Below are 71,818 nucleotides of genomic sequence, written 5' to 3' on the forward strand. Positions count from 1 at the left end.
CCTGGGCTGCGTGACAGAGAAAACTGGAAAGCTGCTTTTGCATTTCTTCAAGCAGGACGCCCGCTGGAGGACGTGGCTGAAGACCCGTAGCTCGGAGTCGGTAAACTGGATCTCCTCCTGGCGCCCTGCAGAGCTACAGTTCTGGTGGCAGAACGCTTGGCAGTCTTTCAATAACCTGTGGAGTCGCAGGCTGCTCTCCAGGTAACGGATAGCCTCCTTCCAGTTCTGAGCCTGGTACTGGTCCAGTGCATAGCCGTAGGCGCTCTCCAGTGGCATTAACTCATTGGCGGGGAAGCTCCTGAAACTATATTTTTCGTACTGCGCCCGGAGGACCACGAGAAGTCCCACAAAAACACACGCGATGAGCCGCGGCTCCGCGCCACGCAGTGCCATGTTGCTTCGTGTCTTTGCTCCTTGTGTCAGAAAGAGATGGCCATGCCTCCTCGCACGTACACTGAAGGACTCGGGGATGAATGAAGGAATTTTGGAAAGTTAAAAAAAAAAAAACCTGGAGCTTTTGAAGAACTGGCAGGCCCTCTGCATATCCTTGTCTCCGATGGGTCCTAGAGCCCGTGTGATCTTAATAAGCCTGAGAATTGTCAGGGAATGCTTAGAATTTCGTTTTTAGGACCCTAATGGTTATCAGCTCTTGGGCAATTTTTGAAATCCTCGTTGTTACTTTTCTCGATGACTTTTATATATACAATTTGGTCATTTTTAATGTTATTGTGCTTATCATTCCGATTGCAGTATCTAGACATTAAACTGCAGTGACACACAATTGATTGTTGCTAGCAAGGACCCTACTGCCTGATGAAATGGAAGCGAATGTGTTTAAAAGCGGTAAACTGGGATTGGGAAAATCATCTGCACAGTAATTAAAGTAAATAAATGCTAGACGAACACTGATCATAATCAGAATTTCACCACTTGTAAGATAATCAGGATGCAGACAGTAGCAGCATGAGCCGTCTATTATATGAACCTGCTTTCCTAAAATAGGTTCGTAGCGAGCCGGAGCCTACTGCAGCAGCTTTAAAAACCAGAAGACCTGCCTGTACGGGGCACATGGCAATGACTGGGCAAATGAACGTAACACTGTATTCTGGAAGTATAATTAAGAAATGTATGGTATATTGGCTAGACAGATGCTACTCTTGAGTAAAAGACATGTGACAATTTAAAGGACTCTGAAAGCTTAAGGAAATTTATTCCCTGGTCTGATGAGACAGAAATTGAACCACTTTGGGCGAAACTCCAAACACTATGTCTGTTGAAGACCAGGCGAATGCTCATCATCTGTCTAATACCACCCCCATGGTGAAGCACGGTGGTGGTAGCATCATGTTATGGGGATGCTTCTCATCCACAATGGCAGGGAGCCCATTCAGAATTGTGGGAAGGATAAATGCAGCCAAATTCAGAGCGGTCCTTGATGAAAACCTGCTCCAGAGTTTACTCCACCACAGATAGGACTTTTCAGCATGACAGTGATTTGGAGCATGCAGGCAGGACAATGCTGGAGTGGCTTTGCGACAAGTGTTAGACTGTCCTTTAGTGTCCCAGGGAAAGCCCAGCTTTAAAAAGCATAGTACATCTGCCGAGAGACCTGAAAATGGCCGATTTCAAACTGTTCTCATCCAATCTGATGGAGCCTGACAGGATTTGCTAGGAAGAAAGGGATAAATTGCCCAAATGCAGGTTGGCATAGCTTGTAGAGATCTATCCAAGATGACGTAAAGCTGCAATTGCTGCCAAATGGTCTTATACAAAGTGCCGAACTAAGGGTCTGAATACTTCATTGAATTATAGTTTCAATTTTAGATTTTTACTAAATTCACAAACCTTTCTGAAAATATATTTTTACTTTGTCACTATGGGTTACTCAGTAGACTGATGGGTAAAAATAGCAGATGAAACCATGTAAAATTAAATGTACAACATAATAAAGCTGCGGTGGGCTGGCGCCCTGCCCAGGGTTTGTTTCCTGCCTTGCGCCCTGTGTTGGCTGGGATTGGCTCCAGCAGATCCCCGTGACCCTGTAGTTAGGATAAGGCGGGTTGGATAATGGATGGATGGACATAATAAAGTGTGCAGAAAGTGAAGGGGTCTGAACACTTTCTGAATCCACTGTATACATTCATTTTTGACCAGCCATATGTAAAACCCCTAAACACATGCAGACTTCACAATATGCCTTTCAGTTTAAAACATCCCATTTTATGTCCTTCTTATTCCATTTTCAGGTCAAAGGAGGGTGCAAAGCAGAAACCAGCCCTGTAAGGAGCACCCAATAATCACCCATACTGCACCAGCTGGCTTAGAGTTTTTGTTTGAGAAAATGAGCAATTTCAATTTTGGTAAAATAACATTGAGCTGTAGGTACTGAATCTGAAGAGCTAGTTAATAACTAATTAAAGAATCAGAATTTCAATATTTTTAATGAAGACCAATAAAGCATAGCAAAATAAAAATATAAATTTTAATAGGACAGTGTATTCACTACATCTTTTTGACTATAGCAAGAAATAAAATGTACAGTATCAAGTCCAGAAGATAACCACAAAATAACTGTACAGTTTCATATATACTGTATTATGTTATTAGAGAAAACAATTGGAAACTGAATTTTCATTTTTGGTTTTATTAGGCTTTATGAACAAATCACAGCAAGTAAAAAAAAATCTAAAGAAACATTCCTAAACATTCATATTTAAAATTATAATAAATCATATTCATTACCTTTTAATGATTATGAAAAGAGAATTTTTAAAGTCTGAATTTGGGCTGTGCTATTTATTGTAGAGATAAGCAAAATGTCAGTCAGTGTCCAACCTGCTACTGTATATCCTAACACAGGGTCACGGGGGTCTGCTGGAGCCAATCCCAGCCAACACTGGGCACAAGGCAGGAAGCCAGCCCACTGCAGGGCACAAACACACACACACACCAAGCACACACTAGGGACAATTTAGGATCCACAATGCAATGTCTTTGGACTGTGGGAGGAAACCAGAGCACCCCCATGCAGACGCGGGGAGAACATGCAAACTCCATGCAGGGAGGACACAGGAAGCGAACCCAGGTCTCCTTACTGTGAGGCAGCAGCGCTACCACTGCGCCGCCTTTAAGCAAAATGATTCATGCAAAATGGAATTCACAGTAAAACTTGCAGTTTAACTTTACAGAAATATTTGTGAAAAAAATTATAGTTTCAGAACCAACAAATATTGAGCATATATTTTTATGTCACCTGTACTCTTTTCCTCCATTTGTTTCTTCTTCTTAATTGCCTTAATTGGCTAATCCTATTTTAATATGGGGTTACTATTTTCTTGACTAGACTTCTCCAATAGAGATTTTGGTGTACATTTAAGGCATGGCAAAAGTTTATTCTGGTGCAGAACATGAAAGGGAAGGCAACTAGAGAGCCCCAACCTGCAAGCTCTTCACAGCTGCTAAAATCCATTAGCTTGGGCGTGTGGCCACCAGTGAGTCTCCAGAAGGGTCCTGGCATGGATCAACATATAAAGCTGGGAAAGTCAGTGCAAAGGAGCAGGCAGTGTGTGAGGCAGATAAGAGTACATGGAGGCGCATGAAAGGGGCAGTGGATGTCACAGCAGCATCTGAGGGTGGCCAAGTTTGAGGAAACGACGGTTTTGGTCACAGAATAACCCTCAGAGAGCAATATTCCTTGATTTACTCCTCAAACAACTTTATAAATCCTCAACTCATATTTAGTGAGTGTTCCATTCTGCAATTGCAAAATCAAATGGAAATGTACATTTTAGTGGCAGTTTTGCAAAACTGTGTGCATATCGAGATTCTGCTGTCTCGCTCGTCACTAACTATAAGTAGGTAGTCAAACCTTGCATAGAAACTTAGATGGAGACCACTAGATGGAACACACAAAAATAAGGTGGAACACAAGCTCAATCACTCAGTTACAAAATAAGCAATGGGGAGATAATCGAAATATTCCCTACCAGTCTCAAAAATGTATTAAATAAACAGAGCTACATTGAAATTCTGTGCATCAAAAGAAATGTTTGCTTTTCCACAAAGGTTGGGCAAAAATGTGATTGCTTATAAGCATAAGGAATGTGGCACAGTATGCACTATTTACAAGAGCTGACTTTGTAGATATAGGATGCAGTCTGAATTGTGACAGTGGTGTGGTGTTTTCTCCAGCTGGTCCATAGTGTTTACTTTATTATGCATCTTACGATATTAGCAACTCTTGTTAAACTGCTGTTAATTAAAAGGAGCTCGGTTCTCTGACCTAGAGAAATGCAAACATAAGGGGTAAGTGTGATTGGAGCTAAACTGTCAAAAGTAAAGGTGGTCCTTCAGGGCGATGCCATAGGGAGCCCATTTTTGGTTTCCAAAAGAACAGTCCACAAAGGTTTCAGAAATGACCTTTATTATTTAGATCTGAAACAGGTTTCATAAATAACCATGAATAGATGATCATAGATTTGTGAAACACCAATGGGTTCATGATTTTAGAAGGACTGTTTACTGCATACAATAACAAAGGCTAAGTTTATTTGCTCTTAGTAACCTGTAGCCTATTATACATCAAAGACTTATGTTTTGTCCACATATTAAGAACACTTTCAAAGTCCAAAGAATTCATTTTATCTGTGTGGGAGTCTTCCCAGCTTTGTTAAGCAAATGGGTTACGAGAAACCACACAATGCAGTAAATTGACACTTTAGAAGCAGCATTTTTAAGTGTACTTTATAGAGGGCAAAGAACTTGATGTCTCCATTAGATCTTTAATATTCATAATGTGGGTTTAAGAAATGGAGATAAGGAGAATGAAATGAGTTCAATGCAAATATGAAGTCAAAACAATATTTTGTGTGTACTATATACTGACTTATTCATTTCGCCTGTGTTGCACTTAATCAATTGAATTATACCCAGTTTTGATTCATATATTGGGTGACTTTTCAAGCTTTACTTCCACCATCCCAGGACAGGGTTTCAGATGCTGCCTTAGATAGGTTGCTGTAGGGTCAGGCTTTAGCCACATGTACCTCTGCTTTGAAAATACAGTAGATTTTTAAATATGTAATATTTCCTGAGCACAACAAAATTAAAACAAGAATGGCTGTGAAAATACAGAAAATGGCAATGTGAGTGCCGATGAAAAGCTTATCCTGCTGCCACAATGCAGATTCTATATTTTAGTATCAAATGTCATAACCTGTTAACTCCTGCAGTCCAAAGACATGCAGATTAGGCAGGCTGGTGATGTTAAACCGGCCCGTGAAGTACAGTGTATGCACAAAGTATTCAGACACCTTCTATTTCTGCACACTTCATTGTGTTGGAGATTTAATTTTAAATTGATAAATTTGTCATTTTTACCCATCACTCTACACGCAAAATCAAGTACTGACAAACTGAAACCATGTTTTCAGAAAGGTTTAATAAGTTAGTCAAAATCAAAACACTGAAATCTCTCCTTCATATACTGTAAGTATTGTGGTGCCCAAAGGCACATACAGCTGCCCTAACCCCGACACAGACAGGTAAGACACAGGTTTTAGTCCACACAGCACACGGTTTATCAACACTGTTGCCTTCACAGCACACAAGCACAAACAACACAGTCCTTCTGCTTCCCCTCCCCTTTAAGAGCTTTGTCTTCCTTCTCCCGAATCTCACAATTGAGTGGTGGTGGCTGGCTCCTTTAATAGGCCACCCAAAAGGAGTCCAGGTACCCAATGAGAATCTTCCAGCAGCACTTCCACCACACCAGGAAATATCCCTTTAAAAGTCCAGGCACCTCCTGGCGGCCATGACCCTGCTGCCAGACAAGGGGGCTGCCCTCTGTTGGTCTGGGGTGGAAACAGTCTTGCAAATACTCTCTCCCCTAGACCTTCCATACTCAGGTCGTCCCAGCCAGGTAAGGGCTCCGGCCATCTGCCACAGTTTTCAGACCCTTAATCCAGTATTTTGTAGAAGCCCATTTGGCAGCAATTCCATCTTTGAGTCTTCTTCAGTCAGTTCCTTCTGGTTTTGACCACATGGATTTGGGCAGTTTATCCATTTCTGAAAGTGTGAATACTTTCTGAATCCAGTGTATGTTTTATGCCTTCCCTATTGCAGAAAAATCAGGCTTTAGTGATGAAGAGATTTTCTCTTTTATATTGACTTGATAGCTTTGTGTTCTCTTACTACATGGAATCTACAAAACACAAGAACATTTGCAGAAAGTGTGTGGGTCTGAACAGTGTGTGAGTTCTGTGTATCGGTGTGTGCTTATTCAAGGTACAACAGACTGGGAACCTGTCCAGGTATTGTTCCTGCCTGACACCAAATGCTTGCTGAGATAGGCTCCAGCTTTCTTGCGACATGTTGTGGCTAATCGGGTTTAGAAATTGGATACATCATAGATGGATGCGTGTCCAGACGTGTAAGTCTTGGACGAGAATCAGCTAAGGACTGTCCGGCAGTCCGGCATTGTGGGTTTAAAAGTCCTCCAGCTCAAGATACAATTGACAATTGTTGCTGCTGGTGGTGGAAAAGTCCACCTCAGCAAGCCACGGTTCGAGGGCTGCAACGGTGCAGAGCTCGGCTGACACTGATATATTTGTATGCATCCGTTCTCCACGGTTGGACTGTTTAGGACCTAGAAGTCTATGCTCTCTGGTTCTTGGTATCCGTGTAGCACTTAAAGAAAGAACTCTCTAACCCGTCTCTGTTTTAAAAAACTCTTCTCTTATAAAAGTACATCTTCGGCGAGAGGACAACTAAAGAGATTTAAGGTCCGCCCCGAAAATCCGGGACACCTAAAATTGCGCGCCTCCCCCTTCGACCGCTTTACACGTTTACAAAATTCCTCTCGGATCTCAGCCCCCACTTCCCTTCCACCCCTTAGCCCCCGCTCGCTCTCCGCCCAGCCCCGGTTACATAGGGCTGCCCGACTGAGAAGGCGCCTTGAAGTGCTGCACCCCGCCCCCGCTCCCGTTCCTGATCCCCATTCCACTCGCAGACGCAGACACGCACTCGGGCACATTTTCTCCGTAACATTCTTTTCTCCATCTGTGTATAAAAAAAAGATTTTCCGGAGGAGATGCGCCTGCCGCCGCTGTCTGCCTTGCTGAACCTCGCATTCCTCTGTGTGTTTTGCAGCACGGGGCCCCTGGAAGATGTAGTGATCGACAGGTATCACATCCCTCTGGTGTGCCCCCGAGAAGTGACGCTAGGGGACCACGTACGATACCACTACAATGGAAGTTTCGAGGACGGGAAAAAGTTCGACTCTAGGTGAGTGTCTCGGTCCGGACTGACTTGGTGTTAACCCGTGGATGCAAACGTGTTAAAGTTTGCTGGAGCTGGGGGGTCTGGCATTCGTGCATGCGTTTATACAGGTTCTTGACACACGCACACAGGTAAATTGGTCCAGCTAAAAGTAGCTAGCTATCGCAAAAATGAAAGGGAATTAGGGGGCTTGGGGTTCCTAATGAGAGCTCCGACCAAAAGTCACAGAGTGCTTCCTTCAGCAAGTTTTACTTTAAAATCTAATTTTCTTTCAAATGTAAAGCCAGAGGAACTTTAAGCCTAATGCGATCTGTGTTACTGCTAGCTGACAATCTGCCGAATTAAATTGCAGGCTATGGCCTTCTCATGTATGCTGTCCTGGACAAAAGTGCAATACTAGACACGTGTCAAGTACTTGGGGGGGAGGAGGGGTTAGGGTTCTCGGCGCTAAGCAGTGTATTTAATAGAAACGTGCTGGGGGAGCAGGACGTGTACGTTCCTGCGTGCTATATAAAATCAGAGATAGAGGTTATTGCTTATTTATTTCATTTAACAGGCTGCTCATTCAAATGTTGAAGTTACATGAATTAAAAAAAAAAACAGTCCTGTGAAAAAGTGCAGCCCACATTTTTCCTTTCTAGCATATGTTGACATATTAAGATGTGATCATTCTTTTAACAGGATATATACATAAAGGGAATTTAACTGAAAAAAAAAACAATGAACATATGCCATTTCTGTCTGTGGAAAAAGTAAGTACCCCCTTGTCTCTAACGGCTGGTATTGCCCCCTCAAGTGGGTGTTTTCTGGAACTGCCAAGCAATCTCTCACATCAGGAGAAAGCCTTTTCCCACTCCTCGAGGTTGAATTTGAAGGGTGTCTTGTGTGCACAGCCTGTTTCAAGTCCACCACAGTATCTCAATGGGATTCAGATCTGGGCTTTGACTTGGCCATTCCAGGACCCTCAATTTCTTTCTTTTTTAGCCTTTCCTGTTTGGATTTACTGTGTGTTTCAAATCACTGTCATGTTGCAAGGTCTCTTGAGCTTCAGTCACCTGATAGATGGTCTCACATTATCCTCAGGCGCCCTCTGGTTTAATGAAGAATTCATTAGCTGCTCAGACCTTGATGTAGCAACTCAGCCCCAGAGCAGAACATTTCCACACCATGCTTTACAGTTGGTGTCAGGTTCTAAAGCTGATATGCTGACTTTGGCTTTACAAAACATGTCTTCAGTTATGGTGGTCTTTGCCTTGTCTGTTCTTTAAGTTCTTGTCTTTGCCAGGGTATTTTTTCTGGTTTCCTCCTGGCACACCTCCAATGCAGTTCAAAGTTGTGCAGCCTCCATCTAAACTTAGACTCTTGCACTTTGATATCAGAAGTGTTAACAGCTACCTGTAGGTCCTGTGATGAAATTCTTGGGTTCTTAGAGATTTCCTTCAGCATCTTCTGTTCTGCTCACAGACCCAGTTTGCTGTGGTAACTTGGCATGGACAAGTTGGCAGTTGTTTGAAATCTTCTCCACTTGTAGATGATCTTCTGGACAGTGGAATGATTGATTTTAAATTGTTTGCAGATCTTTTTAAATCCATTCCCAGACACATAGGCATCTGTAACTTTTTTCTGAAGGTCTCAGAGAACTCTTTTAATCGAGACATGGCACACCAAAGAACAAATCAAACTAAATGTCTGAGGTTTAAATAAGACAGGTTCAAATGGAAGAGCCTCTCAATGTGTTTCAAAATTTTTTGAAGAAAACATGAAAAAGTAAATTCACAATAAATAATGTTTGGCTGTAGACCCAGAACTCCCTTGAGTCCTCTGTGTTTACCAGAAGATAACCACATTTGAGCCATTATATCTCTCAAGCTGGAATGAAAGGTCTCTTTAACAGATGAAGTTTACCAACTTTATTTTTGTTCACTGAATGCTGCCACTGTGAAGATAAAATTCAGTTAAAGGGATACTCTACCCCAAAAATGATATTTTCTTAAATGCTACATACTGCAAGTGCTTCATAGTGATGCCCGAGAAAAAAACATAATCTCATGTTTTCATGGTGAATGGAGATAACAAGGTTTTTAAAAGAATGGGCATCTATGATGACCAGCATAATTGCAAAAAAGAAATACCAAAAACGTCTATGAGAAAATGTCATGTGAGAAATGCGTGCATTGTTAGCTAAAATATTGTTAAATAAAATAACTCCAGAAAACTAGAGCTGTGAACACTGAAATGAAACACATTCACAAGGGAACACGCTTTTACATTAAAGACAGGACTTTTGACCAGTGAATGAGAAGAAAATTCAAGTGTTCAGTTTAAAAGCTAACAAATTGAACATACGGAGTGGAAGTGAACACCAAGATTGCTGGACATTGTGACACTGAGTGCATATTTTATTGAATTTTGCACCACAGGGAGGCCTCTGTGCCCAGTCACATTCACAGAGAGGATGTGGTGCACTGCTACAAGTACTTGTGGCCCACATCAGTGATGTGCTTTACTGGTCTCGAAACACAGATGGGCTTTATAAGAAAAGGCAGAGCAGACTCTTCTTTCTTAGGAGACTCAGCTCCTTAAATGTGGGCAGTGACATCCTTTACACATTCTACAGCTCTGTGATGGCCAGTCAGTGGTGTGCAGGGACTGTGACATCACACCAAGAGAGGCCAACCAAATCAACAAGCTGATTAAGAAGGCAGGCTTAGTAATTGAAGGCCCTTTGGCCCCACTGAAGGTATTAGTGGAGCAGATATTGAACAAAAAACTGCAAGCCATTATGAACAATACTGTACATCCCCTCTCTGACATACTAGCATTAAGGACTTTCACCTAACCAATTGTGTTTGTGTATCAAGAAATGCTGCTGGGGCTCCTTCCTCCCTACGTGAATACACCTTTATGATGCCTTATTTTGAATAAAATTAGAAGTTTTCTTCTTTTTTGTAATTCTTGTGTGAATTTGAACTAGGGAGTTGTTGTTTGTTATAATAAAAAGCAGTTATCAATTATATAGTGCATTTCACATCTGTCTATCTATCTATCTATCTATCTATCTATCTATCTATCTATCTATCTATCTATCTATCTATCTATCTATCTATCTATCTGTCTATCTGGTCACCAATGATTTAAAGTCAATGTGTGGTGTTGGTATTGGTAGTATTTCTGAATCTTTGTTATGTTTATTTTGCAGCCATGACCGGGGGTATCCTTTTAGTGGACTGGTGGGCATTGGACGATTGATTACTGGCATGGACCGTGGCCTTCAGGGCATGTGTGTGAATGAGCGGAGGAAAATCATTGTGCCACCCCACCTAGCATATGGTAGCCTAGGAGCAGGTGAGTAAGCAGTTGTTTGAGACCTCTTTGTGCCTTTCAAGTGTGAGCAGTAACCAGTTATGTCAGCTGCCAAAGCAGTCATTCTTGTCTGTCTATTGATCCTTTATTGAAACATCCATAATTCAGTTCAGGGGTGTGGGGGACAATGTCTGTCTTGGTGGAGTCATGCAGAAAATAGCAAGCAGCCATGGAGGAGGTGCAAGTAAATTGCAGAGCAGTTTAGAAAAGGCCAGCTGACCTGTGCATGTAGTGAGTGGCAAGTGGACAGCCTTAGTTAGGTTTACTTCATTTTTCTGAAAGGCAGTTCAAGCTTTTTAAATGTTCAAATCCTATCTTAGTTGCACTTAGTGTAAGTTTGGAACCAGATATGGTACAGGGCACCAGTCCATAGCAGGATACATATTGTATATACTGTCACCAATTAGAAATTTGTTCAGCTGTCATCCCTATCAGTTTAGTGTCCTCATTCAGAGCTTCTGGATGTGGAATTGGGCTACTGCATTCAGAGTGCGGAGTACCACCAGTAGAGCTAAAAGGGTACTTTCCAGTGACAAATCAGGCTCCTGACTATGAGGGCACCTGTGTTTTTCAGTAGGTTCTCTTCCTTTCAGTCTCACCACACTCACCTGAGTGAATCCTGGGTAATCTCTCCTGCTCATGCAGCACTCCTCTTGGTAGAAGATCTTTATTGAGAGCCTCTGATTGCCAGCTTGGGCTCTTGGATTCAATGTGCAGGGTACAGATATCTTAGCCAGTCAAGTTAAATAGGAACCCCGATGTAACCAGTCGGACTTGTGACTGTGAAGGTATCTTCTTTTTACAGTGGGCTTTTTAAACTTCAGCATCACTACACATACACACACCGCTACACTGGGGCCAGGTTAGAGTTGCCAATTAACTTAACATGTTTAGTGTTGTACTGCCACATCTAACAGGCTAATTATAATGTAGAATGCAGGAGATAAAACATAAGTCAGTGAGTGATGTGCCTCGCCCTAGGAGATGCAAACAGAATACATTGAGATGACCAGAAGAGGAAACCTTGAACAAGCCAGAAGCTCAAAACCATGAGTCAAGCCTAAATTATTCTAATCAAAATTGTAAGTAAAGAATCAAAGGAAAAAAACTGAAGTCAAACGTCAGGGACTGGAAAAATCTAAATAACACTATGTCACACGTATTTGCATGCACAAAGAGTTTTTTGTGTAGTATATCCACAAATTCAGATTGTGATGGATCCAATAGAGTCTACCTGGAGACAGACCTCCAGAGGTCCCCTCCATCGTGTTGTCACTCAAACTGCACACATTCAATGAGATTTAGTGGCTTTTGGATTATACTTCAGTGATATTACATCATACACCTGGGGCCTCATGTATAAACGGTGCGGACGCACAGAAATGTTGTGTAAGAACTTTTCCACGTTCAAATCGCGATGTATAAAACCTACACTTGGCGTAAAGCCACGCAATTTTCCACGGTACCTCATGCCTTGTCGTACGCAAGTTCTCCGCTCGGTTTTGCAAACTGGCGGCACCCAGCGTCAAAGCAATGGTACTGTTCTTGTGTTATTACTCTTTATTTTCATGACGCGGCTTTATAAATACACAGAAACTAACCGCATATTGTTTATTAGTGTAATGCATCTGATTGTAATTAACTCGTAACAATATAATGGTCCAGGGAACAGCCATAGTATTCCAAATACCATAACTGCTTTAGCGTTGTTACTCTCACTTCTTCTTCTTCTTCTTCTTTCAGCTCCTCCCATTAGGAGTTGCCACAGCGGATCATCTTTTTCCATATTACTCTCACTGCACGACTCGGAGTATTTATATCACTGTATCTGAGTGTGAATCACAGCAGCAGCTGATCGGAAAGAGAATTATCGGTATACAGCTTTAAGGACACGCTGTCTCAGCCACTGCAAAATGTTTTAAAGCCTTTCCTGTACGGACCTCGCGGTTCAGAAACAGTTTAATCCCAAGAACTTTAAATGCACTCAATCAATTGCTCCTTGTAGAACGGTTTGTACTTATAAGTACAATCACCCCACTGTAAACTTGCACTACAGTTATAATATCTCACAACCTGGGCCACTTTATAAAGCGTATTTACATATGATGCGATATCATTTTTAAGGTGAAATGCAGCAAAATATGTTTGTTAAATTATACACATAAAACTTTAACTTCATTTAAATAATCTATATTCTTCACTGAGAGTGTCGTGAAGGATAGAATAATTAAACATGTACTACGAAGATATTTCAATGTTCTTTAAACGTTTTGAAGAATCTGCGCTAAGCTTACAGATGGCTTAACGTCTATTACAGAGCTGATTGTGTGGCGATCGGTTACTTGGGGAAAGAAAAGCAAGGACTCTTGGGGCAGCCACGCCAATATATATTGAATATAAAACAGAAAGAAAATAACAACACAGCTAAAAACAGCGACAAATTTCGACAAAAGATAAATGCTTGTCATGAGCACGAGGCTCATGAAACACATGTTTAATAATGTGCTTTAGCTCCTATCATCATGAAAATGACATCACGTATACATCTCAGTATTTTAGTTATTCAGAGAGCTGTAATATCACAAATGTAATGGACTCTGTGTCCAGTTGGAGGAAGAGAGCCAGTTTAAGAAGCAAGTAGTGATTCACACACATAGATCACATACAGTAGAAGATCAAATACAAAACAAAGCATTTAACGTGCTACTTTAATTACGATGTAATTTTGAGAAACTGGTTAATTAAACGATTTTAAGATGAAGTTTATAATGTTCTACTAAATGACAAAATAAACTACGTGATTAAAGTGGAAAATTCGAGATTGAAGTTGACATTTCGTGCTTTTTCCCCACCGTGTGCCTTTTTTCTCTGTACCCTAATAAGCTTTCATATGACACTCAGACAGTGGGCTTCTTCTTTTCACAGCGACTTTGATATTTGACTTCTTTTTTATTTCCGGCACTGTGCGATTTTGTGAATGTGAGCTTTCAAGTTTCTCCAACACGCTATGTCACTCGATCAACTTCATTTTGTTGATTATACCACGGTTTATTTGAACAAATAGTATGTTTTTCCTTTGCCTCCACTTGGTATTCGCTGAAATTCTTATATTTTCCCCCGTGCTTTTCCCATTGTCTTTTCACAGAAGGCTGCGCTTAAGGGCGATTTATATTGATTTGCATATTCAAATAGGCGTAATTCTGGGAGGATTTGGGGCGTTACAAAATCGCGTGCGGCGTTAGTTTTCACGCTGATCGGGATTTATGTAACGAAGAACGTGGAAGTTGGAGATGCGCACAGATTCCTGCATCTGGATTTTTCTGTGCGTAAGCACATTTCGGCTTTTGTGCTTACGCCATGTTATAGTGCGAGTTCTACGCACGGCATTATACATGAGGCCCCTGGTCATTTATGTATTTCTCTACACGCTTATTTCAAAGTATATCTTGGGGTTCGTTGTCATAAAACATCCAAACAGTATCATTAAGATTAGGGTTGTATAAGGGTTAGCATACTTATAAGTAATAACATCTGTTAAGAAGGTGTGTCTTTTAGTATGAGTGTTGTCTAGTGCTACCGACCACAAACAGACCTTTCTTGGATTTTCCTCTGTGTAAATCATGTGATACAAATGTTCAATTCAATTGGCTGTTCAGAGAAGAAGCTGAATCTCAGATCTCTGGAGATCTGCAGCTAGACACTTCTCATTGGATGATCTGACCTGTAGAGAAGTCAAATCTTATATTTTTTTACTCAGGATATGCTGCTGCAGAGCAACACATTCATTTTGGCAATCAGTTGCTTATTTTCAAAGCAGTTTCTGAATCATAACTGCCTAATACGAGTGTGTTAACATTACAACTGCCTCTCAGGCAGATGTAGTGTCTCACTCTGGGTCAATTAGAGAGTCAATGGAAGGGATGGAATCTGAGGCGTTGTGCTTTAGAGGCCAATGGCTGTGCCTGCCATACATCTTTATACAACAAGACTTTTCCCTTGTTTTGGGCAGGTAGTGTGATTCCACCAGATGCCACTCTCTACTTTGATGTACACATGCTGGATATTTGGAATATCGAGGACAAGGTCCAGATTCATACGCTGTACAAGCCAGCAGAATGTAATCGCACAGTCGAGTCGTCTGACTTTGTCCGCTACCACTACAATGGAACACTACTAGATGGCACCGAGTTTGACTCAAGGTATCTGTATGCACTGTGTGTTGCTTGAAGTAAAACTTTCTAACATTTGTGTGAACGTTTCCAAAAATGACTCCATGTTCTTTTTTTTAAAATGTATTTTAAAGTAACAGCTGTGATCCACTTAATTCTGTTCATAATTTTAAACACTTTAATCATGTCCCCTTCTTAATCTCCATTTCCTTAGAATGAGAAGCTTCAACTCTCAGTTCTAATCAGTCTAGTTGTTGTTCTCAGGACTTTCTCTTGTGCTGTTATGTCTTTTCTGTACTCTGGAGACCAAAACTGCATGTAGTACTCCAGGCGAGGCCTCACCGGAGTGTTACATAACGTAAGCACAACCTCGACTTGTACTCTGCACATCAGGGCGCTATATAACCCTTATATAGCCTTCTTGATTGCTCCTGCTCACAGTTTGGATGTTGATAGTAACGAGTTCACTATGACTTCCATGTCCTTTTCATAAGGGGTATTTTCAAGTTTTAGACCTCCCAGTGTGTATTCAGATTTAACATTTTTTATGTTATATTTACCTCCATTCAATTTCATCTGCCACAAATATGCCCAGGCCTGTATGCAAGTTCCTCCATAACAGTTTAGCTGATTTTATGTTATCTGCCCTCCCACCTAGTTTGATATCATCTACAAACTTAACCATCTTACTGATTAGCTTCTTGTCCACATTACTTTTGTATATTAAAAGCAGCAGTATAGCCCAGCACTTACCCCTGCTGGACACCACTTTTACCATCAACTATGTCATTCTCATAAGGTTCCACCTCACCATAATGGGGGTATGTCCAGATGCACTTACCTGGTTGTGGATGTTGTGTGTTCTCTAGTTGTACCAATCTCTTGCTTCTTGTTCCTCACAGCCACAGCAGGGGCCACACATACGACACCTATATTGGACAAGACTGGCTTATCAAGGGCATGGATGAGGGTCTCATCGGCATGTGTGTTGGGGAGAGGAGGAGCATCATCATGCCACCTTTTCTTGCCTATGGCGAGCAGGGATTCGGTAAGGCGAACCAAAGGGAGGTGAGAGGGTCATTCTAGGGCATCTTTGTGGGAAGTGCACAGGGACACCTAGTGGGCTACAGAGGGGTGCATTAAGTGGTGTATTGGTCTCTGGGATCAGAGACAGCATGGTCAGAGTAGTTTAGTTGGTATATGACACCCAGTATGCTTACAGACTTGTTTTACTGCAGTGCCTGAAATGGTGTGGCCAACTGGGCTAACTCTTAGTGCTTTGGTTTGTCCGTATTAAAGCTTTCATTTAATATTTGCACTATTTATTTATTTATTATTTTCTTTATGGTGCCTATAATGCATGCAGAAGTTTTATTTATTGCTGTTTCCTTTTTTCATTAGGGGTTACAGGTGGGCGCTACTAATAAAAAGGGAAGAGCCGCATAGTGCTGGGTCATCCTGGGGGTAAGAGAGCTGAGGAGCTGTGAGGAAGGCGGTCCAGCTAGATTTGTGTGCCTACAGGGCCAAGGAGGGCCTTTTTCTTACTGAGGGTGTGGGCCGGAGATGGAGTTCTGAGTGGAGGCCAGGCTGAGGGGCCAAATGATAGGATTATTGGGTTTTGCTATTTTTCTTTCTCTTGAACCTTCTCTGTCTAAACTGAGGTAATGACCCTTGAATGAATCCCTTATTCAGCTTCAACTGATAATACCATTTTTCCACTTGTCACTATCTTCACAAGCTGTCCATGTGTGCACATAGGTACCAAGATACCCCCTAATGCCAGCCTGATGTTTGATGTACTGCTGCTGGATCTTCACAACCCAAAGGATGACATTACCATTGACTCAAAGAAATCTCCAGAATCTTGCACACGCAGGTCTGTGGCGGGTGACTACATAAGATACCACTACAATGCCACCCTGCTGGATGGAACACCCTTCGATTCCAGGTAATCCTAAGGAAAAATGCTTAATTTTTGAATGAAAGCCAATAATTATCTGCACCTTTTTGATGATTGTGTTTGGTTTGGGTGTACAGCTTTCCCCTCATGTACCTTTGGTCGCAGTGGTAAAGTTTCAACCTCGGTCTGTCAGTTTCTCTTGCTCTTTTATTGGAGTAAACATGTCTACTAAAAACATTTTTAAGTAAAAGGGTACTGGTATTTTCATTAATGTCTATATAAGCTGGCCTAAACAAATATGTTGTTCAACCTGTCCGATTCTGTTACAGAAAACATTTTTCACAAAATTTGTAAATGCCCTTTTCCCAATAGCTACTCCCGAAACCAGACGTACAACACTTATATTGGGATGGGCTATGTTATTGCTGGCATGGACAAGGCCCTACAGGGCCTGTGCATTGGTGATAGGATGCGGGTTACTGTTCCTCCTCATATGGCCTATGGTGAGACTGGAGTGGGTAAGTAGTACTCCTAAATCTTTTTGAAGTTTTTAACGTACAAACAGAGTTTCAAACAAATCTTTAAAGCGACCATGCATGCCAGGGCCAGGGTGTGGAGTAGACAATGCTAGGTGCGGCATGTTTTGAGTCTGTGGGTACAGCCTGCTTAACTGGTCAAATCTGTGACAGCTGGTTACTGCACTGCCTACATTAGGTAGTAGATGTTTTAAGTGCAAAAGGAATCCAAAGATGTCACCAGGTCAAAAATAATAAGCAAAAGGTTGAAAACTGCGAAGACGTGAAATTAATAAAGCTCAGGACATGATTCAAACATCAAAGTCGGGATACAGTGTGGGATTTAGTTGCCAAATGGGGATGTTAAACAAAGTCAAAGAACAGAAGAAGAGCTTGTAACTGGAATAAACTCGTAAGGATCATGTAGGTTTTTCTTAAGAGGAATTTGAAATCTCAAATGAGTAAAGGAATGAACATGTTGACCCTTATACATTCACGTAGATGACATGATGCCACCCTAGCCTCCTAACTGCTTATCACAGGGGTCACCAGCCTTTTTTAAACTGAGTGCTACTTCAAGGGTACTGAGTAATACGAAGGGCTAGTTGTTTGATACAAACTTCCTGAATAACAAAGTTTCACGGTTCACCTTTAATGATATTATTAATGATATACTGGAAATTTTCCTTAGCATTTCTGTCATGTTTTTATTTATATTTAGGGGGTAAAAATGGAGTTTTATTCCCCATTGTAGCCACGCCTGTTTGCTTGTCTCACCGAAGAGTGAGATGGAGGTTTGTCTTGTGCACAATACTGAACTTTGACCGCAGACTACCCCCCAATCTCCATCAATGCAAGTGTTATTGATTCAAAAAGAACAGCAACACAATTAAATACAATTTTTAGATGGAGCTCCATGGTGTCTAGTGCTATTTTTAGAACATGCCCTGTGGGCAACTCACGTGGTCCCTGCGGGCAACCAATGCAATGTCCGAGATTAAACTTAACAGTTGATTCCTTACACACATTCTTCCTTTTTATCACAATGTGAAGAACATCTGTTTACGTAAATAGGAGTATCAACACAGGTGAGGCTAATGGATAAAATCCACAACAGGAACCATGGTGGGCTGCAAAAACCTACTAACAGAGGTGCCAATTGCAACTTGCCATATCTTAATGATAAAGAGAAAACTAGAGTTCATAGAGAGTCTGGACTGGTTCAACCATGATGGATCAGGTTGGATTGTGCTGTATTTTAGAAATGGGAGTGTGGTGTCATGGAGTCCATGTACGGTGTTAAATCCTGAAGATAACAGTAACAGGTACAAGCAAACCTGACCTGAGAGTGTATGAAGTTAAAATCCATTTACAATAAACCCTCCACTATTTTAATCAACTCTGTAGCTGCTACACATTTTGTCATATATGTTAGACTTGGGAAGCCACATCATTTTTCATTACAAGAACACACAAGTGAAGGAGAGCCGTCTGCTGTGCTTACAGACCCACGGAGTTGTGATAAGATGAAATCATTCCAGTGAATGTTAACCACACTATACAGTGGAACCTCGGTTCACGACCATAATTCGTTCCAAAACTCTGGTCGTAAACCGATTTGGTCGTGAACCGAAGCAATTTCCCCCATAGGATTTATGTAAATACAATTAATCCATTCCAGACCGTACGAACTGTATGTAAATATATATTTTTTTAGTTTTTAAGCACAAATATTGTTAATTATACCATAGAATGCACAGCGTAATAGTAAACTAAATGTAAAAATATTGAATAACACTAAGAAAACCTTGAACAACAGAGAAAACTAACACTGCAATAGTTCAAGCTATAGTGCCCGGAACCGCTTGCTAAAATCACTTTTTTTTAATGAGTTTTAAGCACAGGGAAAAAAATGAACATTTGAAAAATCCATAATTTAATAAACCACCAAGAAATGCCCACATTGCAACAATGCACACTACGAACTGTTCGCTGTAAGCAGAACTGAAAACAAAAACAAGCCTTTTCTACCTTATGCGTCCAGCCCTCCCTCTCTTGCTCCCTCTCTCTTTCGTGCGTGTCTCTCTCGCGCCCGTGTGTGTCTCTCTCTCACACGCCTGTGTGTCTGTCTCATGTGTGTGTGTGTGTGTGTCTCTCTCTCTCGCGCGCCTGTGTGTGTCTCTCTTTCACTAGCCTGGAGCACCTGTGTGTGCCTCTCTCTCGCGCGCATGTGTGTCTGTCTCGCGCGCCTGTGTGTGTGTGTCTCTCTCTCTCGCGCGCCTGTATGTGTGTCGCGCTCTCTCTCTCTTGCTCGCTCGCTGCACAGGGAGAGACTGAACATGTGCAAACCAAAAGGGAAACTGGCTTGTTCATATACCGAGTGTGTGGTTGTGAAATGAGGCAAAAGTTTGGCGAACTTTTTGGTCGTAAACCGATTTGTACGTGTATGGAGACGTTCGTGGACCGAGGTTCCACTGTATCTACAAATTCTTATTAATTCTGTGGCGTAAACAATATTAGAGTTTTTCTAATGAGTGGCTATGTCTATACAAGCTATTCTGCACACAGACACACTCGGTGACCTCTTTTTTAGCCTGCAGAACTTGGCTGAATGCTTGGAGACATAGGTGAGGATTCTGAGCCAGGCTGACTTGATGGCATCACACAGTTCCTATAGATTTTGTGGCAACACAATTTAAGAGGTGCTCTGTTGGACTAACACCTGGAGACTAGGCGGGCTATTGCAGTTAACACAAGGTGACCGTGATTTGTGTGAAACCATCTTGAAAAGACAGGAACTTTGTGATACAATGTGGTACATTCAAAAAATAGCAGACTATGGCCATAAACGGTCAGCAACAGTGCTGGGGTATGCTGTGGCATGCAAGTGACGGTCAGTTAGTAGTAAGAGGCATAATGTGTGCAAAGAAAACATTAACCAGCCTGTGCTGTTGGCACAAGACATAAGGGACGGAAGACAGCACGAATAAAAGGCTCCATTTGGCACTTCCTTAAATCTGGGTTTTCTTCTCTGTCTCCTGCCATGGCCTCTTTTTGTCAGCTTCATTAGGGAGATGGTCACTTTCAGAGTGGAGTGCTACCTGATGAATCACACCGCACCATAGTGGAAGTCCCCTGACTAGGGTCTCCTAGCTTATGGTGCTGACCGGACTTTATAGTGCCTTTTATAGATGATTCAAAGCAAATGAGTAAAATTCAAAGTAACTAGCTCCAATGATAAAGTGAAATAAGCCAAAGTAAAAGTGTATACACTGTAAGTAGGGATGAACTGAAATATATGACATTACCATAGACTCATTATCATCAGCTTGTTACTTTATAGTGTCTCACACAGCACTATATGTATTACAGAGAATCCAGTGCAGCCCCCAGATTCTCTCATAATATAACTAAAGTCCTGTTTGTGTTTGCTTCGTAGACAAGATCATTCCAGGCTCAGCCGTACTGGTGTTTGACGTCCATGTTATCGACTTCCACAATCCCAAAGACAATGTTGAGGTCACCACTACATTCAAACCAGAGAGCTGCAATGACACCACACAAACAGATGACCTTGTCAGGTACCACTACAACTGCTCCCTGCTGGACGGCACGCAGCTGTTCTCCTCGTAAGTGTGATGGTGTGATGTTTAATCAGTGGTCAGCTTTACTTAAGGAACCTTATTGGGGGAAAAAAGATGTACTGTACTGTACTGTTTTCACAGGCATGACTACAAAAACCCCCAAGAAATCATCCTGGGAGCCAACAAAGTTATCGATGGTCTAGACACTGCTCTGCATGGCATGTGTGCTGGTGAACGGAGGGTGGCCATTGTCCCTCCCCATCTTGGACATGGAGAAAACGGAGGTAAGAAAGAGGTTTTTATTTGCATGCTGTTATTGTTAACACCTTAAAACACACAAATGGAAAGAACATAGGGAGTCAAATGCACTTTGACTGTGGGATTTTGGCCACACATCTAGTACAAAGGGTCACTTCCATACAGGCAATACGTAGCAAAAAATAAATACAGTTGATGACCACTCCATTCCTCTGAACTCCTTTTATGTTAAAACAGATAACAGCCAAAGCAAAACAGGAACCACTGTACAAAAGTATTCAGGCTTTTCATTTAAAAACTCAGATATTAGTCTCTGTTTTCACCTTTCCTCCACACTACCCCAGCATTTTCAACTTCCAAAAATGGAAGACTTTTGAAAATGTAATCCAGAGTCCAGTACTTCTTAAAATGCAGCCTCAGCTTTGTAATGTAGGCAGGTGAAAACATAGATATTTGAAAACGCACTCTAGTCGCATTCTGATTGGTTCATGCTTAATGTGAGGCTCTTTTCTCATTGGATCCTGCACATCATTCCCTGATTGGTCACCTTTCATGGAAGACAACCTATTTCCAACATAGCAGACAAAGAAGAGCTGCTTTCCATGGTACTTGTGTTGCTCACCTGTATGCATTTAAATTGTGTTTTGTACAGTTTGAATGCTGCGTAAATACACAAAAGGCAAATAATTCACTGGTTGCTACTGTGTTGCTATAAATACTGTGGCCAGCAGTGCTACCACCCCTTCAAGGACTTTTGTGTACACACCAATGTAAGCAAACATCTACATCTTATGCATTTTCAGTCTTTTTAGTGTGAATGGAGATACTTTTGAAATTATGTGAAAATGCTAGATAGACAGATCATTTGTTTCAAAACGCAGTAGTGTGCACATAGCCTGAGAATTTAAAAGAACCACTAGGCCACCATGGAAACTGTGCAAAAAAGGTGCCTTGTGTGGGCCCAATTCCACTGGATTTGTTTTAAAGCTTTGCTATTTTTCAAGTGTCTGTTTGTCTTCATACTCAAGCCTACAAATGCTGCTTCAGGCTGCAAATCCCAGTCTTACCATATCTGCTGCTTTCTTTTCCACATCTGTGTCACTTCAAGCACGTGGTGTCCCTGGTAGTGCCGTCCTGCACTTTGAGCTTGAGTTGGTGGATTTTAAGAAGGGAGTCCCAAATGGCTATCTGTTTGTGTGGCTGCGTGACGCCCCCGAAAATCTGTTTGAAGCGATGGACCTGGACAAGAATGGCGAGGTGCCTCTTGAAGAGGTGAGCAGTGTGATATTCACTTAATCTTTGCCTTTTTCATTAAAAAGCCAGGACAACCATTCAATGCTTTGGTGTATTATATTGCACAACTGTTTGTGCTTCTGCCCGCATTTCTCACAGAAAAAGTTACAAAACATAAAGAAAGTAGGATTAAGAAAGGGGTTTTATCTCTCCTTTATCTGTGAAAATATGTCGGGGTGAAAGACATCCCTGGAGACGATTACAACAAAACTTAACCCCCGTGTTTCTCTGGTAACTTTTAGAGCAGGCGTGTTCAACGCGGGTCATCTTCTTCTGAATGCCTGTGGGTAGAAGGGAGGCCTTTTAACTTTTATGGAGAAAACGAACGTGAGTGATCTGTAAATGGAATTGTGGATGAGAGGCAATGCTAATTTTAAATGAGACGGAGCTGCTGAATGTCATGCAGAGGAGATTCACTTTTATACAAGAATATACAAAATCCTCCATCTGACAAGCCTCTGATTTCTGTCTTTCTAATCACTTGTCACGACTTTCTCTTAATGGTATTTCAATTCTGGTTTCTTGCACTATTCTGGAAGCTGATCTGTATAGCTAAGAAATGGGTACTGAAGGCTGACTTAAGCAGATGTCACATTATGTGGCGTCTAGTTGTTACATATGTCAGACTTGCCGACTGCCATTGCTGATCTTGTTTTCGGACCATGTCAAATTATGAGACTGTGCACTGACAATCCAGCCAATAGAATGGGGCCTGATGAAGCCAGTGCTGTATTAAGGATTAACAGATAAGGCGACTTTGGCTGCAATCCCTATTTCTTCTCCTTTTTTCCATTCTGCCGTGATATATAAAACACAAGACATCAGACAGACAAGCTTTTTTTTTTGTTTGTGACATCCAAAACGCACACATTCTGTATTCATCATCGTGGCATTGTAATTCTGCAGTAGTTGCCAGCTGGAACACACACAGAACCCATCCCTACGACTAAAGACATCATAGCAAATCGCTGACTAGGTAGAGTGAGCCGCTAGGTGCATCACATTAGGCATGGTGACGACTGCCGCTGACAGCTACAATTTTGAAAATGAAGACTACGACTGGAAATCGCTAGAACATTCATGTAATGCGACATGGCTTTTACATTTATTCAGAAATCACTGGGACTTTCAGTGAAGAACCAGAGAGCGACTTCATTTCTACACAGAGTCCTTCAGTGTTTATTATGACCTGAGATCAATGCCCATCTGCTGAATTCTGGGAGTCAGTCCACAATTAGCAGTCTCGTGTCACAATAATCCATCTGTGGTCTTCTCTCTAAATTTTTTTTGTTTACCTTCATAGTTCTCCACGTTTATCAAGAATCAGGTGGATAATGGGATAGGCAGACTGAAGCCAGGAGAGGATGCAGAAGCCAACATTAAAGACATGTTTGTAAACCAGGACCGTGACAAAGATGGACGTATCGTCGCAGAAGAACTTAAGCTGAAGACTGATGAGGATGCAGAAAAAGTGAGGCACGAGGAACTGTAAACATCAAGAAAATGGAGACAAGGAGCTGGCGAGTTGCAGACAAGTGAGTGCCGGGTGAAAAGCAGGGTGCTCTACTAAAATCAGGAGAAACAGCAATGCACTCCAGAGAGGTTCAGGTAAAATAAATAAATAAATAAATAAATATCTGCTTCTTTCCAATGAATGAATTGTGCCCCTGGTTTGACTGGGTAGCTCCTTTAAGAACATATTCTGTGGTTACAGGCATCACATTTTTTCAAGCAGTAAATCAGAAAAACATTTCCTTATTTTGTAACAGACTTCAGATATGTACACACTTGGAAATTACCGTTACGAGGATTCTACCCAAGTAAGACTTTTTTTCCAGGTTGAGCTTTTTACCAAAACTACAACTGGCCTACGGGTATTAAAGTAAATGGTGTTGGTGGGCAGGAGGGATGGGGGCGAGGGTAGTTAGAGGGGAGCTGGGAACGACTTCTCATAGCACTGTTGTAATGTTTTTTTTTTTTTTAATAGAGGAGTGGATTGTGTATTTCATGTACCCTTATAATAAACGTACAGCCCTCTTCTGCCAAAACGTACCAACGAGGCAATCAGTCGATGTTCAGTCTGCATGTTTTTATTAGCAGCAGGGAGCCGCAGTGTAATTCTAGAAGTGCACAATTTGAAGTCTCCTGTACGTGTGCCTCCAGGCACTGTCTCACAATATGAACTTGAGACAAACTAAAATAAAAATATTGCTTTTTTTTGTTTTAAAAACTGTGTCTTTAGCACTTTTACTTTTTCTATTTTTCTCAAAACTATTCATGAGCTGTTTTCTTAAAGGCAGGAAGTTTGTTTATTTTTGACAATGAATACCGTGCTACAGCATTTAAAACATATTTGTCAAAAATGGGTTTAAGAAACATAATTAGAATTTGAAATCAATTACTCAAGAATGACAATGATGTAAATAAGCTTCATTACCAGCTCGCCAATCTCAGATAAGTTCCTCTCATAGAGATCACTTTTATAAAGGGGCACAAAAAGAGTGTTAAGTGAAGCTTGAGCTCACATCTGTGATTGAGAAATTTAAAACTTACCCATTTCCTTCAGGTAAGAAGCCAGACAGTTACGCAGCTTCCATGAGCCTTGACCTCACAGTATGGCTTAGGCAAGTTCAACTGCTTTTCTAATTTTTCGCAAGCTGACATTTCACATACAATACCGAATTTCCTCTTCTGTTGTTGTCCATGACAAGACATTTGTACTTTCAATAATGCACTTCATACCAAATACTGATATAGAGAACAATCCCATCCAAAATATTTTTTTTCCATTATTAAAATATAAATAAAAGAATTTAGCTTGAAGTGTCTTCATTTTTCCCTAGCACTATATATTCACGTGCAGGTTAAAGAGTGCGGTTTTTAAAGTGCTTCTCTTCAGATAAGCAGCCATGACCTGAGTCACTTTAAAACATGGAGTGGAACCGTGTGCTTTCAGGCCACTGTGGAAGAATGCTGGCTTTCATATTTAGGTGCTGGTCTGGTGAGCTTCCTCTTGAAGCAGATGAAGATTAAAAGGGTACGCACGTCTGGCCTTTTTCAGTTCTGAGCCGAGATGTACTGCAGAATGGCGTTCACAACGTTCAGCGTTTCGTCCTTCTCCAACACAATGTCATAACCCTCCAAATACTGGCCCCTAAGCTTGTCCACCTGTGGAGAGAGGTTTTTAAGAGACTTTTCACACCAACCACCTTTATCAGCGCCAGATGGTTTTTTTTTGGCAACAGGTTTCCCTTAACTATAACTGGTCAATTTTATCCCAATTTAAACAAATATCCTTTACTTTTTCCTTCTCTCTCCAACCATTTGTGCCAAAGGTTCCCACGCATAACAACAAAAAGAAATCAGACATTTAGGGTTGGTGTTCATCTTCACATACCTTGTCATTCAGATAACCAATCTTCAGGATGTTTTCCATGTTCTCAACTCCATCAGCCATCTGGAGGTCTCCCAAGGAGTCACCCAACAAGATGACATTACGTTTATCGTCAAGTTTCTCAAAATGGCCAGAATTCTTCAGAGCTCCTTCATGCTTGTTGTACGTGTGAATGAGATCACCTTTGAACCCCTGCAAAATGCCCTAAGACACAACAAAGAAGTCTCCATAAATAAGGTGGCACATTCTCTGAGAACTTGCTTAGAGTAGGAATGAAGCTGTCTTCTAGAGATAACTGCCGCTTTCAATCAGCAGGCAACCCAGAAATGAAGACCGTCGACTCCTTCAGCAAATCTCTGCAAATAAACACATCTACCAAAAAACAAACCCACACCCCAGCAAGGTTATTATAGTTAACGAAAACTAAAATCAAAACTGAAACTATTATTAAAAAAACATTTTCATAAACTGACAAAAAATACTTAAAACCGACATGAAAAACTAAAACTAAACAAAACTATTAAAGTAGCTGGAAAGACTAACTGAAATAAAATTATAATTTACTAATCAGTTTTTGAATGATTATTCTTGCCATTAGTCTTTAACCCTTGTAAGTTTTAACTCTAAAACAGAAAGTCATCTCTCATGAGCCGCCTGCACATATTCATCCAGTGAACGGCGGCTGGTGATGGAGGGCAGGTGTTCACACAGCATTTGCAGTAACAGAGCAAACTGAATGTGGGTGCGTAAAAGTAAGCGATTTACGCACCGCCTTTCTTTGTGCTTGTTGTATATCAAGATGTAATTCAAACGACTGAAATCAGAATGTGAGTGGCACGGTGGCGCAGTAGGTAGCGCTGCTGCCTCGCAGTTAGGAGACCCGGGTTTGCTTCCTGGGTCCTCCCTGCATGGAGTTGCATGTTCTCCCTGTGTCTGCGCTGGTTTCCTCCGGGTGCTCCAGTTTCCTCCCACAGTGTGTGTGTGTGCGTTCCCTGCGGTGGGCTGGTGCCCTGCCCGGGGTTTGTTTCCTGCCTTGCACCCTGTGTTGGCTGGGATTGGCTCCAGCAGACCCCTGTGACCCTGTAGTTAAGATACAGTGGGTTGAATAATGGATGGATGGAAATCAGAATGTGCTGGTCAACAAAACATTTACCATATTGACAGCAAAATCACGAGTGAGTAACATTTCAGTTTATTTCTCAGATGACTGCTTTTTGTTGGCAGCAATTCAACTGCCACTTCGCACAGGAGAAATCATTTTTTACTTTCTCATATGCAAAGTACAGAAAACGTATAGTAATCATGAAAAAATTCAACCTCAATATTTTGATGAACCTTGACATTATAGACCTCCCAGAGTCCAAAAGTACAGTTTTTTGGAATTGTGTGTGCGTGTCTGTGTGTGTGTGTGTATAAACACGTTAATTTAAAAACGCAACTAGATAGATGGATGAAATTCAGCATGCGTTTGTTACACCACAATTATAGATCTGTATTAACTTTTGGATCAAATCCATCACACGGACGTGGTACTTTACCTGAACACATACTCGATTTTTTTTTATTCATGCAGCTGCAGAGTCCAATTTATTCAACTTTACAACAAAAATAAAAATTCAACTTTATAATAATTCTTCTAATATGAATAACATATTATTCATTTGATTTGAGGTTGATGGTTCCTTAATGTACATAATATAAAAATGATATGCTCATTATGGGTTTACTGTCCTTTTGGTTGGGCTTTTCAAGTCTCACTGACCCTAACCTTGACACTACATGCTTGTTTTTCTCTGTTTCCCTCAGTACTGCTAGGTGGGGTCTACACACAGATTCAAGTCTAAGAGCCATGAGAAAATATTTTAAAAATGTGTGTAAAACTGTTAATATTCAGTATCTAGTTTTGATCATGCTTGTTTTATCAGTCAAAAGCAAAACCAGATAGTAAACCGTGTAAGCTTACACTAACATTAAACTCATATCCAGTCTGTTAAGTGTAGAGTTCTGTCTGATTGTGACAAAAAACTAAACTCCGTAGGAGCTCCATGCCATAATTACTAAAACTAAAACTGAAACAAACAGATATAAAAACTAAACAGAAATGTCTTTGTGAAATAAAAATAAAACTAAAACTAAAAATACACAATGAAGGAAAACTAAAACTAAACTGAATTTCCAAGTAAGGTCAGAAAAAATAGAGAAATAAAACCTAATATAAAAGGGCAGAACTATAATAACCTTGGCACCCCAGCTCAGACATGTGATGCACAGAAATTCCTTCGCATGATAACCAATTTAAAATAAAATAAAAAAATCTCCTTCGCTCGAGATGATGTTTAGAAGAGCACAGATTGCCAGTGTGTGAGCAGACAGCACAACAACTTCAATCTCATCATCAGGGAGAGCGTGTAGAGTTCAAATAGCCGTGTGTGGTGAAGGTTTATGTAGATGGAAATTCTGGTAGGTCACTTGTTAAGGGAAACTTTCTCACAAACTTTTTCTTTACATAGAGAACCACAAAAACATGGAATAAGTGACCAAACAGTGTGGCAGACAGTAAGACTTTAGGGACTTTCAAAACTCGACTTGATGTTATTTTGGAAAAATTAAGTGGATAGGACTGGCGAGCTTTGGGGGGCTGAATGGCCTGTTCTTGTCCAGATTGTTCTAACGTCAGGCAATGCAGACTACTGATTAGGCAATTAGAGTAAAATGCAAAGGTTGTAAGTTTATTTTTATTTTATTTTATATATTTATATTTTATTTATTTTTAATAGCAATTGAGTTATTTAACATCACAGGGTGATAGAAACGATTGTAGGACAACTCTACTGGTTTAGTTGAGCACTTACATTTCCATCAAAGTCCATGTAGTTGGAGACAACAGTGATGTTGGAGTAGAAAACACCAGCCTGCCGAATGACCTCCTCAAGGATGTCTCCAATTCCAGCAGAGAAAATGAACAGAGGAATGCCATTCTTGTGTAGCTGCCTGAAAAAGACTTCAAAACCTTCCCTGTAGGGAGGATAAAACAGCAAATGTGTGTGTTAAACTCAAATCAGATTCAAATTATCAGCTCTGCACCTCCTCTCCCCACCAGGTTTCTAGTAACACTGTAAATGTTCCAAGGCCATGGGTTCAATAAGCACTGGCTCTCCAGTAAAGCTACGAAGATATCCATCCTGATTTCTTAACTACCCTTTATAGAGTATGAATCTAGGGAAGCGCAAGTGACCAACCCTGAGAGCTTCAGGAAGCCAGGAGTAAACTCTTTCCGCTGCTTTGCCACCACTTTATCTACTTCAGTGACCTCCACTCCACTGATAGGCGAGTACCTTCAGAGTCCCCTGATTCGGCTTCCTCAACAGAAAGCATGTCGGTGGAATTCAGGAGGTCTCTGAACTGCTACATTCACTGCCCGACTATATGCCTAGAAGCTCTCTGTCCTTGCTATACATGGGATGGGTGAAGCACAGTTTCTCCTTCTGAACTACCTCATGGTTTTTCAGAACTGTTTTGAGGCCAACCTGAAACTCATTATCCATGACATAATTAAACTCTTGCCACAGCTGAATTTTTGCTTCAGCCAAGTGTCATCGCCATATTCTGGTTATCCTGTCAGTACCTGTCAGCTGCCTCTGATGTCTCACAAGATACCCAAAGCTTGGAAGGAATTTTTAAGAAGGTGGACCGAAGAGTGTGTTCCAACTTTAGGAGTATCACACTACTCCCTGGGAAGGTCAAGACCAGAGTGCTAGAAAGGAGGGCTCATCTGTTGATCGAACCTCAGATTCAAGAGGAAAAATGTGGATTTTGGCCTGGTCACAGAACACTGGACCAGCCCTTGACCCTCATGAGAGTTCTGGAGGGTTCGTGGGAGTGTACCCAACCAGCCTACGTGTTTTTTGCGGACTTGGAGAAGGAATATGGCTGTGTCCCCTCGAGGCATCCTATAAGGGATGCTTTGGGAATATGGGCTACCGGGCCTGGTGTTGTGGGCTACTCCATCTTTGTGTCAGAATTTCTTCCAGTGAGTTTGGGAGTCTGCCAGGGCTGCCCCTGTCACCAATCCAGTTCATCATTTTTATGCACAGAATTTCTAGATGCAGCAAAGGGTTGGAGGAAGACTAGTTCAGTGACCTCTGGATCACATCTCTGCGGTATAAAACACTTGAATCACATCGGGCTGTCTTTTGGAGTGTATGAATCATTCGCTGTTGCTAATATCTGTACATTCAAGTAAAAGTTTTCTTCTTGTTTTAACATGTTCAAGCATCAAACAAACCGACCTAAATGGTAATGGAGACAGCACAGGGCTGCAGTGGTTAGTGCTGCTGCTGTGGTCCAAGGGTATCTATGCAAAATTTGCAGGCTCTCCCAGTATCTTTGTTGGGATCCTTTCACATATTTACATGTTATGTAATATCTCAAAGACATATACACTCACCTAAAGGATTATTAGGACCACCATACTAATACGGTGTTTGACCCCCTTTCTCCTTCAGAACTGCCTTAATTCTACGTGGCATTGATTCAACAAGGTGCTGAAAGCATTCTTTAGAAATGTTGGCCCATATTGATAGGATAGCATCTTGCAGTTGATGGAGATTTGTGGGATGCACATCCAGGGCACGAAGCTCCCGTTCCACCACATCCCAAAGATGCTCTATTGGGTTGAGATCTGGTGACTGTGGGGGCCATTTTAGTACAGTGAACTCATTGTCATGTTCAAGAAATCAATTTGAAATGATTCGAGCTTTGTGACATGGTGCATTATCCTGCTGGAAGTAGCCATCAGAGGATGGGTACATGGTGGTCATGAAGGGATGGACATGGTCAGAAACAATGCTCAGGTAGCCCGTGGCATTTAAACGATGCCCAATTGGCACTAAGGGGCCTAAAGTGTGCCAAGAAAACATCCCCCACACCATTACACCACCACCACCAGCCTGCACAGTGGTAACAAGGCATGATGGATCCATGTTCTCATTCTGTTTACGCCAAATTCTGACTCTACCATTTGAATGTCTCAACAGAAATTGAGACTCATCAGACCAGGCAACATTTTTCCAGTCTTCAACTGTCCAATTTTGGTGAGCTCGTGCAAATTTTCCTATTTGTAGTGGAGATGAGTGGTACCCGGTGGGGTCTTCTGCTGTTGTAGCCCATTCTCCTCAAGGTTGTGCGTGTTGTGGCTTCACAAATGCTTTGCTGCATACCTCGGTTGTAACGAGTGGTTATTTCAGTCAAAGTTGCTCTTCTATTAGCTTGAATCAGTCGGCCCATTCTCCTCTGACCTCTAGCATCAACAAGGCATTTTCGCCCACAGGACTGCCGCATACTGGATGTTTTTCCCTTTTCACACCATTCTTTGTAAACCCTAAAAATGGTTGTGGGTGAAAATCCCAGTAACTGAGCAGATTGTGAATTACTCAGACCGGCCCGTCTGGCACCAACAACCATGCCACGCTCAAATTACTTAAATCACCTTTCTTTGCCATTCTGACATTCAGTTTGGAGTTCAGGAGATTGTCTTGACCAGGACCACACCCCTAAATGCATTGAAGCAACTGGCATGTGATTGGTTGATTAGATAATTGCATTAATGAGAAATTGAACAGGTGTTCCTAATAATCTTTTAGGTGAGTGTAATTAGGATAATTTGTGATTCTAAATTGGTGTGCATTTGCATATTCTTTAATGAGCTTTCACCCACTATTGTTAAGGATTCCCTTTTAACTCTCCATGAACCTGCACTCGAAAAAAAGGCTTCAAGAAATCAATGCTGTCTCCTCTTAGCTCCACACAATTGTTGAACAGGGTTTGTATATAACAGCTAGAGAGAACATTACAACAATCTAGACTAGGACAAGCCATTCAGCTCGACAAAGCTTGCCAGTGCTATCCTATTAATTCTTGTAAAATAACAACATCAATTCTAATTTTGAAAGTTCCTAAAGTCCTCGTGTCTACCACAGTACTCTGTCACTTCTTTCTTGTGTCTGTGGTTCTCTCTGCAAAGAAAAACTTTGTAATGTTTGTGCAAAATTTACCCTTAACAAGTTTTCAACTGTGTGCCTGTGTTCTTGATAAACTCATTTTAAAGTCACTGTCTCGATCCACTCGACTAATTCCCTTCATAATTTTAAACACTTCAGTCAGGTCTCCTCTTCATCTTCTTTTGTTTAAACTGAAAAGGCTCAGCTCTTTTAATCTGCCCTCACAGCTCATCTCCTGCAGTCCTGGACTCAGCTCAGTTGCTCTTCTCTGGACTTTTTCCAGTGCTGCTATGTCCTTTTTCTAGCCTGGAGAGCAAAACTGCACACAGGACTCCAGATGAGGCCTCACCGGTGTGTTACAAAGCTTCAGCATAACCTTCATAGACTTGTACTCCACACGTCAAGGCGCTATATAACCTCACATTCTGTTAGCCTTCTTAATGGCTTCTGAACAGTGCCCAGCAGTTAAGAGTGTTGAGTCCACTGTGACTCCTAAAGCCTTCTCATAAGGTGGACTTTCGATTTTCAGACCTCCCATTGTGTATTCAAATCTAACATTTTTACTTCCTATGTGTAATACTTGACATTTACTTGCATTAAATTTAACTGCCACAAACTGCCCAAGCTTGTATGCTGTCCAAGTTCCTCTATGATAATTCTACTGATGATCTCTTTATCCCCCTAGCTTGGTATCATCTGCAGACCTAACCAGCTGTTTACTTCTGTTCCTATCCAAGAATGTCCAAGAGAGTGTAAGAAGGCGCAACATAGAAACTCTTGCTTTGTTCCCTGCCTTAGGTTAGTGTCTCCCATAATTCTTTTCAGTTATTTTCTCCATTTCTTACCAAAATAAAGCGCTAAATACAAACTCCTTCTAACTCAAACCTCAATGTTTCCAATCAGTCTCTTAACTCTTGGGGTTTATGTGGCAGACTGGTAAATTACAGTACAGTACTCCATAATGAAGTAAAGGGTACAATTTTATGCTTAATTGGTTTCAGACACAAGAGATAAAGAGTCAGGAGGCAGATCAGCATGTAACCTTACCAGCCCACCAACTCAACCCCACCAGCTAACCACTGCCCAAAAAGATAAAGCAAAACCCTGGCCTACCTGAGCATAACATTGGACTCCTTTACAACCCGAGTTATTTGAGATTTCTGAATCTTCTCGGCAACAAGAAAGTTATGTGCTTTTGTCCACCTAAGGAGAAGGAGATCAAAAATATTAGAAATACAACAAGAAAGCAAATAAAGAGCAAAACCAAAATAAATAAATAAAATAATAATAAAAGGAGAACCATAGACTCACCATTCCACCATGAATGGCAGCTTCTCTTCAACAGTGAAGGCAGGATCAATTTCAATTGGGTAGTACGTATTTAACAGGTCCTTAAGCTGTGCAAAGAAAAGTTTGAAAATTGGGTGTCCTTATTTTAATGAAAACTGAGACTCTGGATCCCAGGACATCACAACTACAAACTGTCCCTAGCTGGCCTTCTTTCCAGGTCTACACATCTGAAAGACTTTCTTACAAGCATTTCATCCAATAGGGAAATCGCACTATATAAAGATAGATAAATGAAAGGTACTATATAATAGATAGATAGATAGATAGATATGAAAGGCACTATATGATAGATAGATAGATAGATAGATAGATAATGAAAGGCACTATACAATAGATAGATATTTTTATACATGGTCCCCCTACTTTCAGGGGCTCAAAAATATTTGGACAGACATAATTATAAATATAATGATTATTTTCAATATTTGGTTGAAAACTCTTTACAGTTAATGACTCAATTCTGGAACCCATGACCATCTCCAAATGCTGGGTTTCCACCCTAGTGGTGCTTTGCCAGGCCTTTATTTGAGCTGTCTTCAGTTGTTGTTTGTTCATTGGACTTTCCGCCATCAGTTTTGTCTTCAATAAATGAAATGCATGTTCGGTTGGGTTGAAGTCAGTTAATTAACTTGACCAATGAAGAATATTCCACTTATTTGCCTTGAAAAGCACTTGGTTTGTCATCGCAGTATGTTTTGGCTCATTGTCCATCTATACTGTGAAGAGTCGTCCTATCTGTTTTGCAACATTTGTCTGAATCTGAGCAGACAGTACAGCCCTGGACACTTCAGAATTCATCCTTCAACATCTGCCAACAGTCATATCATCAATAAACACCAGTGACCGACTTTCATTCACAGCCATGCATCATCAAGCCATAACACGGCCTCCACCATGTTTCACAGATAATGTGGTATGCTACGGGTCATGGGCCATTCCTTTTCTTCTCCATGCTCTTCTCTTTCCAGTATTCTGCTCTACAGTGATTTTAGTTTCCTTTGTCCAAAGAAAATGATTGCAGAACTGGTCAGGCTTTTAAAAAATGTTTTCTGGCAAACTTTAATCTGTCCTTCCTGTGTTTGAGGTTTAGCAGTGGTTTGCACTTTGTGGTAAACCCTCTATATTTACTTTCATGAAGTTTTCTCTTCTTTGTACACTTTGGCGATGATTGGCCTACTTCCCAGAGAGTGTTCTTGGTTTGGCTAAATGGTGTGAAGGGGTTCTTCTTCACCAAACACAGAATTCTGCAATCATCCAGAACAGTTGTCTTCTGTGCTTTTCCAGACCTTCTGGGTTTGCCGAGTTCACCAGTGTGTTCCTTCTTTATAGAAATGGACCAAACGGCCGATTTGCCCACACCTCGTGGTTCTGCTTTCTCTCTATGTAACAGTCACAAAAGAGTCTGGAGGTGTCGCGGTAAATGCAGCCTGTGGTTTGGTGGTGGGTCAGTGATGGTCTGGGAAAGCGTATCCTTGGAGGGTCACGTAGACCTCCATATGCTAGGCAATGGTACCCTGACTGCTGTTAGGTGCTGGGATGAAATCCTCAGAGCCATTGTCAGACCTTACACTGCAGCAGTGGGCCCTGGGTTCCTCCTTGAGCAGGACAATGCCAGGCCTCATGTGGCCAGAGTGTGTTGGCAGACCCTGGATGACGAAGGCATTGATGCCATTTACTGGCCCGCACGTTCCCCAGACATGAATCCTACTGAGATTCCCTGGGACGTTATGCATTGGTGCACCGGACAGTGCCAAGCAGCACCACAGACAGTTTAGGAGCTCACTAATGCTTCGATCCAGGTCTGGGAGGAGATCCCCTGGACACCATCTGCCATCTAACTAGGAGCAAGCCTAGACCTTGTCGGGAGTGCATACAGATTTTGGTTTTCGGTGTTATGTTTAAATCAGCCCTCAATGGGCTGGGGAGTTTGGTTTCCATTGTTACATCATTTTGTTTTCAACGAATTACACAGCATTACTCAGTAAAGATTCTCCACTTGAATATTTCGTTCGAGATCCAATGTATCATTTAACTGTTCCCTTAATTTTTTTTCAGTAGTATAGTTTAAAATGAACATTGTGCAATTATCTTTGCATATTACTTAAACAAAGCAATCAGACAAAGAAATTCTTACATGCAACATCTTTCCACGCTTTAGTGTCATGATAAACAAGAATATATAAAAATATATTGAAAAACACACCTAAGTGCACACTCTTCTACAAAATGAGGTTTGTGCAAAAAATGTGTCCATCCACCAAAATCACAAAACACCAGGGGCCTCATGTATAAACGGTGTGTACGCACAGAAATGTTGCGTAAGAACTTTTCCACGTTCAAATCGCGATGTATAAAACCTACACTTGGCGTAAAGCCACGCACTTTTCCACGGTACCTCATACCTTGTCGTATGCAAGTTCTCCGCTCGGTTTTGCAGACTGACGGCACCCAGCATCAAAGCAGTGCTACTGTTCCTGTGTGATTACACCTTATTTTCATGACGCGGCTTTATAAATACACCGAAACTAACCGCATATTGTTTATTAGTGTAACGCATCTGATTGTAATGAACTTGTAACAATATAATGGTCCAGGGAACAGCCATAGTATTCCAAATACCATAACTGCTTTAGCGTCGTTACCCTCACTGCACCTTCTTCTTTCAGCTCCTCCCGTTAGGAGTTGCCACAGCGGATCATCTTTTTCCATATTACTCTCACTGCACCACTCGGAGTATTTATATCACTGTATCTGAGTGTGAATCAGCAGCAGCTGATCGGAAAGAGAATTATCGGTATACGGCATTAAGCACACGCTGTCTCTGCCACGGCAAAACGTTTTAAAGCCTTTCCTGTACAGACCTCGTGGTTCAAAACAGTTTAATCCCAAGAACTTTAAATGCAGCCAATCAAGTGCTCCTTGTAGAACTGTTTGTACTTATAAGTACAATCACCTCACTGTAAACTTGCACTACAGTTATAATATCGCACAACCTGAGCCACTTTATAAAGCGCGTATTTACATATGATGACAATATCATTTTTAAGGTTAAATGCAGCAAAATATGTTTATTATATTATACAGATAAAACTTTAACTTCGTTTAAATAATCTATATTCTTCACTGGGAGTGTCGTGAAGGATAGAATAATTAAACATGTACTACGAAGATATTTCAGTGTTCCTTAAACGTTTTGAAGAATCGGCGCAAGAACTGCATGGGCGGCTACGCCAATATATATTGAATATAAAACAGAAAGAGAAAATAACAACACAGCTAAAAACGCAGCGACAAATTTCGGCAAAAGTTAATGAGCACGAGGCGGCTATGCAGTGTCCGCAATGGACTTGGCCATCCACCGTGCATAAGCTACCTTACTGACATTGGCGGCGAAGGAGCCACCGATTCTACCTCTGCCCAGTGCCACCACAAGTCTAGAGCCGCCCCTGAGTACTGCTGCAATAAATTATTTCATCGATGGTCGTGCACAATCATTGCGCTGTAAAACACATGTTTAATAACGTGCTTTAGCTCCTATCATCATGAAAATGACATCACGTATACATCTCAGTAATTTAGTTATTCAGAGAGCTGTAATATCACGAATGTAATGGACTCTGTGTCCAGTTGGAGGAAGAGAGCCAGTTTAAGAAGCAAGTAGTGATTCACACACATAGAGCACATAGAAGATCAAATACAAAACAAAGCATTTAACGTGCTACTTTAATTACGATGTGATTTGAGAAACTGGTTAATTATACGATTTTAAGATGAAGTTTATGATGTTCTACTTTAATGACAAAATAAACTACGTGATTAAAGTGGAAATGTCGAGATTGAAGTTGACATTTCGTACTTTTTCCCCACAGTGTGCCTTTTTTCTCTGTACCCTAATAAACTTTCATATGAGACTCAGACAGTGGGCTTACAACTCTTCTTTTCACGGCAACTTTGATATTTGACTTCTTTTTTATTTCCGGCACTGTGCGATTTTGTGAATGTGAGCTTTCAAGTTTCCCCAACACGCTATGTCACTCGATCAACTTCATTTTGTTGATTATACCACGGTTTACTGTATTTGAACAAATAGTATGTTTTTCCTTTGCCTCCACTTGGTATTCGCTGAAATTCTTATATTTTCCCCGTGCTTTTCCCATTGTCTTTTCACAGAAGGCTGAGTTTAAGGGTGATTTATATTGATTGGCATATTCAAAGAGGCGTAATTCTGGGAGGATTTGGGGCGTTACATAGCGCGTGCGGCGTTAGTTTTCACGCTGATCGGGATTTATGTAGCAGAAGAACGTGGAAGTTGGAGTAAGCACAGATTCCTGCATCTGGATTTTTCTGTGCGTAAGCACATTTCGGCTTTTGTGCTTACGCCATGTTATAGTGCGAGTTCTACGCACGGCGTTATACATGAGGCCCCAGGACTTAACTTGAACGTAAAGCCATACCTTCTTTTTCCCTTCTTCTGAAATCAGCCTGCTGTTGTCAATAATATCTGAAAAGAAAAGCAACGCTAGCTGAGCACAGGTAGGGGATCATGCTAAGGTGATGTAACCCTTGCCCCCCATTCACTTACTGTGACAAGTGGGGACACGTGTCCCATTGTAGGCAAATCTGGTTAGAGTCATGTCAAAATCAGAAATGACCTGAAAGTGGCAGAAAGCATTGAGTAAATAAAATAACATAACACAAGCATAGTGAAGTTAGAATTGGTGCAGGGCTGCAGTGCCACATGGACATCTTGAATACTTGGACACACGACTCTACCTGCACTCTGCTGGGTCCTCCTTTGCGAAAGCACTCTAATGTGTCTTCTACCTTCTTCCTGTCACGTATATGGACTGACACGTTATGAAGCTCTGGCACCTGCAAAAAGAAAGCGGTTAGCAAACCTTCATTCCCAATGCAGATTGCAAAGACGACAAAGGAAAGAATGGATGCATCACCTCATGATGTCTGGGTAAGCATAGGCATGGTAAGCACAGAGGTAAGCATGCAGCACACAGTGCGGCCTCAATGCGTACCAAAGACAATTCTTTATAAGAACTGGCAGCACAAACAAGTGAAACATTAATATGGGGTGTCTTGGGCAGCAGGCACATTCACATCTGGATGTTCAAACCACAGAAACAAGTGCTGGGAGTAGTGCAGTTTGCCAGGCTAAATGAAATGTGAATTAAGGTCAGAAATCAAGTGGCAGCTGAATGCTGTTCCCAGTGAGCCCAACTCTAATCCTGGAGGGCCGCAGTGGCTGCAGGTTTTCATTCTAACCCTTTTCTTAATTAGTGACCTGTTTTTGCTGCTAATTCACTTCTTTTCGATTCATTTTATTTGACTTGCTCTTGAAGACTCAGACCCCTCAATTGTTTCTTTTTCCCTAATTAGCAGCCAAACAACAATGAGATACAAAATGAGCCAAAACAGGACCAGCAAACTGTGACTGTCACACAATATCTGAAAATAAAGAAAGGTGAAGGTTTCAGGAATGCTGATCTGCTCTTAGAAAAGAGAAAGTCCACAATTTTCGGAAATGTCTGCTATTGCACAATGAGAGCAGCAACAAGCCGTAGAATTAAAGAACAGGTTTAACTAACGACAAGACTCAGCGCCTCATTGAGCAACTGGTTGGAGTGAAATTGGTTGGAGTTTGAGGCCCTGACTTATTTGGTCTTCTGTTGGCTCACTCACTTCACATTTCACTTCTGTTTGGGTGCCATTTAAGGAAGGAAATGAAGCAATTCAGAGGAACAATGAAGAATTTCAAGAGAACATTTCTTAAACACCACGTCATCCATCCATTATCCAACCCGCTATATCCTAACCACAGGGTCACGGGGGTCTGTTGGAGCCAATCCCAGCCAACACAGGGCGCAAGGCAGGAAACAAACCCCGGGCAGGGCGCCAGCCCACCACAGGGCGCACACACACACCCGGCACACAGTAGGGACAATTTAGAATCGCCAATACAACTAACCTACACAATTAAAATCAATTCAAAAGAAGTGAATTAGCAGCAAACACAGATCACTAATTAAGAAAAGGGTTAGAATGAAAACCTGCAGCCACTGCGGCCCTCCAGGATTGGAGTTGGGCACCCTTGCCCTACCAGCTAACTGAAAGGGGAGCAGCAATGAAGATGAACAGTGGCGTATTCCTCTACATCCACATACACCCAAGTTGCTAACCACCCTGCGGCAGACTGGCCTGAGAGGTGAAAACTGTGCATTTGTCAGTGTGAACATCTCCTCTGGGGCACAGTTTCAATGACATTTGACTTGCCTAGGCATGGGCAACCTCACCTTTTTCCCCACAGGTAGACTTAGTGCCAGTGTTCCCTTTCTGAAAATCAGTATAGTCTAGTGGCGAGGGTGCCAGGCTTCAAATCCCTGGACTGACCGGGGAATTCCAAATGTACAAACCAGGACGTTTTATTGTAATGCAAGGTTTTGCTGACATTATAAAAATCGAGTAGAACCATCATCTAAAGCCAACATCTGCTCCTATAGTTTGAGCTTGAAAAACTAGGGATAATTTATTTTAAATTACAGATATTCAAGTTTGTAATGAAAAGTCAAGCAAAATGACACCTTTTATTGGCGAACTAAAAAGATTACAATATTCAAGCTTTCAAGGCAACCCAATCTTGCCTGAAGAAGGGGCCTGAGTTGCCTCAAAAGCGTGAATATTGTAATCTTTTTAGTTGGCCAATAAAAGGGGTCATTTTGCTTGACTTTTCACCACATCCACAATGGCTAAAACAGTACAACACCCTAATACTACAGATATTTAAGTTTAAAAGACAATCCATCAGTTTCAAAATGCTATCGATAGACTCCAAAATCTGAGCAAATGTGATAAGTAGTTTGTGACTAGACCTGAGCGTCTGGTCTGTTTTAGTGCCACCACAGCAACTCAGGTACTCAATCTAAAAATATCCAAATATACCTTGGATTCAAATGCTACCTACATACTCACTTAGAGGGGGCGCCCCATCTGAAATGCTCATTTCATAGCCCCTGTAAAGAAACCTCCACATGGTGCTCCTGAAGTGAGTGAGAGTTTAATTTTTAAAACCCAGCATGCACTGTACCCGTATTTTGTTTCTTCTTTTGGTTAACGTCTGCATCGTCACGTGATAGTTCTGAGTGATATCATCCGTTCCTGCACTTTGTCCTCAGAGTCATCATGGCGCTCTACGCGTGCAGTTGGTGAGGCGCGCTGTGCATCTCTGAGGTGACCATGTCAGACTGGCCAGCGTGCTCTGTGAACAGGATCACCTGTATTCTGTTTTGTGTTGCTCTTGACCCATTTTTTATACTCCTTGCACGACCAAGCTACCTAGAAGGGGGGCTTCTCCCTGAATTGTCCTTCCCAATATTTTTTTCCCACCTACAAGGTTTTTTGGGAGTTTTCTTGTCTTCTTAGAGAACCAAGGCTGGGGTGCTGTCAAAAACGAATCTCGGAAGGAAGCGCACGGGAAATAACCGCACACTGTAAAATGCGGGCACGGAAAAACCGCACGTTGAAGAATACGCATACGGTAATGTGCGCACGCGCAAAAAAACAACACACGGCGGCGACATAGAACTATTACAAATAGAAAATATACACCACCTATACTGCTAGACGTTTTGTTATTATAATAAAATAACAACGATTAACACACCCTGATTAACAGTATTATTGTAAATTAGCGATTCTCCTCAAGTAAGGCAATTTGTCCTCAGTTTCGTTATATTTTTCTACAGAGCTGCAAACAAGCGCGTTTCCTTTTGGTAGGATCCAGTCTGTTAGCATGGGCGTTCACTAAAGCGAGTTTATGGCATGCTAAATCCACCCGCAATCCGTCGTAAAGCACGGATGACTGCAATGAAATAGGGAGTTTAAGGCTTTATGGAAGCCTTCGTAACAATTAGTAGTTCTTGTCGATTCGTCAAAGAGCGGCCACGTAATGGTTCCATGTTCTTGGAGGGAACTGAGGACGTCTTCCTGAGGCACCTTCTATATAGGTGGAAAAAAATATGTGAGGACATCGTTGAACTTCTCTTCATCAGGAAAAGTTTCTGCTAGCCTGGTAAAAGTATTTTTTACGTCTTCTAACGGAACGAAAGATAATGCAACACGAGATTTTAGCATTCATTTTGTGTTGACGTTGACTTCGAAGTCCGATTTTAAACCAACTCCATTGATTTTCCTTATAAGGTTTTGGCCTAAATGGAAATAACAACCCTTTATTTCGGCATCCTAGCTCCTAGTTTGTGTCAATGCCGGGTTATTTTACACTACAGCTGCATTTTGAGCGGGCGCTTACTGTGAAAGGCACTACAGTGTGTAAAAACTGTCAGGTCTCAAACACTGCAGGTTCTCTTACAACCGCTGCCATGGCCTGAGCATATTCTGTTTCTCTTATTAGCACAATCCAGTTTGGTTTCTCAAATACTTTTTAAATAGGTGCCAGCTGCCTACTAACTACTCAGAACAATTAGCAAGATTACTTTAAATAGAATTCTTTTTTTTTAATTTTATTGTAATCATTCCATACAAATCGATCCATTTTTACAGAAAATAGGATTGAAATCAATTGATTCATTTCAAAATTCACTCAGTCCAGTAGAGGGTCTCTCGCAACCACAGCCTATCATGGCGGCTCTGAATAGCCAATGCTGCGTATGGTGCCAGTCCTACATAGGGCACCCACACACCTGGGTATCTCAGAGTTGCCAATCAACCTGACTTCTGCTATACAAATGAAGTATCACGCCAATCACAATTTCTTTGAGATACTTTGGAATAAAATTATGAACACAAATGCCCACATAATACAAAAAAACTCATAAAATGCAGAGGAGTAGCCCTACTTCTAGTGGATGACAATATAAAGCAACCGATATATTCACATCAATGGACATGCGAAAATTCCCTGACCTTGTATTTGCCCAGGTGCTGCCAAATAGTTATAGCCATCTTCAGGGGATTGACTGCCCACTGTGCCCTGTATATCTGGACAGCAGAAGCACAGGAGATGCATCAAGCTGGAATGGAGATTTGCTGGCCAGGGTCATTGACAGATACATACTTCACAGAGGTTAACAACGCCTGCTGGTCAGACTGTCTACAGAAATGTTAGCAAACACAAAACACTTGGAACCCAATGTCATAATAGCAGGTTACTTGAACCCTGATGGACATCATGCATACCACTAGCTGACACCACATGTTGGGAGGTAATGCTGATCGCTGCTCATCTCGAGCCCACAAGAATGGACACCACAGCCATCTGTCCACTTGCCTTTCAGTGCCATGTTGTGAACGGAGATTACAAATACTATACCATGAGGACATTATAAAAATTCCCTTTATTTGAAATAAACAATTTCTTGCAGCAGCACAGTGGCACAGTGGGTAGCGCTGCTGCCTCGCAGTTAGGAGACCCGGGTTCTCTTCCTGGGTCCTCCCTGCGTGGAGTTTGCTTGTTCTCCCCGTGTCTGCGTGGGTTTCCTCCCACAGTCCAAAGACATGCAGGTCAGGTGCATTGGTGATTCTAAATTGTCCCTCGTGTGTGGGTGTGTGTGTGTGCCCTGCCCGGGGTTCATTTCCTGCCTTGCGCCCTGTGGTGGCTGGGATTGACTACAGCAGACCCATGTGACCCCGGGTTGGATAATGACTGACTGACAATTTCTTGCATTAGGAATTAGTCATTTTCACACACTCCAACTTAATCTCCCGAGACGTACAGAGAGGAAGAAAAAAGCTCGGGGTCAGTCATTTGTACAGTGCAGGTTTGTAACAGCAATTGCACGTTAAGGGCCTTGCTCAAGGGTCCAGCGGTGGGATTCGAACTGGCAGCCTCCCAGCTACCAGCACACATCCTTTAGCCAGATAGCCACCACTCCGCCACTACTATGTATACCCGTCTTAAAGTATAACCCTGCCTTGTGCCAGCTGACACGACGAAAAGCTAAGCCGCACAACGCAATCAGAAAGCTTTAAAGATTTTAGTTTTTCTGGAAAATCATAAGCAGAGATCTGCAGAGTATGGCATTGAAGAGAGCACAATGGATGGACATTAAGTCTATCTGATGAGCAAAAATGAGCACTTGTGCACCCTATAGATGACGAAAGCCATTTAAAAATCCAGACCGTAAAGTGAAAACCATGTCTGTGAAAAGGGAGTAAAAAAAAAAAAAAAGACGTACACTTGATATGCTAAGACAAGCTCAGAATCACAGAGCCATGTAGGCAGCACCTTTCTTCTGTAGTGTAGTGTCCTGAATAAAACTAACACTTGAACGTACTCCTCCATAGCATTACAATGGCTTCAGCTTCAAATCATAAATGCCTTTGGTGCTTTCCACAAAGTAAGGGACTGAAAAGTCACCCCGTTGTGCCTTTATATTGATATGGAAAGTGTGGTTATTGTTGTTGGCTCGCTAGAGCAGGGCTGATCATCAGAAGAAAGGTGGTGTGATTATTTTCCAACAGAACCGACACACTGTTGCGGACTAGTTCATCAAACTTGTGGCTACTTTTCAGAACAATTTCTCCAGGACAGAATGGATGTGGAAGAGAGCCCTTAAGAGAGTAACTCAATAATTTATGAGGCAGGGCTGACAATGAATGAATCTTGCAGAACAGAGACCCGTGGACACAGGAGACTGCCGCACTCTGGCCATTTCTAAGGTCAGTCATTGTCACCTTTCAGCCTGCTATGGTGCCTCCTCTTGTTCTCCAGTGCTGTGCTCTAATCGGTGGACAGATCCATGTGAAGCACTCAATTGATCAGAGTAGATGAAGACATGCACTTGTTTTCTTCTCAAGGAATGTGCTGGAGAGATGATGGTCTACTTTTTTGTAACCTACCTCTGTATCATCATGCCCATACATACTTTTCCTCAATAGAGATAAACAAAATTCTACTCTTCCTCCCCTGCACGATGCCCCGTATACCAGTTTCCTGACAAGATGAATCCTTTGCTCCATCATGTTGCATTTATTTTCTTCATACAGATATGCTATCTCTGTCCTCTGCATCTCCAGTTTCCAAAATTCTTTTTTTTTTGGTCTAGATGTAACTCTGTAAATCTTCCCACACTGTCCTCCACAGCGTCACTCCCCTGATAGTCCACCTGCTCAGATGCAGAGCTGTCCTCCACTTTTTTTGCACTTCCAAGCTAAAACAAATTCCCCTCCAGAATAAGAAGTCCATCTAACCTTAGCGAACCTCCCAGCTCTGCAACATTCTGACCTGTCAAGTTAAACCAAGAGAACACTTCTCCTTTGTAGCTTCACAGCCTTTAGAATTCAGCAAACATATTGTGAAGCTTGTTGGGGACATAAGGATTCGCTCCCCTTGTCTCAGTGCCGTGTCACAAGGAAAAGTGTGATGTAAAGAGCTACTTTCATTTTCCTGTGCAGCCCCCTGGCCCAATAACCCATTTCCCAAGGATCAGATCGTTACATCTTCATCAGCAGTTATGTACTGAAAGCCAGTTGCATTAAATGATGAAGTAATCTCCTTATCTCTGCAGTAATCTACTCTGCCCTCGTTTGTAGTAGTAAAGATCTGTCCTCCTCACCTTCGGCAACTTTCTGCTCAGTCAACCAGCGTCACCAGATGAAGACGAGTTATTCATTTTTTTGCCACATTCAGAACTGTTGGGAGATGAAGACATAGCTGCGTCTTTCTGTTTAGTCTCACCGTTCACGCACTCGTCTTTCTTTTTAGACTCACTGTTCACATACTCACTAAATCGCATTCCGAGATGAAAAGGCGCCCTCCTCACGCCCTGCAACTGCATGCTGAGTTCACGTCAAGATCGGAACGTTCACCCGGATATTAAGCCGCAAACGATCTGCTCGATGTTTGAAGAAAGGCGGTAGTCGAACCGGTAAATCAATCTCAGACTCTTATGGTTGACTTAACCATTTTCAGATAGCCAAAACATGTTTCGTGGATGAATTCTAACCGGCAACGGCAAACATGTCAAACAGTGCAAATATAAAGCCTCATCGAAGCACTTACCATGATGCAAGTCGTCTTTACTTTGTAGTATAAAATTTAAAGTAATTAAAACAATTAATAAGTCGTTATGATAAAAATAATAATAATAACAACAAAAAAACTAGACAGAGACAAGACTCTTCCCGACAGCTACACAAACAACCGGAGAAGAGCACAGCGACAAAAAGCTCCGCCCACGCTATCTCAAAAAGAGGGCGGGAGAATATGACGTCGCTCGCCTTATCCCAAGAAGCTATGCGCCTTGGAGTGTTCGCGCTTCGCATGCGCGTGGGGATCGGCTAGGCAACGCGGAAACAAGTAGTGAAGTTTTGTGATGCTATAATGACAGTGGAATTTATGGTATAGTGGCTTCTCTTGAGTAAAAGGTGCATGGCAATTTAAAGGACTTTGAAAGCTTGAGGAAAAAGATTCTTTGGTGTAATGGGGAAGCAGTTGAACCACTTTGGGCAAAACTCCAAATACTATGTCTGTTGAAGACCAGGCGAATGCTCATCACCTGTCCCATGGTGTAGCACGGTGGAGGTAGCATCCATAGATATATATCGATAGACGCCGCGTTCACTGTGTTTCCCAGTCGACACGATACGTCAGCCTTATTGCGAGTGGCACAAGTACCATTTAAACTAATACAGGTAGATGTGGAAACTGGGTTTTCTGATGAAAAAAAATAACGTTTAAAACAGTATGGTTTACATACAACAGATTTTGGCGAATCGCTTAAATGCAATTATTTATATTAATTTATACACCAATAATGGCAATTATTAAATAATAATTATTACTATTATTAAATAATTCCTTCCATGTAAGTAACATTTCTCGGGCTGCCTTCTTCCATCTCCGAAACATTTCTAGACTTCCTCCTGTTCTTACACCACACTGTACTGAAGTATCGGTTAAAGCCCGAGTCACCTCACGTATAGATTACTGTAATGCTATTCTATCTGGCATCCCACAAAAACGTATCCATCGCTTACAACGTCTTCAAAATTCTGCTTCCAGGATAATAACCTGCAGTTCTAAATCCACTGAACATATTAAAGCTACTCTCTCTCAGCTTCACTGGCTCCCTGTTCACTACAGAATACGATACTAAATCCCACTCTGAACATTTAAAGCTCCCCCCTACCTCACTGATCTCCTCCAGACTGACACTCCCGCTCGCTCACTCAGATCCTGTAATTTAAGAGTATTCAGTCAATATGACAATATGGTGCAGCCTTAATTTGTGGAAGACAAACACAACTAAAGACATGAGCATAAAATGATGATTGCCAATTTCAAACTGCGTTTCCTCGATGTGCTCCTTGAGAAAAAACACATCATCAAGTTTGAGAAAAGTTAACAGCTAACAACAGTCTCATAGCTAGTGACTAAATACGTTTAGCCAAAACGTTGTTTGGAGGCTCACTTGAGCACATAAATGTATAACTTTGCTATCTTAGCCTGGCGTAGCTACAGTAGAGATTATAAAACGGGATTTTCAAATATAACCAAAACAATTGTTCAGCCTTACCTATGAAATGTGATCCCCGGGATCTGGTTTGGAGCGTACAGCGGTTTGTAAATTCCCAAGCAGAACAACAACAACATTTATTTCTATGGCACATTTTCATACAAACAGTAGCTCAAAGTGCTTTACATAATAAAGAATAGAAAAATAAAAGACACAATAAGAAAAACAAAATAAATCAACATTAATTAACATCGAATAAGAGTAAGGTTCAATGGCCAGGGGGGACAGAAAAAACAAAACAAAAAAAAAACTCCAGACGGCTGGAGAAAAAAAATAAAATCTGTAGGGATTCCAGACCATGAGACCGCCGAGTCCCCTCTGGGTATCCTACCTAACATAAATGAAACATTTATGAACATGTGTGAGGCATCTTATCCATCACTTCACTCCACCAATATGGCGGCGACGTTGACGTACGATTCTGCTGGTCATGAGGTGTCTAGTTATTCTTTGTCTATGGTAGCATCAGGTTACGGCGAAGCTTCTTATCCACAGTGGCAGGGAGACTGTTCACAATTGAGGGAAGGATAAATGAATGCACAAATTCTGAGCTTTGATAAAGTAACATTGTGCTGTAGGTGCTGAATCTGAAGAGCTAATGAATAGCTAGTTAAAAAATCTGAATTTCAGTATTATTTTTAATGAATACTAATAAAGCATAGCAAAATAAAAATATCCATTTTAATAGAGCAGTGTATTCACTACACTATCTCTTTGACTATAGCAATAAATAAAATGTACAGTATCAATTCCAGAAGATAACCATAAAATAACAGTTTCATATATACTGTATTATGGTATTAGAGAAAACAATTGGAAACAGAATTTTTTTTTTGGTTTTATTAGGCTTTAAGAGTAAATCACTGCAAGTTAAAGAAATCAAAGAAACATTCCTAAACATTTGTATGTAAAATTAAAATAAATCATATTCAACACCATTTAGTGGTTATTAAAAGAGAATTTGTAAAGTTCCTAGTTTGGGCCGTGCTATTTAACATAGAGATGAGCAAAAATATTCACACAAAATGGAATTCACAGTAAAACTTGGGAGTTTAGCTTTGCAGAAATATTTCTGTGTTTCAGAACCAACAAATATTATATAATATATTTTTATGTCACCTGTACTCTTTTCCTCCATTTGTTTCTTCTTCTTAATTGCCTTAATTGGCTAATCCTATTTTAATATGGGGTTACTATTTTCTTGACTAGACTTCTCCAATAGAGATTTTGGTGTACATTTAAGGCATGGCAAAAGTTTATTCTGGTGCAGAACATGAAAGGGAAGGCAACTAGAGAGCCCCAACCTGCAAGCTCTTCACAGCTGCTAAAATCCATTAGCTTGGGCGTGTGGCCACCAGTGAGTCTCCAGAAGGGTCCTGGCATGGATCAACATATAAAGCTGGGAAAGTCAGTGCAAAGGAGCAGGCAGTGTGTGAGGCAGATAAGAGTACATGGAGGCGCATGAAAGGGGCAGTGGATGTCACAGCAGCATCTGAGGGTGGCCAAGTTTGAGGAAACGACGGTTTTGGTCACAGAATAACCCTCAGAGAGCAATATTCCTTGATTTACTCCTCAAACAACTTTATAAATCCTCAACTCATATTTAGTGAGTGTTCCATTCTGCAATTGCAAAATCAAATGGAAATGTACATTTTAGTGGCAGTTTTGCAAAACTGTGTGCATATCGAGATTCTGCTGTCTCGCTCGTCACTAACTATAAGTAGGTAGTCAAACCTTGCATAGAAACTTAGATGGAGACCACTAGATGGAACACACAAAAATAAGGTGGAACACAAGCTCAATCACTCAGTTACAAAATAAGCAATGGGGAGATAATCGAAATATTCCCTACCAGTCTCAAAAATGTATTAAATAAACAGAGCTACATTGAAATTCTGTGCATCAAAAGAAATGTTTGCTTTTCCACAAAGGTTGGGCAAAAATGTGATTGCTTATAAGCATAAGGAATGTGGCACAGTATGCACTATTTACAAGAGCTGACTTTGTAGATATAGGATGCAGTCTGAATTGTGACAGTGGTGTGGTGTTTTCTCCAGCTGGTCCATAGTGTTTACTTTATTATGCATCTTACGATATTAGCAACTCTTGTTAAACTGCTGTTAATTAAAAGGAGCTCGGTTCTCTGACCTAGAGAAATGCAAACATAAGGGGTAAGTGTGATTGGAGCTAAACTGTCAAAAGTAAAGGTGGTCCTTCAGGGCGATGCCATAGGGAGCCCATTTTTGGTTTCCAAAAGAACAGTCCACAAAGGTTTCAGAAACAACCATGAATAGATGATCACAGATTTGTGAAACACCAGTGGGTTCCTGATTTTAGAAGGACTGTTTACTGCATACAATAACAAAGGCTAAGTTTAGTTAATACCAATACTGCCAATACTGATGCTCTGTGTAAGAAAGGTCAGAGCCGACTATACTTCCTTAGAAGGCTGGCGTCCTTCAACAATCTGCAATAAGATGCTACAGATGTTGTACCAGACGGTTGTGGCGAGTGCCCTCTTCTACGCGGTGGTGTGCTGGGGAGGCAGCATAAAGAAGAGGGACGCCTCACGCCTGGGAAAACTTGTTAGGAAGGCAGGCTCCATTGTAGGATTAAAGTTTAACATCTGTGGCAGAGCAACGGGCATTAAGCAGAGGAGCAGCTTTAGGGACAGACTGCTGTCACCATCCTGCTCCACTGACAGACTGAGGAGATCGTTCCTCCCCCACACTATGCGACTCTTCAATTCCACCCAGGGGAGTAAATGCTAACATTATACAAAGTTATTGTTTGCTTTACATGCATTTTTATTATTCGTTAATTTAATATTGTTTTTTTGTATCAGTATACTGCTGCTGGGTTATGTGAATTTCCCCTTGAGATTAATAAAGTATCTATCTATCTATCTATCTATCTATCTATCAATCATATAGTCTTTTCTATCTATCTATCTATCTATCTATCTATTATATAGTGCCTTTCCTATCTATCTATCTATCTATCATATAGTCTTTTTATCTATTATATAGTGCCTTTTCTATCTATCTGTCTATCTATCTTATAGTGCCTTTCATTATCTATCTATCTATCTATCTATCTATCATATAGTGCCTTTCCTATCTATCTATCTATCTATCTATCATATAGTCTTTTCTTTCTATCTATCTATCTTATAGTGCCTTTCATTATCTATCTATCTATCTATCTATCTATCTAGTCTTAGTGTTCTGTAGCCTGATCCGTGTTACTGCTAGCTGGCACTCTGCTCTATTTAATTGCAGGCTGTGGCCTTCCTATTTATGCTGTGCAGGACAAAAGTGCAATACTAGACAGATGTCAAGCTCTCTATGGGGGGCTAAGCAGTGTATTTGGTAGAAATGTGCCAGGGAGCAGAAGGGCTGCATTACTGCCTGCTATACAGACTCTTGAGAGTATTTATTTTATTTTATTTAACAGGCTGCTCATTCAAATGATGAAATTATATGAATACAAAACAAAACAGTATACCTAATGACATTTTTTTTCTTTTTTAACACGTGGATATATTAAGATTTGATCTTCATTTTAAAAGTATCTTTAGGTAAAGGCAATGTATTTAGAAAAAATAATAAAAGTTTGAGGTTTGTCATAGCAAATCTCTGACTAGGTAGAGTGAGCCGCTAGGTGCATCACATTAGGCATGGCGACGACTGCCGCTGACAGCTACAATTTTGAAAATGAAGACTATGACTGAAAATCGCTAGAACATTCATGTAATGCGACATGGCTTTTACATTTATTCAGAAATCACTGGGACTTTCAGTGAAGAACCAGAGAGCGACTTCATTTCTACACAGAGTCCTTCAGTGTTTATTATGACCTGAGATCAATGCCCATCTGCTGAATTCTGGGAGTCAGTCCACAATTAGCAGTCTCGTGTCACAATAATCCATCTGTGGTCTTCTCTCTAAATTTTTTTTGTTTACCTTCATAGTTCTCCACGTTTATCAAGAATCAGGTGGATAATGGGATAGGCAGACTGAAGCCAGGAGAGGATGCAGAAGCCAACATTAAAGACATGTTTGTAAACCAGGACCGTGACAAAGATGGACGTATCGTCGCAGAAGAACTTAAGCTGAAGACTGATGAGGATGCAGAAAAAGTGAGGCACGAGGAGCTGTAAACATCAAGAAAATGGAGACAAGGAGCTGGCGAGTTGCAGACAAGTGAGTGCCGGGTGAAAAGCAGGGTGCTCTACTAAAATCAGGAGAAACAGCAATGCACTCCAGAGAGGTTCAGGTAAAATAAATAAATAAATAAATAAATATCTGCTTCTTTCCAATGAATGAATTGTGCCCCTGGTTTGACTGGGTAGCTCCTTTAAGAACATATTCTGTGGTTACAGGCATCACATTTTTTCAAGCAGTAAATCAGAAAAACATTTCCTTATTTTGTAACAGACTTCAGATATGTACACACTTGGAAATTACCGTTACGAGGATTCTACCCAAGTAAGACTTTTTTTCCAGGTTGAGCTTTTTACCAAAACTACAACTGGCCTACGGGTATTAAAGTAAATGGTGTTGGTGGGCAGGAGGGATGGGGGCGAGGGTAGTTAGAGGGGAGCTGGGAACGACTTCTCATAGCACTGTTGTAATGTTTTGTTTTGTTTTTTTTTAATAGAGGAGTGGATTGTGTATTTCATGTACCCTTATAATAAACGTACAGCCCTCTTCTGCCAAAACGTACCAACGAGGCAATCAGTCGATGTTCAGTCTGCATGTTTTTATTAGCAGCAGGGAGCCGCAGTGTAATTCTAGAAGTGCACAATTTGAAGTCTCCTGTACGTGTGCCTCCAGGCACTGTCTCACAATATGAACTTGAGACGAACTAAAATAAAAATATTGCTTTTTTTTGTTTTAAAAACTGTGTCTTTAGCACTTTTACTTTTTCTATTTTTCTCAAAACTATTCATGAGCTGTTTTCTTAAAGGCAGGAAGTTTGTTTATTTTTGACAATGAATACCGTGCTACAGCATTTAAAACATATTTGTCAAAAATGGGTTTAAGAAACATAATTAGAATTTGAAATCAATTACTCAAGAATGACAATGATGTAAATAAGCTTCATTACCAGCTCGCCAATCTCAGATAAGTTCCTCTCATAGAGATCACTTTTATAAAGGGGCACAAAAAGAGTGTTAAGTGAAGCTTGAGCTCACATCTGTGATTGAGAAATTTAAAACTTACCCATTTCCTTCAGGTAAGAAGCCAGACAGTTACGCAGCTTCCATGAGCCTTGACCTCACAGTATGGCTTAGGCAAGTTCAACTGCTTTTCTAATTTTTCGCAAGCTGACATTTCACATACAATACCGAATTTCCTCTTCTGTTGTTGTCCATGACAAGACATTTGTACTTTCAATAATGCACTTCATACCAAATACTGATATAGAGAACAATCCCATCCAAAATATTTTTTTTCCATTATTAAAATATAAATAAAAGAATTTAGCTTGAAGTGTCTTCATTTGTGAATCCATGTGAATTTCCCCTTGGGATTAATAAAGTATCTATCTATCTATCTATCTATCTATCCATCCATCCCTAGCACGTGACTATCTTTCCCTAGCACTATATATTCACGTGCAGGTTAAAGAGTGCGGTTTTTAAAGTGCTTCTCTTCAGATAAGCAGCCATGACCTGAGTCACTTTAAAACATGGAGTGGAACCGTGTGCTTTCAGGCCACTGTGGAAGAATGCTGGCTTTCATATTTAGGTGCTGGTCTGGTGAGCTTCCTCTTGAAGCAGATGAAGATTAAAAGGGTACGCACGTCTGGCCTTTTTCAGTTCTGAGCCGAGATGTACTGCAGAATGGCGTTCACAACGTTCAGCGTTTCGTCCTTCTCCAACACAATGTCATAACCCTCCAAATACTGGCCCCTAAGCTTGTCCACCTGTGGAGAGAGGTTTTTAAGAGACTTTTCACACCAATCACCTTTATCAGCGCCAGATGGTTTTTTTTTGGCAACAGGTTTCCCTTAACTATAACTGGTCAATTTTATCCCAATTTAAACAAATATCCTTTACTTTTTCCTTCTCTCTCCAACCATTTGTGCCAAAGGTTCCCACGCATAACAACAAAAAGAAATCAGACATTTAGGGTTGGTGTTCATCTTCACATACCTTGTCATTCAGATAACCAATCTTCAGGATGTTTTCCATGTTCTCAACTCCATCAGCCATCTGGAGGTCTCCCAAGGAGTCACCCAACAAGATGACATTACGTTTATCGTCAAGTTTCTCAAAATGGCCAGAATTCTTCAGAGCTCCTTCATGCTTGTTGTACGTGTGAATGAGATCACCTTTGAACCCCTGCAAAATGCCCTAAGACACAACAAAGAAGTCTCCATAAATAAGGTGGCACATTCTCTGAGAACTTGCTTAGAGTAGGAACCAAACCGCAATAAAGCTGTCTTCTAGAGGTGACTGGTGATTTTAATAACCTGGCAACCCAGAAATAGAGACAGTTAATTCTTTTAGCGTACCCCTGTAGTTGTAGGGTGTTGTACCATGTCTCTCTATTATATAAAAAAATCCTGGGAGAAGACGACACATTTTCAGAGAGATAATTTCAAGTCCCGCGAGACAAGACTTTGTGCCAAGAGATGAATTAAAAACCTAACAGGTCCAAGCAAGGGCAGAAATAAAAGACAAAGAGTAGAAGACAAAGTAGAATGTCGTAAAGAGATTCAAAGTAGAACATCGTGAAGAGGTTCAAAAACGTTGCAGAGCAGGTCAGAGATTATGAAAGTACTAAAATTTGAAAGTCTCAAAAAACTGATAGTAAAGATCGCATTAGCACAAACAAGTGGAAATTATTACTCAGTGAAATAACGGAACAGCGAAAAGAGATTGAATATATGGACATATGTGATATGACAGAAATATGTAGATATTGTTTGGCTTTAAACTTTAAGTCAGAGACTTGTAGATCGTCAAATTCATGCTGCCATCGGGGAAAAGTAGTGTTTCTTCCCAATGAAGAGGCGTATCCATGAGAAATAAAAGATTTGTTATTTTAGTGAAAGTGAAATCCACAAATGCCACAGGTAAAATATCCGAATCTACAATAATCTGTTCGCTTTTGCATCATTCAATGCCCAAAATGTAGATTTACATGATTCAGGACCATATGCTATGAGAATCTGTGTTCCCGCAACAATTAAAGCTACTACAAATTTAATTTCAAATAAACCACAATCTGGTCAGTTTTATATTTATAAGCATGGAGAAGTGATGCAACATAGAATCGAAAGAGTAGAAATCCTACTGCCAATAATGGATACAAATCCATACGTCCAAAAGTATCGCACTTTATACGAAATTTATCTGAAAAAAACAAATAAGTTTTCTTGTATTTCTATATGAATCCGAAAGATCACACTGGCATATATAATAAACCAGCATGTGACGAATTGTCAGCGATAATAGTTTCGAAAGATGGAGATATCAAAGACAGATCCGGGAAATGAGTAGTGTGTAGGGCCCGCATGGGGGCTGGTGAGCGAAGCGAGCAGGGGGCAGAGCCCCCTAGTTATCCATTATTGATGCAATGAGCAGTGAAGCAAAATGACACCTTTTATTGGCTAACTGAACGTATTACAATATGCAAGTTTTCGAGCCAACTCAGGCCCCTTCTTCAGGCAAGTGGTAGTACAGAAACTGGAGTTGCCTGTGTTTATGAATACACTAGGAATGAAATGGCATTCAGAACCCTTTAAGTGGGTCATCTTCAATATCAAAAGTTAACAGACCTCTCCAGCCTAGGATTCATTTAGCAGGAGAGGAGAACAATGTGTCTTGTATATTTAAGATGTTTTAATAAAATAACTGTCCAGCAAAGTCTTTTGAAATTTTTGACGAGTTTTCCTTAAAATGTGGATCTGTTGTGTGTCCTTATTTTAATGAAAACTGAGACTCTGGATCCCAGGACATCACCACTACAAACTGTCCCTAGCTGGCCTTCTTTCCAGGTCTACACATCTGAAAGACTTTCCTACAAGCATTTCATCCAATAGGGAAATCTTGAAACTAGAGAGTTAATGGAGTGCACTTGTTTACAGCGTGAAGTGTCATGAAAATCAAGTGTGTATTAATGGTTTACCTTCAAAAAACACAACCAGCTGAAATACTGCTAGAGAAATATGCAGACTGGAAAGGAACAATGAGATAGATAGATATGAAAGGCACTATATAATAGATAGATAGATAGATAGATAGATAGATAGATAGATAGATAGATAGATAGATAGATAGATATGAAAGGCACTATATAATAGATAGATAGATATGAAAGGTAATATATAATAGATAGATAGATAGATAGATAGATAGATAGATAGATATGAAAGGCACTATATAATAGATAGATAGATAGATAGATAGATAGATAGATAGATAGATAGATAGATAGATAGATATGAAAGGCACTATATAATAGATAGATAGATATGAAAGGTAATATATAATAGATAGATAGATAGATATGAAAGGCATAGATAGATAGATATGAAAGGCACTATATAATAGATAGATAGATAGATATGAAAGGCACTATATAATAGATAGATAGATAGATATGAAAGGCACTATATAACAGACAGACAGATAGATAGATAGGAAAGGCACTATATGATAGATCAATAGGTGCTTTATGAAAAAAAACTTTAAACAACAAACTAAGATTGGCATATAAGTTAAACAATGAGCAGTTAGTAACATTCTGTCAATATAATCATTATATATTATATATTGTTTATTGTAATGGGGGATAAAAATGTAAGTTTCTTCAGTTTATTAAATAACACAAGTAATATTTAACTTGTGTGCTTTTATTCTAGGATAATTTAAGATGTAACTTTTAACTGACTAAGCTGCGTGACCAAGACTATAACTATATTATAGAGATCACAACTGAAAACTACTATTTCTTGTGATTGTGTGTATTTCAATAGATATTTAGCAAAAACGTTTGGAAACCTGACAGGTAGGCAATTACATTATGTTGTCTGGGAGTGAGGGGAGAACCTGCAGCAACTGAAACTGTGAATGAAGACAAGTATTTTAAGGACTAGCAAGAGAAGTAGGACATCGTAGGTCCAGGTTGAAACTACTTTAGGGGAGAGGTCCGTTAGATATGTTATTTCTGTTCTTCTTTTAAACCATCAGCTAAACAAACTGGCATGACGCAGACTCTGTACACCTTTTAAGGGAGGCAGATGACGTTCCATTTTTATTATGAGAATGCAGTGTTGGTCTAACAGAGAGGGGGAGTGTAGGCAGTACTGAGGCCAGAATGACACATCATGCTGCCCAAGGACAAAAGTATGACGCTACCTACGAAACAAAAATGCACCCTAATGGAGAAGAAGGCTGTGTCACGGCGTTGTATACTTAAAAAAACAAAAACAAAAAAACGCTTTCATTGTATTAGGAAGAATGAACATCTCTCACTCAGTTACACTATAACTAAAGCTTTCTTTTATGGACATTGTATGATTTAAACTGTTCAGGTTGGAAGTTTTCTTGTACTTTTGACTTCCGGCATTTACTGACTGGTTTCTTTGCAAACAAACATTATTATGTAACTGAAACTTGCTTTGTTTTTTGATAGCACCTGTCCCAGTGGTAAGTGTAATGTGAGCAGTACTTGTTCGAGCAATTCATCATTTGCTCAGCCCATTCAAAGACAGCTAACAGGAAGCCGAACGGTGAAGGTAGCCTGGCTTTGTCAGAGTATGTCTTGTATGTGTGTTCAGGTGCGAGCCATCCTTGCTACAGATGTGCAGCCCTTTCAAAGGAGGACTGCAGCTCTTGAAGTGGCTCTTGGCCTTTGCGGAGGTAGGTTGGAAATGAAGCCTTTTCAGGGGTAGTGATTCTGACAGGAGTACCGCTTGTAAGCAGTGAGTTGTGACTCTTGCTAAGGTATTGAAGCTGAGGTGGCCAGCCTTAGCCACTGCTGTTTGTGATGAGAACGAGTGAAAAGTGAATGACACATAGATAAGTATTGAGGGGTGTACACTGAAATCATGGCCAATAATTTAAGCATTTCCACTATTAACTTGTCCACCAATATAAAAGAACCTTAGAGGTTAAAGTGCCTTTTGGGAACACTTTTACATGATAAAACATTCAAGGTACTTAAAGTTACCTGTGTAAATACACTGCTGAAAAAATGAAGGGAACACTTAATCATCACAGTCAATGAAGCTTCAGAGATATACATTTGTCCACTTAGGAAGCATAAGCGATTGTGAATCAACTACACCTGCTTTAGTGCAAATGAAAAGTGACACCAGGAGCACTGGACTGGCAGTAGCAAGACACCCCCAAAAAGGGAATGGTTTTGCAGGTAGTGGCTCTCTCCTTATCCTTCCTGATTAATTCTTCTCTAGTTTTGCGATTTTGCTAGTGTCCTTGTCACTACTGGTATCATAAAGGTGGTAGCTGCAGCCAAATCAGGTTGCCCAGCTCCTCCAGGATGGCACGTCCATATGTGCCTTCGCAAGAAGGTTTGCTACGTCTCCCAGCACAGTCTCAAGAGCATGGAGGAGATACCCGGAGATGGGCTGTTACATGAGGAGAGCTGGACATAGGAGGGCATCAGCCCAGCAGCAGGATTGGTATCTGCTCCTTTGTGTGAGGAGGAACAGGAGGAGCACTGGCACAGCCCTACAGATGACCTCCAGCTGGCTACTGGTGTGTATGTCTCTGACCAAACTGTCAGAAACAGACTCCATGAGGGTGGCATGAGGGCCTGACATCCTCTAATGGGACCAGTGCTCACAGCCCATCATCGTGCATCTTGACTGGCATTCGCCAGAGAATACCACAATTGGCAGCTTGGCCATTGGCACCCCGTTCTCTTCACAGATGAGAGCAAGTTCAAACTGAGCACATGTGGCAGACATGAAACAGTCTGGAGACACCTTGGTGAATGTTATGCAGCCTGCAACATCATCCAGCATGACCAGTTTGGCATTGGGTCAGTGATGGTCTAGGGAGACATATCCTTGAAGGGTTAAACAGATCTCCATGTGCTAGGCAGTGGTACCCTGAGCAGGACAATGCCAGGCCTCATGTGGCCAGAGTGTGTAGGCAGTTCCTGGATGACAAAGGCATTGATGCCATTGACTGGCCCGCATGTTCCCCAGACCTGAATTCAACTGAGAATCTCTGGGATGTTCTGCATTGGTGCACCCAACAACGCCAAGGAATGCCACAGACCGTTTAAGAGCTCACTGGTGCCCCAGTCCAGATCTGGGAGGAGACCCCTAGGACACCATCTGCTGTCTCTTCAGGAGCAAGCCTAGACGTTGTTGGGAGTACATACAGACTTTGTTTTCTGGTGTGATGTTGAATCAGCCCTCGATGAGTTGATTTTGGTTTCCATTGACTGTTGTTACATTAATACACAGTATTACTCAGTAAAGACTTTCCCATGAATATTTCGTTCATCGAGATCTGATGTGTGCTTTAAGTGTTCCCTTATATTTTAGCAATATAGTTTAAGATGAACATTGTACAGTTATGTTTGTATATTGCTTAAACAAACCAATCACACAGCATGCTTGAAGTGCATGTCCTACCCCAAAGTGATGACATGGTGCACATTGCCACATGCAAGTTAACCATTTCACTATACTCTGTGTGTGTACGTGGGACACTAAAGACCCTGTAAACCAGTAACTTGCACATTAAAGTACAAATCATGTCCATGTAAGCTTAATAGAAATTGCAATGTTATGTGTAAGATTTAAGTAGTAGTAGTAGTAGGATTGCCATGTGTATACATTACAGTGAAGTTCCTACTTGCATGTCCAAAAAAAATGCCACGTCTTTCCACGCTCTAGTGTCATGATAAACAAGAACATATGAAAAATTAATAACTTAAATTTATTTAGTTGAAAAACACAAATTTCAGGGGTTACAGAACACCTAGCACAGACACACATAGGGCCCACTTAAGTGCACACTCTTCAACAAAATGAGGTTTAGGTAAAAAAAAAATCCATCCACCAAAATCACAAAACAGCAGGACACTTAATTTGAACGTAAAGCCATACCTTCTTTTTCCCTTCTTCTGAAATCAGCCTGCTGTTGTCAATAATACCTAAAAAGAAAAGCAACGCTAGCTGAGCACAGGTAGGGGATCATGCTAAGGTGATGTAACCCTTGTCCCCTATTCACTTACTGTGACAAGTGGGGACACGTGTCCCATTGTAGGCAAATCTAGTTAGAGTCATGTCAAAATCGGAAATGACCTGAAAGTGGCAGAAAGCATTGAGTGAATAAAAAACAAAATACATCTAGAAAAGTTAGAATTGGTGCAGGGCTGCAGTGCCACATGGACATCTTGAATACTTGGACACACGACTCTACCTGCACTCTGCTGGGTCCTCCTTTGCGAAAGCACTCTAATGTGTCTTCTACCTTCTTCCTGTTAAGTATATGGACTGACATGTTATGAAGCTCTGGCACCTGCAAAAAGAAAAAAGCCTTAATTTACAATGCAAATTGAAAAGATGACAAAGGAAAGGATGGATGCACTACGTGATGTCTGGATAAGCATACATGCACGCCTGATTGCATAGGCATTATGCACAGAGGTAAGCACGCAGCACAGCAGCACACAGTGTGGCCTAAATGGGTACCAAAGACAATCCTCCATGAGAACTGGCAGCACAAACAAGTGAAACATTAATATGGGGTGTCTTGGGCAGCAGGCACATTCACATCTGGATGTTCAAACCACAGAAACAAGTGCTGGGAGTAGTGCAGTTTGCCAGGCTAAATGAAATGTGAATTAAGGTCAGAAATCAAGTGGCAGCTGAATGCTGTTCCCAGTGAGCCCAACTCTAATCCTGGAGGGCCGCAGTGGCTGCAGGTTTTCATTCTAACCCTTTTCTTAATTAGTGACCTGTTTTTGCTGCTAATTCACTTCTTTTCAATTCATTTTATTTGACTTGCTCTTGAAGACTCAGACCCCTCAATTGTTTCTTTTTCCCTAATTAGCAGCCAAACAACAATGAGATAAAAAATGAGCCAAAACAGGACCAGCAAACTGTGACCGTCACACAATATCTGAAAATAAAGAAAGGTGAAGGTTTCAGGAATGCTGATCTGCTCTTAGAAAAGAGAAAGTCCACAATTTCGGAAATGTCTGCTATTGCACAATGAGAGCAGCAACAAGCCGTAGAATTAAAGAACAGGTTTAACTAACGACAAGACTCAGCGCCTCATTGAGCAACTGGTTGGAGTGAAATTGGTTGGAGTTTGAGGCCCTGACTTATTTGGTCTTCTGTTGGCTCACTCACTTCACATTTCACTTCTGTTTGGGTGCCATTTAAGGAAAGAAATGAAGCAATTCAGAGGAACAATGAAGAAATTCAAGAGAACATTTCTTAAACACCACGTCATCCATCCATTATCCAACCCGCTATATCCTAACCACAGGGTCACGGGGGTCTGTTGGAGCCAATCCCAGCCAACACAGGGCGCAAGGCAGGAAACAAACCCCGGGCAGGGCGCCAGCCCACCACAGGGCGCACACACACACCCGGCACACAGTAGGGACAATTTAGAATCGCCAATACAACTAACCTACACAATTAAAATCAATTCAAAAGAAGTGAATTAGCAGCAAACACAGATCACTAATTAAGAAAAGGGTTAGAATGAAAACCTGCAGCCACTGCGGCCCTCCAGGATTGGAGTTGGGCACCCTTGCCCTACCAGCTAACTGAAAGGGGAGCAGCAATGAAGATGAACAGTGGCGTATTCCTCTACATCCACATACACCCAAGTTGCTAACCACCCTGCGGCAGACTGGCCTGAGAGGTGAAAACTGTGCATTTGTCAGTGTGAACATCTCCTCTGGGGCACAGTTTCAATGACTTTCGACTTGCCTAGGCATGGGCACCCCAACTTTTCCCCACAGGCAGATTTAGTGCCAGTGTTCCCTTTCTGAAAATCAGTTTAGTCTAGTGGCGAGGGTGCCAGGCTTCAAATCCCTGGACTGACTTGACATTTTCAAAATGCACAAACCAGGACATTTCATTATAATGAAAGGCTTTGTTGACATTATAAAAAATGAGTAAAACCATCATCTAAAGCCAAGACCTGCTCCTATGGTTTAGGCCTGAAACTCTGGATAACTTATTTTAAATTACAGATATTTCATTTTAAAGGAGAATCCACCAGCTTCAAAATGCTATCAATAGACTCGTAAATCTGAGCAAATGTGATGAGACTATAACCTTGTAGTTTGTGACTAGACCTGAGCGTCTGGTCTGTTTTAGTGCCACCACCGCAACTCAGGTACTCCTCTAAAAATATCCAAATATACCTCGCAGAGATTCTCACCCTGTTGCCGTCAGGTGGTGCTGACTAAGAGCTTGCTAGGAAGGGCACAGCTTGCTGTAACTTTAATGTTGGTTGTGAAGGAGATTCTTCTATTCCTCAAAGTGTTAAGGAGCCGCATCTGAGAAGGTTATTGTAACCCAAACTCTGCATTCTGGTGCTGGCAACCTGGGCAATTTCCACAGAGAGAATGTCCAGACTAGAACACACTCCATGTCAGGGTTCTTCAAATACTTTCTTTTGAGGGCCAGACTACGAAACGTTAAACTTTGGGAGAGCCAAGCATAATTATCGTCTCTTAGCATTCACATGTGAACAAGAGGAACAAAACTAAATGGGTGTTTATTGACATTAATATTGAATTAATAATAATAATAAAGAATAATAAACTGATTTGTATTACAAAAAAGAAATCTCATAAATTTACCTAGGAATGCCATTTAACAATGGTCTGGACTATGAGTCCCTTGACAATATATTACTTTTTGTTACATTTGTTGTAATTACATTTTATACATTTGTTACTATCGCTTTTAATTTTAAGAATACAGAATTCCTCCAAAGGACCACATGTGAAATAACAAGATGTTCTCAATATTAGTTAACGCTCATTCTTTTTTCTTAAACTTCTCTTTTGCCTTGTTTCTATCTGATACACATTTAATAACCAGTACTATATTTGTTTTCTAATGACTAAAATTGTACTTACTTGACTTTGCAACAGCATTAAAGTTAGGTTCAAACGAAGTGAGAAGAGTTTGTAGACATTCATGGATGGATGGGTGCGTATAAAGGGGAACAATTATTCATTTTCATTGCATTCATATAAAAAAAGCTTGACTCACACGTGTACATCACAGCAAACATTGTTAGAATAAAAACAGCCATTTATCGTTTGGCAACTGGGCATTGTTCAGTTCGGCCGACAGTGGTGTCATACTAATGAAATAAATACGGACATCGGTTTCCGTTAAAAGTTCAATATGGCGGCCTACAGTGGCATCATACCACCGAAATAAGTACCAAATTTCAGCCTTCTACCTACACGGGAAGTTGGAGAATTAGTGACGTTTGGAAAATTCAATATGGCGGTCGACAGTGGCGTCATACCACTGAAATAAGTACATACATCGGTTTTGGTTAGCGCAGGGATGCCACCTACCAAATTTCGTGAAGATGGGGTCAGCCTTCTACCTACAAGGGAAAATTGAAAATTGGTGACGTTGGAAAGTTCAATATGGCGGCCGACAGTGGCGTCATACCCTCGAAATAAGTAAGTACACATCCCACAGATCAAAGTGCCTGTTCCAATTTAGATGACTCTTACATGTCTATCAGTTTTAGGTGCAGGGAACGTTCCTCACGTGACATAAGCACCTGTTTAGCCTTTGATGCAAACTTGCCTCCCCCATCAATCAATGACATTATTACAATAATTTGTCCAGATGCCAAGTTATTTATTAAATCACACAGTGTTGGGAAATCTGTAGTTAAATAATTTGAAAATAAGTTCAGTTTCTATTTAAATCCATTGTTTTTTAATAAGATCAACGACTGTTTTGCCCTTTCCTTGCAAATTAAGATTAATTCCGTTTAAATATTAGAAGATGCCACTCATGAAGAACACTTCTGCCATGAACTTCTCGTCCAGCGTTTCAGATATAAATGCCTCTGCTTTTTTAAGACGATAGCTGCGGAGAAAAGCAACGATCTGGGGTGCTGTCAAAAACATTGCCTATTATAGCCCATTGCGATATTCCTTGTGTGATTTTGGGCGAAACAAGAAACAAATTGTTGAAGTTTGAACTCTTCTCTGGTGTTTTTCTGAACTTCATGTGATGCTTAAACTTGATATTTCATATAACAGCAGCAGCTGTGACATAATAATAATAATACATTTTATTTATAGGCGCCTTTCAAACACTCAAGGACACTGAACATGCAGTTCCTAGTTTGTGTCATTGCCGGGTTATTTTACACTGCAGCTGTATTTTGAGCAGGTGCTTACTGTGAAAGGCACTATGTAAAAACTGTCAGGTTAAATAGTGTACGAGGGTCTCATAAACACAGCAGGTAAAACCCGTTCTCTTACCACAGCTGCCATGGCCTCGAGCATATTCTGTTTCTCTTACTATAACAATCCAACCTGGTCTCTCAAGTACTTTTGTCCCTGGCAGCTGACCCTCAAACTTTAAAACAGGGGCCAACTGCCTAGTAACTACTCCTCAGAACAACTAGCAAGATTACTTTAAATAGAATTATCAAATAATTCCTTTCAAAACTGGTCCGGGTCATTGACAGATACATACTTCACAGAGTGACCTGTCAGTACTGTGGTGAGATGAAGCCATGGCTTCGTCTTTCTATTCTCACTGTTCACATACTCACTAAATCACATTCCGAGATGAAAAGTCGCCCTGTTCACAATCAGAATTGGAAGGTTCCCCCGGATACGAAGCCGCAAACGAACTGCTCGATATATACTTCCGTTTCTTATGTTTAATGTATCCATTTTCAGATGACCAATAAATGCAACGCGACTGCATTCAAATGCTGGCAACAAAGACGTCAAATTTATCTATAATAATAAAAGGCAAAGCCCTCACTGACTCACTGACTGACTGACTGACTGACTCACTGACTCATCACTAATTCTCCAACTTCCCGTGTAGGTAGAAGGCTGAAATTTGGCAGGCTTATTCCTTACAGCTTACTTACAAAAGTTAAGCAGGTTTCATTTAGAAATTCTACACGTAACGGTCATAACGGTCAACAATGTCCGCCATGTTGAACTTTCTTATTCATGGCCCCATCTTCACGAAATTTGGTAGGCGGCTTCACTGCGCTAACCGAAACCAATGTACATACTTATTTCGGTGGTATGACGCCACTGTCGGCCGCCATATTGAACTTTCCAACGTCACTAATTCTCCAACTTCCCGTGTAGGTAGAAGGCTGAAATTTGGCAGGCTCATTCCTTACAGCTTACTTACAAAAGTTAAGCAGGTTTCATTTCGAAATTCTACACGTAACGGTCATAACAATTGATAACGATCGACAACGTCCGCCATGTTGAACTTTCTTATTTATGGTCCCATCTTCACGAAATTTGGTAGGCGGCTTCCCTGCGCTAACCGAAACCGATGTACTTACTTATTTGAGGGTATGCGCCACTGTCGGCCGCCATATTGAACTTTCCAACGTCACCAATTTTCAAACTTCCCGTGTAGGTAGAAGGCTGACCCCATCTTCACGAAATTTGGTAGGTGGCATCCCTGCGCTAACCAAAACCGATGTATGTACTTATTTCAGTGGTATGACGCCACTGTCGGCCGCCATATTGAATTTTCCAAGCGTCACTAATTCTCCAACTTCCGTGTAGGTAGAAGGCTGAAATTTGGTACTTATTTCGGTGGTATGATGCCACTGTAGGCTGCCATATTGAACTTTTAACGGAAACCGATGTCCGTACTTATTTCATTAGTATGACACCACTGTCGGCCGCCATATTGAACTTTCCAACGTCACTAATTCTCCAACTTCCCGTGTAGGTAGAAGGCTGAAATTTGGCAGGCCCATTCCTTACAGCTTACTTACAACAATTAAGCAGGTTTCATTTAGAAGTTCTACGCGTAACAGTCATAACGGTCAACAACGTCCGCCATGTTGAACTTTCTTATTTACGGCCCCATCTTCACGAAATTTGGTAGGTGGCTTCCCTGAGCTAACCGAAACCAATGTACGTACTTATTTCAGTGTTATGATGCCACTGTCAGCCCCCATATTGAACTTTTCAACAGTCTTTGTTACTTATGGGCCCATCTTCAAGAAATCTGGTACACGGGTTCCCAACGCTAACTGAATCCTACTTGCGTACATATATACGTCCATAGCCTGCAGCTCGGTCACCGTGTGAGGCGGTGTTGGGTCCACCATCCCAACACCTCCCACGTTGTTGGCTGCCTGCCTATATAAGGCCGTCCATCGCTCCAGTCTCTACATTCCCTTCCTTGCTTCGCCACGGGATTCACGTCTCCCTACTGATAACTACAGCCTTTTTATTTAATCCACGGCTTCTCCGCTATTTTATTGTTCATTTATTACGATTATAGTTATTGTATAGGTATTTTAGACTTACTTTACATTGTTCAGGTACCCATTTCCTTTATCGTTCCAACTGTACCCCATTAACATGTCTATCGAGGTGATCACCATCGATCAAAGAACTGTCACTTACGAGTGGTTTCCATGCCGGAGATGGCACCTGCCTTTTCCATTCTCTTTGTTACATATTGCACGGCCATATCAGGCTCACTCTTGATATCCGGAGGAACATTGTGTCTTATGTATTGAATGACTGGGACAGGTTCAAGGTGTGGACTGATGACGGTACAGGAGATAATTAGACTACACAGGAGCACTAGAAGAGTGAAATGCTTAAGCCCTTCACCTATGGATCTGCATGTGAGTTGATGTCTGCTGCTGAATTGTTCGGTTGTCGCTTTCAAGTGTACGAAATGGACAAATATTTTACACCTTTCGACAACCGCCAATGCCTCTTAAACATCTTAGATTCACAGGTGACGATTTCAGTAGTGGACACTTTGATGTTTATGAATGTTTAAACTCTCAAAAGCTGGATGTGATTTTATCGCTGAAGCCGGTTGAGTGCTTACAACGCTTGACAGATGCCGAATGTCTCTTCAACATAAGTCCTACAAATACTGTCGTAATTGAAACAAACCATGAAACTCAAACCGATTATGACAGCAGCAATCCAAGCTGTGAGATTTGAAACAAGATTACTGTTCACATGGCCAACTGTAAGTTACATGCTCAAGAGTAAGCTCAGCGCACAGCTTGGTCATATTACAACGGAGGGCGAACTCACAATGTGGTATACAAAGAGATCCTTAACAAATAATTATTGGCATATTTTCCCTCAGTTTAAAAAGGTTAAATTTTCTTCGTAATAAAAATTTTAATGCAGTACTTCGCCGCTGCGAAGCGCGGGTATTTTGCTAGTCAAATATAAAGCGTCATTGAAGCATTTACTCACCGTGATGGAAGTCGTCTTTACGTTGCAGTATAAAATACTAAGCAATTAAAACAAATAAGTCGTTATGATAAAATTAATAACAATAACAAAAAACTAGACGCAGACAAGGATCCTGTCGACAGGTATGCATACGCAACTGGAGGAGCAGAAAGGTAAAAAGCTCCGCCCACGCAATCTGAAAAAGAGGGCGGGAGTAGATAACGTTGCTCGCCTTATCCCAAGAAGCTTTGCATCTTCGAGTATTTGCGTTTCCCGTTAACTTTAGAAGTACGTTGATGTTTTTATTGCAATAGCATTAAAAGCACAAGGTAAGTGTACACTGATTTACTGCGTTCACCAGACGTGTTTAACAGCTGTAGGTTTATATTTAATAACGCATTTTCGTAAACCTTGTGGCATTCGTATTGTGTATAAACTCTGACCTGGTAGCCAGAAATATTCAAAGACCGTAGTTCAATGAATGAGTGCTACAGTATAGGGAATTCTCAGTAAACCGTTTTTCGTTGCTTCTTGGGGAGCCATTGTTCTGGTGTTTGGTACTGAGAAATTTCAGTTTCAGATGTTTAATAAATTTGCAGACCTTTTGGAAAACGTTTTCACTTTGTCATTATGGGTTATTGAGTGGAGATGGATGGCAAATGGCAAACGTTTATCTAAAATTAAATCAATACAATGAATTGTACCGGAAGTGAAAGGTTCTGAATACTTTTGGAATGAACTGTAGCACACTCTCTCTCTCTCTCTTTACTCTATGTGTGTCAGTGACGTGTGGTGATGTTCATTGCTGGTGAGGCACGGACTCCTTCAGAGTCACATTTACAAATATACAGTTTGGTCCATAAATATTTGGACAGAGACAACTTTTTTCTCATTTTGGTTCTGTACATCACCACAATGAATTTTAAATGAAACAACTGAGATGCAGTTGAAGTGCAGACCTTCAGCTTTAATTCAGTGGGTTGAACAAAACGATTGCATAAAAATGTGAGGCAACTAAAGTATTTTTTGAACACAATCTCTTCATTTCAGGGACTCAAAAGTAATTGGACAATTGACTCAAAGGCTATTTCATGTTGAGGTGTGTTCAAGTCCGTCGTTATATCTTATGAATTAAGCAGATAAAAGGCCTGCAGTTGATTTGAGGTGTGGTGCTTGCATGTAGAAGATTTTGCTGTGAACAGACAACATGAGGTCAAAGGAGCTCTCCATGCAGGTGAAAGAAGCCATCCTCAAGCTGTGAAAACAGAAAAACCCATCCGAGAAATTGCTACAATATTACAGTGGCAAAAAAGTTTGGTACATCCTGAGAAAGAAAGCAAGCACTGGTGAACTCAGCAACGCAAAAAGACCTGGACGTCCACGGAAAATAACAGTGGTGGATGATTGCAGAATCATTTCCATGGTGAAGAGAAACCTCTTCACAACAGCCAACCAAGTGAACAACACTTTCCAGGGGGCAGGCGTATCGATATCCAAGTCTGCCATAAAGAGAAGACTGCATGAAAGTCAATACAGAGGGTGCACTGCAAGGTACAAGCCACTCATAAGCCTCAAGAATAGAAAGGCTAGATTGGACTTTGCTAAAGAACATCTAAAAAAGCCAGCACAGCTCTGGAAAAACATTCTTTGGACAGATGAAACCAAGATCAACCTCTACCAGAATGATGGCAAGAAAAAAGTATGGAGAAGGTGTGGAACAGCTCATTATCCAAAGCATACCACATCATCTGTAAAACACAGTGGAGTCAGGCAGTGTGATGGCTTGGGCGTGCATGGCTGCCAGTGGCACTGGGACACTCGTGTTTATTGATGACGTGACACAGGACAGAAGCAGCTGAATGAATTCTGAGGTGTTCAGAGACATACTGTCTGCTCAAATCCAGCTAAATGACGTCAAATTGATTGGGCGGCGGGTGTTTCATGATACAGATGGACAATGACCCAAAATATACAGCCAAAGCAACCCAGGAGTTTATTAAAGCAAAGAAGTGGAAAATTCTTGAATGGCCAAGTCAGTCACCTGATCTTAACCCAATTGAGCCTGCATTTCACTTGTTGAAGACTAAACTTCGGACAGAAAGGCCCACAAAGAAACAGCAACTGAAAGTAAAGCCGCTGCAGTAAAGGCCTGGCAGAGCATTAAAAAGGAGGAAACCCAGCATCTGGTGATGTCCACGAGTTCAAGACTTCAGGCTGGCATTGCCAGCAAAGGGTTTTCAACCAAGTATTAGAAATTTTTATTTCCAGTTATTTAATTTGTCCAATTACTTTTGAGCCCCTCAAATAAAATGATTGTTTTAAAAAAGGCTTTAGTTGCCTCACATTTTTATGCAATATTTTTGTTCAACCCACTGAATTAAAGCTGAAAGTCTGCACTTCAACTGCATCTGAGTTGTTTCATTTAAAATTAATTGTGGTAATGTAGAGAACCAAAATGAGAAAAAAGTTGTCTCTGTCCAAATATTTATGGACCTAACTGTATAAACCCAAAAGAGTAGCTTATTCACTATTTAGCTGGCAGCCTGGACATTGACTACTGGTTATGTTTCATATCTCATCAGCATTCTTTACACACACGCACATCAGTAAGGCGCATATTTGGCTAAGAAAGAACGTTACACTTATAGGGGCATGAGAGCGCATTTGCTCCTCACCCTCCATGTGTTCTAAACTTGCCGTTGCAATTTTACAATTCATGCTGATTCAATACAAATGAAAGGATAGAGTGGTGTACAAAAAATGGATTTCAATTTTGAAGTTATTTGAAATATTTAGTTGTTTTTAAAAGTTTTTAATTACGATGCTTTAATCAATTTTAACACAGGTTGTTCAACAAAATGATTTAAAGAAAAACAAAAGAATATTTTATTTAAGGTCAGAATTTAGTTTTTAAATATTGGATTTTTTTTTTCTTAGTCTGATTCAATTTTTTTTATAAAATTGAAAACCGTTTTATGGTCTTACTTTTATTTGTAAATGAAGTCCATGCGCCTATCCTTCTCCACAAAAATCTGTGTCACTTTCTTGTAAGTGTCCTCCTTATTTTCCTTTAGTTTTAAAAATCTTAATTTCCCATTTTGTCAGTTAGTCAGAAAAGAAAAAATAAAAATAAACAGGCCGCTGCAGTGCATTTGACTTTCTGATATCGCTAACTTATTGGCGCCCAGAGCCTCTGCGTAGAACAGCAGCAACAAGCACCTGTTGGGCTCACATGCGCCCCCTTCAGGGCGGCACAGTACTGTCTGCCTCACTTTGTGCCTTTCACTGCGGTTTTATGTCTGATCAGCAAGACTAAATATGTGTCACACACATTCATTAAAGATAGTAGCCAGACTGTGGAAAGTCAGGGTGTATAATAAATGTGTCTGCAAACATTATATTGGCGACATGCAGAGAGAGACAGCAACAGGCGTGCAACAATCGCGTGCATCAACCCCTTGTGTGAAGGACAGGGCAGTCCCCTGTATTTGATCAGAAAATGTGCAAATTTAGCGATTTTTGACTATAAAAAGATCAAAATTATTGGGATCATACAGAAAACAAATTTATAGCACAGACCAGTGGACACATTTATTTTATGTTATTATTAGTTTTTTTAGTTTTCATGATGACACCTCACCTGCCTACCCTGACCATACATCCCTGGTGTGTGTGTATGTAGCTGAAGGGTCTGAGTAAGTGTAATAAAACATCCGACCAGGGGGCGGCGGAGTGCGCTGACTGTCTTTCTCAGTTCCCTACAGACCTTTCCCAGGAAATCCTGCAAGGTTCCAGCGCCTCAGAAGACATCACTTCCGGATTTGCTGATGTCACTTCTGAAGCCAGCCCCTTTGCTGACATCACTCCCGAAGCCGGCCCCTTTGCTGACGTCACTTCTGAAGCCAGCCCCTTTGCTGACATCACTCCCGAAGCCGGTCCCTTTGCTGACGTCACTTCTGAAGCCAGCCCCTTTGTTGACATCCCTCCCGAAGCCGGCCCCTTTGCTGACGTCACTTCCGCTTCCGGCCATTTTGATGACATCAGTTCCTCTACAGGCCTTTAAAGCCTCCATCTTGGGCTACCATAGTCAGTTCTGTTTTGGACTCTGTTATATGCACATCATGCTGCTTATTTCAACCCTTTTGCAGCTGGGAAAAACAATATACGGGTGGCTGCCCCAAACCTTTATGATGTCTTGGACCCTTGATTGTCACAGTATATATATATATAAGCAAAAGACAGCAAGACAAAGAATTGCATGTATATTAGTGCTGTACAGCTTCCATAAATACAGCAAATACAGTAATCCCTCCTCGATCGGGGGTTGCGTTCCAGAACCCCAGCGATAGGTGAAAATCCAAAGTAGAAACCATATGTTTGTATAGTTATTTGTATATATTTTAAGCCCTTATAAACTCTCCCACACTGTTAACATTACTAGAGCCCTCTAGACATGAAATAACACCCTTTAGTCAAAAGTTTAAACTGTGCTCCATGACAAGACACAGATGACAGTTCTTTCTCACAATTAAAAGAAAGCAAACATATCTTATCTTCAAAGGAGCGCTGTCATAAAGGAGCACCGTCAGGAGCAGAGAATGTCAGAGGGAGCGCAAAGAAAAGCAAACAATCAAAAATCAATACGTGCTTTTAAGTATACAGAAGCACCGCGATAAAGCGGCACTTTGTAGAGGGCGTCCGTGTCCTCTGTGCCCCTCTGCTCACACCACCTCCGTCAGGCAGAGAGTGAGAAAGATAGAGAGAAGCAAACAAGCGCCACACAGGAAACAAATCTTATAGCATTGAGGAGTTTTAGTTAATATGTAATACATGCTCTGATTGGGTAGCTTCTAAGCCATCCGCCAATAGCGTCCCTTGTATGAAATCAACTGGGCAATCAAACTGAGGAAGCATGTACCATAAATTAAAAGACCCATTGTCTGCAGAAATCCACGAACCAGCGAAAAATCTGTAATATATACTTAGATATGCTTACATTTAAAATCAGCGATAGAGTGAAGCCGAAAGTCGAGCGATATAGCGAGGATCACTGTATATACAGGTACTGTATATATACAGTGGGTTGAAAAAGTATTCAGTGGAAAGCCACTGTATTTCCATCTTACATCATTACAACCTATAAAAATCACAAATGCAGAGTATCACAGTGAACTTTCATTTCTCTGTGTACATATTTTGAAACATTTAGAGCTTGGTGAACTAAACAAATGCAAATTGACAGTCATGTTGTGAAAAAGTAATTGACCCCTTCACATGACACACTTGGTAGCGGCACTCTTTCCGGCAATAACGGTTTGCAATCGCTTTGGATAGCCATCTACAAGCTTGGCACATCTGGATATCTGGATGGAGGCAATTTTTCCCATTTGAAGGCTTTTATTTATGAACTACAATTTTGAAATCACACCACAAATTTTCAATCGGATTCAGATCAGGACTCTGGCTAGGCCACTTCAAAACCCGGATCATCTTTTTGTCCAACCATGCTTTGGTTACTTTTTCACAGTGTTTCGGGTCACTGTCCGAGTCCCAATTTCATAGCTGATGTTTGAAGGTTTTTATTCCAAAATCTGGATATACTTCTTACTATCCATTCTTCCTTCAATACGGACAAGGGACCCAGTGCCTGCCCTAGAGAAGCAGCCCCATAAGCATGACGCTCCCCCAGCATGCTTGATGGTAAGTATGGTGTTTGCTGGATCATTGGCAGT

At 41.0% G+C, this 71,818-nt stretch overlaps 4 protein-coding genes across 6 annotated transcripts in view; 1 reads left to right on the plus strand and 3 right to left on the minus strand.

Annotated features, from left to right (window-relative positions):
* The window catches only part of p3h4 (prolyl 3-hydroxylase family member 4 (inactive)), a 14,865-nt gene extending 14,320 nt beyond the window's left edge, over positions 1 to 545 (minus strand). Inside the window, exon 1 of the mRNA XM_039740022.1 lies at positions 1 to 545. This exon is cut by the window's left edge and continues 66 nt beyond it. Within this exon, the coding sequence (XP_039595956.1) occupies positions 1 to 393 (393 nt within the window). The 5' untranslated portion in view covers positions 394 to 545.
* Positions 546 to 6,723: 6,178 nt separating this feature from the next.
* fkbp10a (FKBP prolyl isomerase 10a) lies at positions 6,724 to 24,429 on the plus strand. 2 transcript variants are annotated; one of them, XM_039740564.1, is made up of 11 exons: positions 6,724 to 7,284; positions 10,478 to 10,623; positions 14,651 to 14,840; positions 15,713 to 15,858; positions 16,212 to 16,220; positions 16,569 to 16,758; positions 17,083 to 17,228; positions 20,665 to 20,854; positions 20,951 to 21,093; positions 22,176 to 22,339; positions 23,664 to 24,429. In XM_039740564.1, exons 1-11 carry the CDS (start codon positions 7,091 to 7,093, stop codon positions 23,850 to 23,852), a joined length of 1,707 nt encoding a protein of 568 aa, XP_039596498.1. In that variant the 5' UTR covers positions 6,724 to 7,090; the 3' UTR covers positions 23,853 to 24,429. The 2 variants fall into 2 exon arrangements, with proteins under 2 accessions (XP_039596498.1, XP_039596499.1); XM_039740565.1 differs by lacking the exon at positions 16,212 to 16,220 and having other exon boundaries at positions 6,727 to 7,284.
* On the minus strand, positions 24,329 to 45,300 carry LOC120518017 (cytosolic 5'-nucleotidase 3A-like). Of its 2 annotated transcripts, none has more exons than XM_039740567.1 (9): positions 45,132 to 45,300; positions 37,877 to 37,975; positions 37,686 to 37,755; positions 37,558 to 37,604; positions 33,065 to 33,150; positions 32,867 to 32,956; positions 28,607 to 28,769; positions 25,758 to 25,958; positions 24,329 to 25,528 (listed from the first exon to the last, which is right to left on the minus strand). In XM_039740567.1, exons 1-9 carry the CDS (start codon positions 45,132 to 45,134, stop codon positions 25,418 to 25,420), a joined length of 870 nt encoding a protein of 289 aa, XP_039596501.1. In that variant the 5' UTR covers positions 45,135 to 45,300; the 3' UTR covers positions 24,329 to 25,417. The 2 variants fall into 2 exon arrangements, with proteins under 2 accessions (XP_039596501.1, XP_039596500.1); XM_039740566.1 differs by lacking the exon at positions 45,132 to 45,300 and adding an exon at positions 42,035 to 42,119.
* A 6,312-nt stretch (positions 45,301 to 51,612) lies between these two features.
* Positions 51,613 to 59,168, minus strand: LOC120517614 (cytosolic 5'-nucleotidase 3-like). The gene is made up of 5 exons (XM_039740028.1): positions 59,069 to 59,168; positions 58,881 to 58,950; positions 58,753 to 58,799; positions 52,811 to 53,011; positions 51,613 to 52,581 (listed from the first exon to the last, which is right to left on the minus strand). Exons 1-5 carry the CDS (start codon positions 59,147 to 59,149, stop codon positions 52,471 to 52,473), a joined length of 510 nt encoding a protein of 169 aa, XP_039595962.1. The 5' UTR covers positions 59,150 to 59,168; the 3' UTR covers positions 51,613 to 52,470.
* Positions 59,169 to 71,818: the final 12,650 nt, after the last annotated feature.

Source organism: Polypterus senegalus, chromosome 17 (genome assembly GCF_016835505.1).
Source record: "Polypterus senegalus isolate Bchr_013 chromosome 17, ASM1683550v1, whole genome shotgun sequence".
In the NCBI taxonomy this organism is placed as follows: domain Eukaryota; kingdom Metazoa; phylum Chordata; class Cladistia; order Polypteriformes; family Polypteridae; genus Polypterus; species Polypterus senegalus.

Bases quoted from the DNA above. Each gene is read 5' to 3' on its own strand.
- fkbp10a (XM_039740564.1), top strand. From the start codon at position 7,091: ATGCGCCTGCCGCCGCTGTCTGCCTTGCTGAACCTCGCATTCCTCTGT. The intron at 7,285-10,477 runs GTGAGTGTCTCG...TTTATTTTGCAG, and splicing joins GGGAAAAAGTTCGACTCTAG to CCATGACCGGGGGTATCCTT. The intron at 10,624-14,650 runs GTGAGTAAGCAG...TGTTTTGGGCAG, and splicing joins ATATGGTAGCCTAGGAGCAG to GTAGTGTGATTCCACCAGAT.
- LOC120518017 (XM_039740566.1), bottom strand. From the start codon at position 42,073: ATGGCTATAACTATTTGGCAGCACCTGGGCAAATACAAG. The intron at 32,957-33,064 runs GTGAGTCTATGG...CCTTCTCCTTAG, and splicing joins CTGCCATTCATGGTGGAATG to GTGGACAAAAGCACATAACT. The intron at 28,770-32,866 runs GTAGGCCAGGGT...TCCTCCCTACAG, and splicing joins GAGTCCAATGTTATGCTCAG to GGAAGGTTTTGAAGTCTTTT.
- LOC120517614 (XM_039740028.1), bottom strand. From the start codon at position 59,149: ATGTCAGTCCATATACTTAACAGGAAGAAGGTAGAAGACACATTAGAG. The intron at 58,951-59,068 runs GTAGAGTCGTGT...TGCCACTTTCAG, and splicing joins GAGGACCCAGCAGAGTGCAG to GTCATTTCCGATTTTGACAT. The intron at 53,012-58,752 runs GTATGGCTTTAC...GTTGTGTCTTAG, and splicing joins CAGAAGAAGGGAAAAAGAAG to GGCATTTTGCAGGGGTTCAA.